The following is a 72,089-nucleotide window of genomic DNA, read 5'->3' on the forward strand; positions in this document are numbered from 1 at the left end:
GATGATACCTGCATTTAACGAAGAGCTTTTTTGTATTTTGAAACATTCCCTTCATTTTAACTACTCTTATCATCATGGAAGTTAAGTACATAGTTCCTCTAACCAAGTCGTCGTGTTAACTACATAATCATATGTTTTGTTTTGTTTCACACGTCTTGTTATTTTTATCATTCAAACTTGCACACCTATCTTTATCCGAACTATACCTTTGCCTAGACCCGAACCTAATCGCATCATTAGGATTTTAATGATATATATATTGTGTTCTATTGATTTATTTTGTAAGGTAGAAACCTGACTTGTAAAAAATATTGTCTTATACAGAATAATTGTATATCAACAACCGTAAAATTAAAAATAGATTTACAAGTGTAACTGTACTAATTCAGATAATTATATCTACTTACATGTGTTTAACTGGTATTTGTGAAATGATCTTGAATATCGTTTATTTGTCCAAGAATGAAAGTGAATCGGGATAACATGATCTTGGTTTGATCAATATAACAATATATTTTACCAAAACATATTCACTTTTCACATATTTCATAAACGAATGATAAAAATTGAATAAAGAATGTTTCTCTTTTCCTTGACGGAAATATAACAAATTGCGCATGACTAGTCAACAGTGTGATATTGATCAACATTATAATTTATGCGATGCTATTTTTATCGTATGACGCATTTGATACTGTGGAAGTAAGTATATAAAATATCATTCAATGACATACTAGAATCCTTGACATATAAAAAGTAAAATCACAAAAAAACTGAACTCCAAGGAAAATTCAAAACGGAAATTCCCTAATCAAATGAAAAAATCAAAATACCAAACACATCAAAATAATGGACAACAACTGTCATATTCCTGACTTAAAACAGGTATTTTCTCATGTGGAAAACAGTGCATTGAACCTTGTTTTATAGCGCTAAATTTCTCACGTGTATGGCAGTCAATTCAACAGACCTGGGTTATTCAATCCGCCAAGTTATTTTCCCTGAATGGTTACTTAGCGATCAGTTAAATAAAGATCGGTTGTAAACAACATAATGTTGATTGAGATTACGAGGACAGAACGAAAAGGTAGACACAGAAATAAAATACAAGTAAATTCAAAAGTTGAAGTCGATATAAACTGAAAAATATTAAACGATATCAACACAACCTGTGAAAAAAAATTTGTCATTTAAGTGACTTGGTGCAGCGATTTTTTTCTTTCTTGTGGTTGCTTTGTGTTTTTACTGTGAATTTTCAGCTCGTTTTCGACTTATGAAATAGAAAAGAAGATGTGGTATGATTGCCAATACAAAAAAACTCTTCGAAAGAGACCAAATGACACAAAAGTTATCGACTATCAATCAGCGTACGGCCTTAAATTAATATCTTAAATCAAATTTGTATTGTTTCAACAATATCTAAGATAGATTGATTGTAGCAGTTAACTGACACTTGTTCTTGCATTTGATTACTGGACCATAACACCCCTTCTTTTCAAAGAAAATAAACACAGGTATCGACAATTAAAGTCTCTTCAGTTCGGTAAACAAATTCTTGGTAACACCGTAAAACGTATTAAGTGTCGATTTTAGACGTTCTTCATAATGAGTCTGTTGTAGTTTCTATGTAAGGAGAAAACTTAAAATAGAAATACCCAACTCCATGGTAAACATTTCACAAAATTTCGAAATCAGACATGGTCATGTAGTCCTTATAGTGTGAAAATTCACAAGCGTAATGTATCAACTTAACTGGGATATTTATTCGCCACACGATTGAGCAAGGATAATTTCTGCTGAGAAATAGGATGTTGACAATAAGAAAATTTGCAAACTTAAAACAAAAATATTTTTTTATTTAAGAGTACACAAACCGTTTAAACATATTAAATGCCGATGAAAGGATCACAATTTAAGACAGAACGTCTCCCTTCGGTAGTATTATCGGTCTAATGTCCACTCGGATATGTGAGATGTAATGAATCATTAAAAATGGGCAAAACATTATCAATATAACAGGTAGTGAAATCATAGAACTTTGCAGGATGCCTTTTCATTTGCTCTTTTCGCTGGCTCAGTTTTAGTTGGCTTTGTTTTCGCTGGCCCTGTTTTAGCTTGGTCTGTTTTCACCGGGTCTTTGGAAGTCTTCTCCATTTCCAATTTAAGTCTATCAAAATCTTCTAATTTCTGAATACGAAATATTTTAATGTTTTATTTATAAAAAAAACCCCATCAGTTATAGATATTATATTGTTTTAACGTATAACTTAACAAAATATGATTGATCAATTGGTTGTTTGTTGCTTAATGTCAAGTGGCAAATATTTCAGTCATGTCCAAGAAGACAATAAATTCACAATACATGTAATAAATGAACTTTGAAACATACTAAAAATCTGAAATAATGTACTTGACTGACATTTAAGTGTGCATGTATGTTTCCAACTTTTCATAAAATTTAAATTTTAAACACATATGAATAATGCTCTTGCTTTCGTTGTTTAATCAACTTTTTGTGTTAATGGTCTCGTTAATCTTTGTCAACAAACCTTGGATTGAGAGTTTGTATATTATTAAGTCTATCATTAAAACTGCATGTCGACCTAAGGATGTACGTTTTGTTGCTGTTATCATATATCCGAGTGTTCCGTTGTATATATGATTTTATTAATTTGAAAGGACGGATTATCTTAAGTATTTCCATAGTTATCAAGTATATATTTGTCAAGATAATACATACAGACTTTTTAAACTTAGAAATGACTCATTGAAAATAAAGCAAAGCTGTCGTTATTTCGCATCCCATATATGCTGTCAATTTTGTAGAGCATCGACAAAATACGAATAATATAAATTATTATACTTCTAGCGTGTATAGATGATAGAAATATGACATTGAATTTTGAATAAGTTTTGTTTTTATTTTTACAGGAGTGCACTGGTGTCATAAACAGTTTCTAGCAGTGATCGGTATCTTTGAATCCATAATGGTACACTTGGATTATATTCTGAGATAAATTGAAGATTTTATAAAAAACGAAGGTTCAAAATAGATAAAAAGATAAATTAAAAAATGTATAACAACATTTGTGTACGAAATTATATCCGAAAAACTTGTTTAAAATGTTTTGAACTTGAACAATTTCCCATGTTTAATAATTTAATAGCTTTAAATAAGGTACTGGTTTTGTTAATTGGTAAAAGCCAAAACAGATAATTATAATAACTTACATTTCAATCATTCGACGTTCGGCTGATAATAGCCTCATTGGTAATTATAACACATATTTTTATTTTCATATTGAGTATTTTCGATCAATCATGGTAACATTCTGGACATTTTTCATGTCTGGATTTTAATAGCGGACTTCACGGTATGCGTTTTTTCTCATTGTTGATGGTCGTATTTATTATATACAACTCAATTGTACTTTGAAGAATATGTTTTATTGCCAACCATCATCTTTTTTGCCTAAGAAAGCGTATATATTGGGTAAAAATGCTATATATGAAGTTAGTTCATCGATGAATTAAGGTAAATCATTGAAAATGGCCTGATCATGCTGGTGGTATTTATGTTTTCAAGATCTGGAACAATATCGCTGCGGATTCACTTAGGCCAATGATGGTAAGGTTAATGGGGCAGACATGATGGATGTACATATATATATTTGTTTATACATTCCATTGATTCTATACGAAATTAAATAAAGTTTAAGTAACTAAATTATAACATATTAGTGAAAATGTTAGACAACATTTTTCTCTGACACCGACTATTGAAATCCTAAGCATTAAAAATTACCTTGATGGTGTACAATGAACAAATCTTAATGACAATCTGATTATAGGAACATATGATCTTAAAAAAACTTAACCACAAACAAAACTTTGTTCGATTTTGTTGTTATTATTTTTGTCGTTCGAGTAATCTTTTGATTTTGACGTTATCGATAACTTTCGATTGCTAAATTAAATGTGTTTTTTTTGCTTTTGATACGCAGATACAAATTCCTACTGTAAATATATTTTAGTTTACATTCAAAATGTGATAATATTTCCTAAAAGAACCAAACACTGTTGACGTGAATTAAATGATATAATGTGCTTATTCTTATGTTCTACTGTTACACCACTGTCCCAGGCTAGGGGAGAGTTGGAATCATGCTAACATGTTTAAATCCACCGCATTCTGCATATCCTAAGTCAGGAGCCTGCAATTCAGTAGTTGTTGTTTGGTTATGTGTTAGATATTTATTTTTGTTCATTTTGTTTTTACATAAATAAGGCAGTTAGTTTTCTCTTTTTACATTGTCATTTCGTGGCCGCTGACTATATGGTATGGGCTTTGCTCATTGTTAAAGGTCGTACGATGGACTATAGATATATATTTCTGTGTCATTTGGTGCCTTGTGGATAGTTGTCTAATTCGCAATCATACCACATCTTCCTCTTTTTTAATAAAATGGACAAATTATTAACTCATATCTGTTTCTGTTGCAAAAAAATGTGAGCATCATCAATGACCGTCAGATTTAATTGAAAAATATAGAATAAAAACCATTATATGACCCTTACAAATTTACAACGAAAAATTGCAAAATTGTGTTTAATCCATGAATACAAGTAAACAACGTATTGTGACACTTAAATCTAAATATTATTTTGTGATCTAATAAATAAATGTTACCATTGTGATGTTTAAGTATGTCAAAATTATCATTGTTAATATTTTTTGTTTAGACCTTTTTATCATTCAAACGAATATTACCATTTATTATCACTTTTAATTAAAATGTACATTTGTTATTTCGAAATAACATTTGATCGTCATTGGCCTAGTTATATTATAAATGTTCTCGACTCTATCATAAGAAAAGGTAATTTTCCTCTTTTCTTTTTCACCAGATTTCCATCTGCGGGGATAAACGACATTTTCTTGTAAAAGTCAGTACTCTGTGATATGGATTTATCTATTATCTTTTTCCTCTTTTTATTCTCGTTATAGAAACACTAGAACATTAACATTTCCCTGAATTGGTTTGTATATGTGATTTCTGTAACATGACTGTTGTTAAAACTGTCTTATATCAAAAATCTTGTAGTTTTTTTAAAACTTAAGTTTGTTTTTTTATAGAACATGCAATCTTGTTAAAACTTATTTAAGACTCCTGGGTGACGGAAAGCTTTCTTAGGTATACGGTTAATGTTTTCATCGTATATTATCCTCTAAATGTCTTCTTTTGTAGTGACTGTGAAATTATGTATCATAGTTAGACATATCTGTTTTAGATCTTTTAAACAGTATGAAAGAATTGTTAAGGTTTTATTGTTTATTTGATAGCGAATCAATATATTACCTTTGAATATGCCATTTTCTGCTTCTCCTGCAACATTCTTTGAAATTGTTCATCATTTTTAGTCTGGAGTTCCAGAAATTCCTTATAATAAAAGACATGAAAAATATGTAAAACTATTTATAATATCTTCAAATAATTGTTAATTGTGTTCACTGATATGTTAATATTTGTTGGTAAGACATTGGTTCATTAGCTAAACAAATAATGACAACATCTGAAAGTAATTAAGGTATTTTTCCACGAGTTTTTCCCCTTTAAATGTGCATTTGATGTAGGTATTTAGATCCATCTATGAAAGCCAAATATGTCAATATTGATATGGTAGTTGTGTTTTTCAAAGTTTATTTTACTTCAATCGTTTCAAAGTAACTTAATCAAAAAGTGGTGTAGTTTTATTCTTTTCATAGCATGTGAAGAAACGTATGCACATATAGAGAGATTTTTTCAAGTTAAAGATAAGAAGGGGCAATGATTAAAATATGAAAACAAAAAGCACAACTTAATAGGCGTTGTGTTATTCAACATTTATGTGTTTTCTAATGAGTGTGGTAAAAGGTGGGTCTGAACACGGAAACACTTGAAATATAAATCTCAAAAATCGTTACACGAAAGGTATGAATCGTTTGTTTAAAACGAAGCACGAGAAATAAATAGTAAATATTAAGGGAAAAGGTTCTAGAAGATGTTACTCATCCATTATTGGAGATCGTGCTGTCGTTATTTATGGACATAAAGACCCAGTGGTCAACATTGAGCGTCTGCTAGGAAAATCTGATTTGGAAGGAAAATATCCAACATCATATTAATTTCTAAATGTCAAAACACGAAAACACCTTAAATAAAATAACCGAAAACGTTGCACTTTATTCACCCTTTGCCACCCTGTTTAAGGGCAAACGATACAGTTTAGATTCAACAAAAACAACAACAACAGTTTTGATTCCGTATTAACAGTTTGTTGAAATTTTCCAAAAAGGCTTTTCTTTTGCCTTATTAAATCAAATTTGTAATAAAAAATATACCTTCATGTTCTACTTTTTGAGTAAATGAGGTCGAAATTTTGTATATTTGCTCAAAATTCGGATTTGTGGTTGTATTTGTCCGTTCGAAAGAAAACCATAACTTTTTTGTTTTAAAAGATAAACACATTTTTTGGTTTGTTAAATAATTTTTTGTTTCTGTATTTAATTAGTATCCTAAAAATTTATGCATTTTTGTTTCAGAAATAACTCATATTTATGAAATGGTCATAAATTGAGAAAAAAAGCATATTTTTTTGGCTGTATATTTATCATCTTTAAAACAATTACACTATTTACAGTTTTATAAAATTTGGTTCACATAATCTCCCTGCAGAATGAAACAAAATGTCGTTTTAAAAATATAGGTCCATACACTCGTTTTCAAATTAAATCAGTTTGAATGATAAAAAACATTCGAAAAATGCATCTTTTCCAGATATGTCACAGTTTGACGTCGCTAAAATAACATTTTACGTTAGCAAAGTTATTACCTTCCCTGTAACTGTATCGTATACCCTTAATGAAACATTTAATAAAAGTGACAGATTAAGCGCTATAAAAGCAGATTCAATCCACCATTTTTTACATAAGACAATGTTTGTTCCTAGCGGGAATTTGACAGTTGATATCCAATCGTTTGAGCTTTTGATTTTCCCCTATGATTAGGACTTATATCTAGATATTGACTATGAGGGTCGTTTGGAAAAAAAACTTTACGACATACGAGATGATTTCAGCGTCCTAATTGTGACCTTTTCATGTTTAAATCACGAGTTCCAAATGGTGAAGTTGAATTATTTACTTCGTAAATTTACGGACGCCATTACGAGTTGGTTGACCGTTTTGGAATATCCGTTATAAAAGATGACAAGGGATCTGTTCATGATGTCGTAATTACAATCCCGTTCCCTTTTCACAAAATTGTGACACTTAAATCTAAATATTATTTTGTGATCTAATAAATAAATGTTACCATTGTGATGTTTAAGTATGTCAAAATTATCATTGTTAATATTTTTTGTTAAGACCTTTTTATCATTCAAACGAATATTACCATTTATTATCACTTTTAATTAAAATGTACATTTGTTATTTCGAAATAACATTTGATCGTCATTGGCCTAGTTATATTATAAATGTTCTCGACTCTATCATAAGAAAAGGTAATTTTCCTCTTTTCTTTTTCACCAGATTTCCATCTGCGGGGATAAAGGACATTTTCTTGTAAAAGTCAGTACTCTGTGATATGGATTTATCTATTATCTTTTTCCTCTTTTTATTCTCGTTATAGAAACACTAGAACATTAACATTTCCCTGAATTGGTTTGTATATGTGATTTCTGTAACATGACTGTTGTTAAAACTGTCTTATATCAAAAATCTTGTAGTTTTTTTAAAACTTAAGTTTGTTTTTTTATAGAACATGCAATCTTGTTAAAACTTATTTAAGACTCCTGGGTGACGGAAAGCTTTCTTAGGTATACGGTTAATGTTTTCATCGTATATTATCCTCTAAATGTCTTCTTTTGTAGTGACTGTGAAATTATGTATCATAGTTAGACATATCTGTTTTAGATCTTTTAAACAGTATGAAAGAATTGTTAATGTTTTATTGTTTATTTGATAGCGAATCAATATATTACCTTTGAATATGCCATTTTCTGCTTCTCCTGCAACATTCTTTGAAATTGTTCATCATTTTTAGTCTGGAGTTCCAGAAATTCCTTATAATAAAAGACATGAAAAATATGTAAAACTATTTATAATATCTTCAAATAATTGTTAATTGTGTTCACTGATATGTTAATATTTGTTGGTAAGACATTGGTTCATTAGCTAAACAAATAATGACAACATCTGAAAGTAATTAAGGTATTTTTCCACGAGTTTTTCCCCTTTAAATGTGCATTTGATGTAGGTATTTAGATCCATCTATGAAAGCCAAATATGTCAATATTGATATGGTAGTTGTGTTTTTCAAAGTTTATTTTACTTCAATCGTTTCAAAGTAACTTAATCAAAAAGTGGTGTAGTTTTATTCTTTTCATAGCATGTGAAGAAACGTATGCACATATAGAGAGATTTTTTCAAGTTAAAGATAAGAAGGGGCAATGATTAAAATATGAAAACAAAAAGCACAACTTAATAGGCGTTGTGTTATTCAACATTTATGTGTTTTCTAATGAGTGTGGTAAAAGGTGGGTCTGAACACGGAAACACTTGAAATATAAATCTCAAAAATCGTTACACGAAAGGTATGAATCGTTTAAAACGAAGCACGAGAAATAAATAGTAAATATTAAGGGAAAAGGTTCTAGAAGATGTTACTCATCCATTATTGGAGATCGTGCTGTCGTTATTTATGGACATAAAGACCCAGTGGTCAACATTGAGCGTCTGCTAGTAAAATCTGATTTGGAAGGAAAATATCCAACATCATATTAATTTCTAAATGTCAAAACACGAAAACACCTTAAATAAAATAACCGAAAACGTTGCACTTTATTCACCCTTTGCCACCCTGTTTAAGGGCAAACGATACAGTTTTGATTCAACAAAAACAACAACAATAGTTTTGATTCCGTATTAACAGTTTGTTGAAATTTTCCAAAAAGGCTTTTCTTTTGCCTTATTAAATCAAATTTGTAATAAAAAATATACCTTCATGTTCTACTTTTTGAGTAAATGAGGTCGAAATTTTGTATATTTGCTCAAAATTCGGATTTGTGGTTGTATTTGTCCGTTCGAAAGAAAACCATAACTTTTTTGTTTTAAAAGATAAACACATTTTTTGGTTTGTTAAATAATTTTTTGTTTCTGTATTTAATTAGTATCCTAAAAATTTATGCATTTTTGTTTCAGAAATAACTCATATTTATGAAATGGTCATAAATTGAGAAAAAAAGCATATTTTTTTGGCTGTATATTTATCATCTTTAAAACAATTACACTATTTACAGTTTTATAAAATTTGGTTCACATAATCTCCCTGCAGAATGAAACAAAATGTCGTTTTAAAAATATAGGTCCATACACTCGTTTTCAAATTAAATCAGTTTGAATGATAAAAAACATTCGAAAAATGCATCTTTTCCAGATATGTCACAGTTTGACGTCGCTAAAATAACATTTTACGTTAGCAAAGTTATTACCTTCCCTGTAACTGTATCGTATACCCTTAATGAAACATTTAATAAAAGTGACAGATTAAGCGCTATAAAAGCAGATTCAATCCACCATTTTTTACATAAGACAATGTTTGTTCCTAGCGGGAATTTGACAGTTGATATCCAATCGTTTGAGCTTTTGATTTTCCCCTATGATTAGGACTTATATCTAGATATTGACTATGAGGGTCGTTTGGAAAAAAAACTTTACGACATACGAGATGATTTCAGCGTCCTAATTGTGACCTTTTCATGTTTAAATCACGAGTTCCAAATGGTGAAGTTGAATTATTTACTTCGTAAATTTACGGACGCCATTACGAGTTGGTTGACCGTTTTGGAATATCCGTTATAAAAGATGACAAGGGATCTGTTCATGATGTCGTAATTACAATCCCGTTCCCTTTTCACAAAATTAATGTGACCTACCGAATCGTGATACGACTGTCGTACAAGTGAGAGGTTTAGCCCTATATAACCAGGTTCAATCCACCATTTTTCTACACTTGAAAATGTCTGTATTAAGTCAGGAATATGACAGTTGTTGTACTTTCGTTTGATATGTTTTATCATTTGATTTTGACATTTGATTAGGGACTTTTCGGTTCAGTTTTCCTCAGAGTTCGGTAATTTTGAGATTTTTTCTTTTTCTTGTTTTGTCTTAAAAAAACGATTACCTATTTCTGTCTTATTTAGAAATTCATATTATAGCCATGGATTATTTATAACGACCATTGACGAAAATACTTATTATACATCTTTGGAATAATAATAAAAACTGAAGAAGATGCTCTAGAACGCAATCCGAAATTAATGCATTATGCCTTTTCCTATTTTAGTAGCGACAAAACTTCATTTTCCTTTGGGGAAGCGGAAGGCACTTAAATTGAGTTCTTCATTTTAGAATTCTATTTTGGATACCAACACGACAAAAATGTGTTTCGAGAAACATTCATTATCAGAAAGCCACTAACCAGAGGTAAAATCAAAGTTATAAAAGGAATATTGGTCTTTGTGGATACAATTTAGGAACATTTAATAGCTTTTGTGTGTTTTTTTTTTATCAAGGGACTTATTTTCAAAAATGTCAACAATCAATATCTTAAAATAGCCGACAATCTAAGTCATTAGTAATAAAAAGGTTTATATACATAATATTTATATCATTGCGAAAAAAACAACAGAAAAATATAATGGAGTTGTTTTTCTCAAGGGAACTGATCTATGTGATGCATTTGTTGAAACGCGAGTTCACTTTATAACATAATTATACATTTTTATTTCATATTCCTTACACTAACTGTTCCTGGTGATACCAAGTTTTCCCCTTTTATAAGACGTTCAACACACAATTTCGAGGAAAAGTAATAAATGTTTTTTTTAACATACCTGTGCTGTCTGTATATGTGGTTGCATAGTTGCCACTAGCTCAAGGTTAGGAAATCCAATTGGCACTGAAATGAATAATAAAACATTTTCAAAATGTTAATTTAAGGATTGTTGGATTGATGTTTATTTCGATCATTGACAGACTGGGTCGTGTGATCTGTGTTTTTGTGTCTATAGTACATTTCTATACTAACTTAGGTAATTATTTTGGGCACATATATTTGAGAGGGCATGAGTTCATCTATTAAACGCCTAGTTTCAGAATATTGTTTAAACAAACGAAATTTAAAATTGGAAAGTTACCGTTTTGAATACTATTTTCAACGTTTTTAGATGTCTGATGGGTATTAAATCTCTTTTGATAACAACATTTTACTTTTCTCATCTTAAGAGCGTTATAATCATTTGTAGTCTTTTGAGACTGCCTTTGTCATTTGACTTTCCGTTTTGAATTTTCCTCGGAGTTCAGAATTTTAATGATTTTACTTTGATTGTTCTCTTACAGTGTCATGTGATAATTGATTGTTTCGTGTAAATAGCGTATAGTAATAACTAATCAATATCATATACAACATATGGTAATGTCATCCTTCGAAATTTTGATAAAAAAAAGTCAAGCACCAGGTAGTGAAGTAAAACGGAAAAAGGAAAACATAAAAGATTCAATTCTAAATAAGAGCATCACTAACCTGTTTTATACAATGGCATGGGACACATTCAATCCTACAAATATCGAATAATTGAACGAGTACATTGTATTATAACAAGGTCAGTAAATAAACCTCAAAACGATTTAATATTCTATACCATTAACATAAACTTACCATTTTGTTCATCCATAAAGTTAAGAGATGCGACTATACGTGATGTGTGTCCATTTCCATAATGTTGATACATTTGCAGTAGTTTTGACAATAATGTATCAATCTTTCCGATAAACTTTCCGACAGTGTGAAGAGCTGATGACGATACCTTCAAACCAATAATGATAGATCCCTCCTTTACGGACGCTATTCGTATGCCGTCACTTGACAAATCATTAGTGTGCTTTTTAATTTCCTCAACTAACGGAATATTGCTTCCTTCTATCTTAAACTCCACAGGTACGCTGCCTAAATGAGGAAAAAATGACATTTAACATATATTATGTGTTTGTTTAAACTGAATGTTGATCCACGTTTAAGCAGCATGTTTATGTTTACATTTGACATAAAACCTTTAATGGTCTCACCGTTTGTTAAAACGTTAATAAAGACAAAAGTGTTCGACGAAACACAAAATGAGTAAGACATACATTTGTTATTAGCAGAGTCAGGAAACTAAGTCTTGGCGTTGACTGCTGTAATTTTAACTCAAATAATTTGAGTTTGCTTTTTTTGCATAAGGGAATATTATATATGCCTTCTGAAGAACGGGTTGCGAATATATATGTAGGACTCATATCTATGGCGGGTTCCAAATCTATAGCAGATTCCTAATCTATGGCAAATGTGACGTTATAAATCCCTAACAACTCAAATCTATGGCAGATTTTTGTTTACTCCAAATCTATGGCAGATCTTTGGGAAAGAGTACCGTATAACGTCACAATTGAATATAACGCCACATTACATCTTCGACGCCGCTAACGATGGTGGAACCAAAAGATTTGAAACCCATTCAAGATGAAGATATTTCTCTGACAACAATTTGCGAGTTGTTTAAAGGAAGATGTGACCTATTATCCCGAATATGTACCAAATGTGCTGTATACTGGCCCAATCCCGCAATGAATTATGGCGCCTCTATTTCAGTACCAACTGTTTTAGAAAAAGGATATTATGGGGCCCTTTTCGGTGTGAGCCAAAGCTCCATGTTGAAGGCCGTACATTGACCCATACCGGTTTACTTTTATAAATCGTAACGTGAATGGATAGTTGTCTCATTGGGACTCATACCACATCTACCTATATCTAGTTAGTAGTAGTTTACGGTCTACGGCTGGTAAAGTTTATAAAATTATATATAAAATTAAGAGATACAAATGTGATATCGCTTAAATGAATATTATTTGAAAATTCAAACTGTTTATTTTTATTTGTTACTTTTTTTATACTTTTTTTATGTTTTTTTTTACATAAAAAGCGGCCTTCTTGCTTTTTAATAGTCTAATTAGTTGGTTAAATGAATGTGTTAAACAGGTACCATGCACAGATTAAAAATGTTAATTTTTTACAGAGAACATAATTTTAATCTTGACTAAGTCTGACAGTGAATTAAGGCATATTCTCGATTCTCGTTGTTTTATATAAATTAGACCGCGTTGGTGTTCCCGTTTGAATGGTTTTACACTAGTAGTTTTGGGGCCCTTCAAAGCTTGTTGTTCGATGTGAGCCAAGGCTCCGTGTTGAAGGCCGTACATTGACCTATAATGGTTTACCTTTCTTAAATTGTTGTTTGGATGGAGAGTTGTCTCATTGGCACTCACTCAACATCTTCCTATACAATGTATCTATATATGAATTGATCATTTATGATTCTTGGTTGACCATTTGAGAATTGAATGCTTCTTTTTGTAACTTTATAGAGTTGTAAAAGCGTTGACCGTGCGTACATCTTTAAAATGATGCGCGGTTTACATAATTACATTTTTTTAGCTAGGATCATGAAAACACGATTTTTATCTAGTTTTATTTAACTCACCTGTGCATTTTTTTGTGGGACCTCGTGTTATCATGCATGTTAAATGTTATTGTCTCATGCAATTGTTTACGGAATAACATGTGATGTGCAGTTAGCCAATCCGAATAATGTATTATAATGAAACTTACATCTAATGTAATTATTATGGAATGTAACAGTTATATTTCACAAATTTTTATGCTCCCGTTGTCGTATTTTTCCTCTTTCTTAAGACAAGTCATTGGTCGAAAATGTACTGCATTGTTTTCCATTTGAACAAAACTTGCCATGGATTTGGCAACAACATAAATCCGCTATAGATAAGGAAATTACAAAACTTTCCATATATTTGGGATGGCATGACGTCACATGTACCATAGATTAGGAATCTGCCATAGATTTGGAAGCCACCATAGATTTGAGTCCAACATACATATTCAAAGATAATCGCTAACTGCATAGAGACAATATTATGGCATCCCTTAGAAAATGCGTATACTAAGTAAGGAATATAATAATTGTATGCCAATCGTTTAAATTGAACGTTCGTTTATTTAGCTGTAATCTAATTTTCTTTTTTTCAATTCACCTTAGAGTATCGTATTTTTTGTATTTATTGCCTAGAAAAATAGTATGAACTTATTGAATATTAATAGTTACATGGTGTTTTAGTGACCTTATACGATATATATTTGGTCAGTTAATTCCATATTGGGCGATATATATCGTATTAGGTCACTAGCACACTGTGTTACAAATGTATATTACCGACTATCTTCACGTGTGGTATTTTGACTAGCGGCCTATCAAAGTAATTTAGTTTTCAATACTTAGTATTTAGATCTTACTTCCATTTTTCTATACAGAAAACAATTGCCAACAATAGCAATTTTTTAGCCTTAAATTTGTTTTATGAATTTATTGTGATCGTTTATTGCATGTATCAATTTCTTCGTCTATTGAATCTTTCAGAATTTTTTGTTCAATGTAAATAACTCCGTTATGCTAACTATAACAACTTGTTAGCTTTAATTGTGTTTTATGTCATCAATGATCTCGTCTGTTGAATCCTTTCAGATTTTTTCTCAACACCGTGTTGTTTTTATAATAAGTTGTGGTATCTTTTTTGTTTGAAGGGAAGTAACTCCTCCCTAACCCCATAGGTTAACTAACCATGTCTGGTAACTAACCATATATTTTTTATGACACCCTACATCAAATATACACAGTCACCACATGTAGTCCTTTAACCAATCATATCTGTGGGATGTAAGATAATAGTGTATTTTAGGCTTGTGTAATATTAAGAGAATATGATTCTAAACCAAATATGAATAGAAATGGCAATATGTTATTTTTTTAATCATTATAACCTAACGACAAAAAGCAGCTAAATAGACCTCAGTCTAAGCGAAATAGGTGTTAACCGTGTCTTCGAAAATAATACTTACCTAGTGAAGCATTAAAAGCTGCTTTAGTGTCCGCAGGTTTCATATTGGTCATACACAGATGCTCTTTAATTTCATTCAAATCCTCTGGAAATAATAATAAATTAAATCAGCTTTTAATACATAAGAAGGACTTACCTATTGGAAAAACATCGTTTTTTATTATTAGAAAGAATACATAAACCTTAGAGGAGTTAAATGATTGATTGATTGTTGTTTGCGTAACGTCTAGTGGCAAATATGTCATGCATATTCAGGAGAAGAACAAGTTCACAATCAATACAATAGGTAGGTTGTCATAATGGAGGCAATTAGGGATGATGGTCGGAGAAATTTGGACTGCCACTGGAAAATGAGAGTATATTGGATAGGGACAGCAATTTTGCCTTGCATAAGGCCACCTACGGGCCCTCAAAAAGTTGTTGCCAGGGTTCTTAACATACAAAGAGCGTGGCACTCTTTTTACACCAGAGTTCGGATTTCACGTCCCCATTCTGACCGGACATGACTGCGAACTTAATACATTCCGCACAGCCAAACGGACGCTCCACATCGGCAAGCGTTTTACTGCCGGTCGAGAGAGGACCAGGTGACCATTAGGGGTTAAAAGTATGCGTTCCTTAAATCGAAAACATTTAAATCAAAAGAGCATTCTAGGAAGGAAAAAGAGTACTCTTAGAGTTAAGGATGCATCAATGGAATGACTGTCAACCATTATAAGATCAATTCTGAGATATATTCAGAAAAAAGTAAAATAACAAAGAACAAACGGACTCCGAGATAAGGTCTTGAAGTACAATTTCATTTAATCCCACATGGTAACTTTAAATAATAAAAACATATCATCAATAAACCAATATTGGAAGAGTTCTATACCATGAGCGACAGCAACTTAGAACTTACATCTAGAAATTGACAATTACTGTCGATTGAAAACAACTCTTTACGACAAAAAAGATGTTTATAACTTCCCAATTGTGAATTTTCTATTTCTATAAAGCAACATTCGAGCAGCGCCTGAATACGGAGTAATATATATATATATATATATAGATTGCCTAACAATGTAATTTTAACACACTATTTAGTATGTAAATATAAGAATAAGAATGTTTAAAATATTTACAAAATGATGAAAATAAACGCAATATTTCGCTAGACCAACTAGCTTTATCAAGCGTGCATCTATCCAGGTGAAATCGGATGTAGATGATAAGAAACTTTTGCAGCTCAATGTATATGTTGAACTTAGCTGCCTTGAAAATAAGAAAATTTTGCAGCTCAATGTCTATGTTGAATTTGGATTGAGCTGCCTTAAAAATAAAAAGAATTTGCAGCTCCATGTATATGTTGCTCTTGGATTTAGCTGCCTTAAAAATACATAATTGGAAGTTGAAATTAGAAACGTTCATTGGCCGATATTACGGGATAAAAAGGACGATGCTTTGTTTTTAAATTATTCTTTATCTTTCCTGTATCTTTTCTCGTCTTTTTCGTTAAGACCATCAGGTTCTAAAGTGTGGAGTTGGTGGATCCAAAAGTTTTCTCTTCTCCTTCGCGCCGTGGTGTCCCACTCGGTGTTGACTTCTATAATTTGGAAAGTGACATTTTCAAAAGGATGTTTCGTTGAACGAAGATGTCTTGTGAGAGGACAGTTTTTGTTGGTTTTGTACGATGAACGATGGTTATTAAGCCGGATATTAAATTTGTCCATTGTTTCTCCCACATACTGAATGCCACAAGTGTCACATGTTAATATATAGATTGAGTTCTCCGTTTTACAGTTGGAATTTGAGTAGATGGTATAATTTTGTTTAGTAACGGAGCTGGTGAAAGAACTACTTGTATTGGCAGCTTTACAACACAAACAATTCCTTCGACCACATTGTTTGTAGCAACCGGGCGATGGAGTAGGCTGCTTTGCTAATACAGAAGTCACTAATTTGTCACGGATGTTTTTAGGTCTTCTGAAGGCCATGACTGGTGGTGAGGAAAATACTTTTTTTAGATTTAAATCATTTTCTATAATTTTCCAATGCTTCTGAACAATGGATGACACATTTTTAAAATCAGGATGGTAAGTGAGTACAAGGGGTGTTCTGTTAGCTGCTTTATTCTTATCTTTGTACTCAAGAAGTTCTTGGCGACTAGTTTTGTTTGCTCTTTCGAAAGCGCTATCAATGATGTTGTTATTGTATCCTCGAACAACTAGATGTTTACGAAGTTGTCCAAGTCTAGCATCTTTCGTATTTTCATTAGAGCATATTCTCTTGATTCGTAATGCCTGGCTGAATGGGATACCACGGGAGCAGTGTTTAGGATGGCAACTTTTTGGAGAGAGGAATTGATGTTTGTCCGTTTGTTTGGTGTGAAGGTCCGTTATAATGGTTCCGTTCTTGATGTAACTCGTAGTATCGAGGAAGTTAATTTTCTCCATAGAGGATTCATATGTAAATTTTATTGAATGGTGGAAAGAGTTACAGTGAAGGAGAAGAGAAAACTTTTGGATCCACCAACTCCACACTTTAGAACCTGATGGTCTTAACGAAAAAGACGAGAAAAGATACAGGAAAGATAAAGAATAATTTAAAAACAAAGCATCGTCCTTTTTATCCCGTAATATCGGCCAATGAACGTTGCTAATTTCAACTTCCAATTATGTATTTTTAAGGCAGCTAAATCCAAGAGCAACATATACATGGAGCTGCAAATTCTTTTTATTTTTAAGGCAGCTCAATCCAAATTCAACATAGACATTGAGCTGCAAAATTTTCTTATTTTCAAGGCAGCTAAGTTCAACATATACATTGAGCTGCAAAAGTTTCTTATCATCTACATCCGATTTCACCTGGATAGATGCACGCTTGATAAAGCTAGTTGGTCTAGCGAAATATTGCGTTTATTTTCATCATTTTGTAAATATTTTAAACATTCTTATTCTTATATTTACATACTAAATAGTGTGTTAAAATTACATTGTTAGGCAATCTATAATTTTATTTGTGTAATTGAATTAATCTCTGTACTGATTAATCCACACTCCCATAGATTTGTATGTCATGTGCTGCTATTTATAGGCACTTATATATATATATATATATACAACTCGTCTAAACATCAACCCAACAATGTTAGATCTGTAAATTTGCTTTCGCAAATTTTTGGTTCTTCCCTCGCCGGGATTCGAACCCATGCTACTGTGATATCGTGACACCAAATCGCCTGCACTGCAGCCGTCCCGCTAGACCACACGACCACCTGGGCTCTCAATAAAAGAGCTTTCGGTGGCCATATGTTACCTTTCCACGTCAGTTTTAATCTAGCGGCGTACTGCAGTACATGATATATAAGGCATGAAGATGTTATTGTTACAGATCAGCTAAATTATCTATAGTAAAGGATCCTACAAATTAATGTAAGATACAGTCACAGAAAATAATTATATTCATAAGTACGTCTGAGTCAGTGACAACCCTACAACAGATGTATCCAACGGATCGCCATCAATGATGGTGATACATGGCTGTGTACATAATGTATATACAACTCGTCTAAACATCAACCCAACAATGTTAGATCTGTAAATTTGCTTTCGCAAATTTTTGGTTCTTCCCTCGCCGGGATTCGAACCCATGCTACTGTGATATCGTGACACCAAATCGCCTGCACTGCAGCCGTCCCGGTAGACCACACGACCACCTGGGCTCTCAAAAAAAGAGCTTTCGCTGGCCATGTGTTACCTTTCCACGTCAGTTTTAATCTAGCGGCGTACTACAGTACATGATATATAAGGCATGAAGATGTTATATATATATATATATATATATAGATAGACCCTTCTACAATGAAATTTGTTTTACATGCACACGTATAAAAATTGCGGATTTTATCCAACGCAATCATAGGTTTGAACGTAGTTTCAATTTAGACTAGTTTCTATTTTTCGTTTGGGTTTGTATCATATTTTCCCTCCGGTTTATATGATCCGTTTATCCTATATTGAGTCTATCTAAAAATGAGGGTACTGTTTATATGAGGCCTTCCAAATACCGTTTCGATCCCTAACATCACTGAAAAGACATTTATTGTCAAAATCCTTGACACCGTATGTTTGTGACATAACATCATGGCCACAAGTTAAATGTGTCTTCTTTCTGTTTAGTATTAAATTTTATTAAGACCCATTTTGTTACATCTTGTGATTAATTTTATTTGGCAATCGCCAATGGCAGTCAGCAGGGTTAAAGAACATCAGTTGTTCGACCTGTTAGAGAAATGCGTTTTGTTTAATATACTTTTCACTTTTTTTGTCTTTGGAAAATATTGTTTGTGCTGTTTTTAGACCCTTTTACAACAAAATTTGTTTTACATGCACACGTATACAAATTGCAGGTTTTATCTAACGCAATCATAGATTTGAACGTAGTTTTCAATTTAGACTCGTTTATATATATATATATATATATACATTGCGAAAGCAAATTTACAGATCTAGCATTGTTGGGTTGATGTTTAGACGAGTTGTATATACATTATGTACACAGCAATGTATCACCATCATTGATGGCGATCCGATGGATACATCTGTTGTAGAGTTGTCATTGACTCAGACGTACTTATGAATATAATTATTTTCTGTGACTGTATTATGAAATTAATCATGATCCTATATGATATATAAAAATTGATGAGTTAGATTGCTGACAAATGATAAAAATACATTGTGTATGAAAATAATAGTATTAACATCTACACACGCTTAAAAACACGTGTCTCATGTCTATCTCTAGATTCACTTTCCGTGACAAGGTAACACTACGACTATTGAAGTTATATTTTTATATAGCGGATGTGGTTGAGTGGTCTAGAGCGCTGGACATGAGGCTAAGCGATTGGTGCTGTAGTGTATCAAAGGTGTGAGTTCGAATCCCGCTGAGGGTCGGACAAAAATTTGTCAGTAGAAAATCTAACTCTAACAATGTTTGGAGTAATTTTCAGACTTATATATATATATATATTATATATATATAAGTCTGAAAATTATATATATATATATATATATACAACTCGTCTAAACATCAACCCAACAATGTAAGATCTGTAAATTTGCTATCGCAAATTTTGGATTCTTCCCTCGCCGGGATTCGAACCCGCAGCCGTCCCGCTAGACCACACGACCACCTTGGCTCTCAAAAAAAAGCTTACGCTGGCCGTGTGTTACCTTTCCACGTCAGTTTTAATCTAGTGGCGTACTACAGTACATGATATATAAGGCATGAAGATGTTATTGTTACAGATCAGCTAAATTATCTATAGTAAAGGATCCTACAAATTAATGTAAGATACAGTCACAGAAAATAATTATATTCATAAGTACGTCTGAGTCAGTGACAACCCTACAGCAGATGTATCCATCGGATCGCCATTAATGATGGTGATACATGGCTGTGTACATAATGTATATACAACTCGTCTAAACATCAACCCAACAATGTTAGATCTGTAAATTTGCTTTCGCAAATTTTTGATTCTTCCCTCGCCGGGATTCGAATATATACATCTATTGTAGAGTTGTCACTGAAACTTTCGCAAATTTTTTGTTCTTCCCTCGCCGGGATTCGAACCCATGCTACAGTGATATCGTGACACCAAATCGCCTGCTCTGCAGCCGTCCCGCTAGACCACACGACCACCTGGGCTTTACAATAACGGAGCTTTACTAATGTAAAAAAAATAATACCTTTAATTTTGAAATAGTTCGATTCATACTGTTCTTCTGCTTTCTTCAGTCTTCTGAGAGTATTCAATAGTTCTTGTTCCATCACAGGATTTATTTCAGATGTGAACAAAAAATCGATTTTACTTTTGTATTCGGCTGCTCCCAATTCTATGATACATTGGCGGATTTCTTTCCAGATTTTTAGAAAGTCCAGTTCGTCAAGCGACTGATTTGAGCAATGAGAAACATACTTATTTTTGTAAAACCGAATTCTATCAATGTTTGCAGACAAAGTTCTATCGTCATCTTTTGGCATGTTTCCCCAACCATTTGAATGGGGTGTGATTGTATTCAAATTCCTTAAAATGATATAAAGCAAACTTATATCAAGATTGGATAAGTCACCACTGTAAGACGACACATCTGGGTATAGCAAATGGCGTCCATGATTATTCAACTGTGGAAGTATTCTGCTTTTCATTCCATTTAAAGCATATCCGAAATTAGCACTTGCTAGTCTACCTTTCAGAACATCAACCAGAACATCTTTGGCAATGTTTGTAATAAGCTGTACTACTTTCAAATGACTGTGTTTGTTGATTTTTTCTTGAATATCTAAGAAAATTCAATATATTTTATATTTTTCAAATGTTAAAAAGCACCAAGCTGAAAGTTTTGAAATTATTTGTTGCCGTATCATTTTAATAATTCTTACCCGTGTTTTGTATTCGTAAATCTCTTTAATATGACAATATTGATTTTGTGTTTACCAAACAACAAGCGAACTTATGTCGGTTGTTATTTATTATATTTACATATATACTTTAACATAAATGAATGTTGATTCCTGAAATCAGTGAGCCTTTTGTATTTTCCGGTTTCTGATAACGATGTGTCATCCTCGTTTTTGTTTTTTAGTCTTGTTCCGAAGGTAAAAATAGAAAGAAGTTGCAGACGAAGTTGTTTTTGTTCGATTTTCGTTATTTGGCCAAAATCAATATACCTAAACGTGAAAATACCCTACGAAAACTGACCATAGCGAAGTTTGTTTGTATTAATTTGATTCCGTTACTTTCTTAATCGCAAACTACGTTTCCGGTCACACCTGATAAAGTCAATGTCTGCATCATGTGTGGTGCGTACTGCTTTCTGGTTAGGAAAACAAATATGCAATTACATTCTATCTTAAAATTTCATTGTTTTGTAAAAAAAATTACCATCTGTTTGCATGTCATCTTCTGTCTCGTTTTGGCTAGCCTCTATTACCTGATCAAACGATAAAGATACAAACGTGAATGGTTACTTAACGTTTGCTTTACATCGTCTTAGTGCGACAATGTTTTATGGAGATGAAAGCTAATTAAACATGTTTACAATAGGAGTTGTTTAAAAGTCAAACAGTTAGTCCTTTCATATATTTAAACTTTTGTACATAACTTATCAGAAACGTAAAATAAAATACTTTTGACCAAGTGATAAGACGTAGAGTACAATGATTTTTTTACTTCCAATCTATAACCTTTAAAATGTTGTTACTTTCTTAAGAATGCATATAAATTACAAAAAAGATGTATATTTAGATAGATAAAAGATCAATCTTTTAAATGAATGCAATATTTTTGTTATGCAATCATTATGTAATCAATTATTATGCAATTAATGGAAAAAACTTGGTCACTTAAATAAAATTAGCTCTTTCATCTCTATTACTATACAGGACGTTTTAACAAAATCGTAATCAACACAGCAGGAGCTACAAAAAGGTATCTCAATTTATCGCTTTCGTATTCCATTCTCTCATAAATCTGTAATTAGTGTAAACATCCTTATCATATACAAGTTTACATAAAACAGTCAAAATAACAAACGATGAAATTGAGTGAACAAATTTTCGTCGAATTAGAAATAAATGCATAAGGTACGTTCGATCAAGTAAACTTCTTGGAAAAGCTAGGTAATAAAGTTGATAGTATCCACACAATACGCACAAAACAATGGTGGAAAACCATTTACAATAACGAATATATATAGAAAGTGATTACGATTATTTCTGCGCAAAGTCTTTTGTTGATGATTTCATTCTCTGTAAAAACCAAAGAAATCCATGAGACTGTTCACACCAATGTCACAGATTTCCAATATATTTTCAATATTTAGTCCATATGATGCCCTGATAACAAAAATAACTTTTATTTTTATTTTTGGGGTTTCTGTTGCCATGGTTACAGGTCCCATATATATAAGCCCAATAACAGAGAAGAAAAATCTCCAAATCCATCATTTTCCAACTTCAATTATTTTTAGCAAATATAAATTTTTAGTCTAAATCATAGATATACTGAACAAAAAGAGGTCTTGAATGACACAATTAAGTAAACAAACTTTATCTTGAATCCATTCAAAACATTCAAAATTGTATTTGAAAAGTACCGATTTTGCATTTTTTTCAAACTGCTGAAAAATACATTTTTTAGCAAATTTCAAAGTGATTTTTTTTATTTTTCCAAGATCACATTTTATTGTAATCCTTCCAAAATGATCTTCATATATCACTCTTTTACCAAATAAAAAATTGAGTATGTGTTTTTTGTTGTTTAAAAAAAAAAATGTTCAAAATTTTCTGAAATTTGGAAAACTTGAAATTGCAAAGTGCAGATTTAAATAAAGTTTGCTGCTATATTTATCAATTTCAAAGTTTTTATTATTTAACTTTGTAAAACCATACTGATTAGGAATTGTATTGATACACAACAAATATTATTTGAAATAAATATCAGTTAGAGTTGCTATGGAAACGCATTACAAAGAACTTTCCAGTTGACCTAAGACCACATTTAACTCCCTTTGTTCCTGGTCTAGGAATAGTCCCTAATTATTATATGGGGTATTTCTTCCGAAATATTCTGTCTACTATTTTCTTTGAAATGTTTACTATTTAAGTGGTGCCATCAGTGAAATAAGTAAAATAAAAGCTGAAAAAATGATTGTTGACAATGAAAGCAAGGTAAAATTCACAACGGAAAATCCTTTATCAAATGGCCAAATCAAAATCTCAAACACATCAAAAGAATAACTAACAACTGTTATATTCTGGACTTAGTACAATCATTTTCATATGTAGAAAATTTTGGATTAAACCTAGTTTTACAAATTGCTAAACCACTTACTTGTATGACAGCTGGATACGATTCTAGAATATGAAGGTAAAACATGAAACTTGAGATGCAGCTTTGTCAGGAAAATTGGCTTTAATAAAAGAGATTAACAGGGAAATTGAAATCAGTATTATTTGGCAGCTAAATGTAATATTGACAGTTTTGACTACAGAACTGTAATATAACAATACAAACAATCAATGAGTCAATGTGTTCTTGTTTAATCAATTAATGCAAATAAGGTTGACATACCGGAATATAGCAACTGTAACATTGAAACTCGTATAATTAATTGAAATAAAATATAATTTGTATAAATGCCATTGGACATTTTAAAAACAATTGTTTTTCAATATTCAGGATATTATGAGTCCTGTACATTATCATATCTAACATGTGTATACTGAGATTATAAACAACTACCTATACATATGACAAAATATAGTCTATACTGTCGTTTACATCATTTTGTATATTACAATTTTGACAAACAATAAAAAAAATTAAACAAAATTCTTTCCTCTCTCATTTCTTCATGTTTAAATATGCGAACAAATTAATGAAAAAATACTTTTGTTTGCTTTAGATATCATTTTTTGTATCTTATATAATGTTATCGAAGAAATGCCAAGATACCGAAAAATTGTGGAAAAATAATGTTCAGTATTTACAGATATGTGTTGGAATAATTTCATAATGTAAAATATTATATTGCCAATTATGCAGAAATGAATATCTTCTCATGGGATTTTGGCAATAAAAATTAGCAAGTTTATAGCAACTAGATCTAAAAAGTCATTCAAACTATAATACTTTGTAATTCTTAAATCAATCAACAATCTCACTGTTACCGGTATATATATCAAAATAAAATATTAAAAGATTTTTCCATAAAAAAACAAGGTTGTTGTTAATGTCATAACAAAGTCTCTTGACTTGACATTTTCGATTCATTATAAGCGCCATCTCTCTATATTAGGAACTTTATACAAATGTTGTAAGTCACAATATCCTAATTCAAATACATGTAAAGTATTTCATAAGTAAAGGGCATAAGCTCTGTCAAAAATTATCTGAATGTACCACTCACTCTGTACCATCTCTCTGCACGACTATAAAACAATCCCCAAACAAAATAAATGAATTTGGGTGTCATGCAAGGACTGAATTACTAAAACTTCTAAGAATTTGTGAATAAAAAGGCTGTAACTGTATTAAAATAAATAACAGACTTACTAGATAACAATACTAATAAATAGGGTAATTTCACATTTTTTTTTATTTAAAGAAGACTCAGATTATGTTGAACCAGGGATTGCAGAGGAGAAATCAGTAAGACAGATAAAAATGAGGGCAAAGATGGACAACAAGTGATATAATATGACAATCAAAATTTGAATATAGTACATGTAGCACATAAAATCATTTAGTTGTTTTCAAGAATCTGATTTCGAAGTTTACAAATTTCTGATTCCCTAATAGCATCAGAATCTTCTACACATTTTCCTTTTTTGTTCATTCGCGAAAAGAAACTTGTTATCTGCTGAACAGATAGGATTTCATCATAGGTGAATCTTCTGGTGCCGTCTGTGTTTTTCTCATTTAGCATGGATTCTGAAACTATGAAGGGATCTTCTTTCCTACCAGTAGTAAGACCTACATTGAAAATTACTTCTTTATATGTATATATACCTATAAATGTATGCACAAAATGGATTCAGCTTATTAAAATGGAGAATTAAAATAAATCAACAATATAAACAGAATGCAATGCTTAGTTTGCTAATATCAGTTTCCAGGAATTTGAATTCTCTCAATCAAAGATAATTATTGTTTTATACATTTTGTATATGTGGTACTCAAACTTTTCTTGTTTTACATGAAACTCAAATTTTCATTAATTATAATTAATACACATTAAGTTGCATATACTTACAACTTCTGAGTAATCAGTATACTCAAACTCTGTCTGAACTGCTGAATTGATCATACATTTAACTGGTTCATCCACCTGAAAAAATTAAATTAAAAAGGACTAGCTATAACCAAATTGTGTCCATGATACAGTATAGTGATGATAAAGTGATTAACTATAAAATATATGTTGTGAATATGTACAATGTATGAACAAAGTGCCTTTTTTTAGTCTTTTGAATCATCCATAGACCATTTTTGCATAGAAAAAAAACCCCATACCCTGTTTATTTATAGTGAAATAGATTCTTATGTTGTACAGTAACAACAATGTACAAGATTAGGGGGGGGGGGGGGGGGGGGTTTGGATCCCACTTATATGTTTAACTCTATAACATTCTTTCTGTATGTACTAGTTTAATGTGTCTGTCCCAAGTCAGGAGTCTGTTATTCAGGGATTGTCCACTACTTTATTGATATGTTACTTATATGTTTTTGATTATTTTCTTTTTACATAAATTAGGCTGTTTGTTTTCTCTATTTAATTGTATTACATTTGCAATTTGGGGGCCTTTTAAAGCTGACCATGTGTAATGGGCTTTGGGCATTGTTGAAGGCCACAAGTTACAAGGATTATTTTTAAACAAGATATCATTATTAATTTATTACCTCATTTACTTCTTCAAGTTCTACATCATTGGCATATATTCTTATGTTCTTCAGACACAAAGTACAACATGCTGAAAAAAAAGATAGCCTTAATGTATAAAACTATAGTAAAACATTATGAAAATAGTTCTGTGTTAATTAATCTATACATGTATTGATGTTCCATACAAATTGTACATTTGTTAAAGTGAAAGATATAAAAAATTACACTATTACATATTAATTTTTGTCAATTAGATATTCAATGGTCAGTACTCATCTATTTGCTATCAATTACATAAATGTTTTGTAGAATATTTTTTTTTAATTTCACTTTTTTGGGGAAGCTGCTTATTTATAGCTTCGTAAGCTTTTTAAAAGATACTCCCAATTTAATTATCACTTAAAACTCAAATCTCAGGGTGGGGAAGAAGGGATATTGAATGTGCACCAAATCTCTTGAGTGGGGCTGGGGAGGGGGGTATTGAATAGAAATAAAATATGTGTACACACACTGTTACTAAGGTATATGTAACAGTAAAAACAGTTTTCTAAATTTTAACAAATTTTCAGCTAAGTAATGTTTTGAAATAAATTTCATTTATTGTAAAAATAATAAAGATATTAAACCTGCACTCATTATTCAATACAAATTCAGGCACCTGAGGAATGTCAATTGTCAGTTTTAAAAGAGTAACAATGATTGATACACAGGTGACATAAAAAAAGGTCTTGATGGGGTTTAACAAATACATGTTAATTAATGTAACGCCCAATTAAGAGACTGTATGGAGAAAAATAAGCGCAAAGAAAGAATAGAAAATTACAGGATGCAATAACTGTGGAAAATAATAAAGCAATACCATATCTATAAAGATTAATTACAGAAATGAATAACAAACATTAAAAAGAAATCAAATTAAGTATCATAGAAAATTTTAATTGATAAATCATTGGGCCAATCATCATACAAGGGGGTCACTCTTACAACATAAAATTACCAGAGTGATCTAAATACAGAGAGATTATAGTGTCAAGTTGACAGTCACTAAAGACTAAATTTAAGTGAACTAAATATCTGTTGAAAAAAAAGAAGTAATCCTTGTTTGCATTGTCCTGGTAATACAGAATGTTTACCAAATAATCAATGATTCAATATGAATGTTTTAGTAATGATGAAAATTCAAGTAATGATTTATTTCATAAACAAATTAAACATGAAAAGGGGGAGGTCAGGTCAAGTTCTATATTTAATATACTAACGTGTATTGACTGGTAGAGAAGTTCCTTTCTGGTTAATCAGATGAAGAACATCCTTTTCCTTTAATCCTCTACTGGCTAGCTTAAGGCTTGTTCTGTGTGGTAGTGACTGTAGTCCAGAATCCTGGGTGTGGTCAATATCTGGATGAGCACTTAACAAACGGGGAATCTGCCACAATCTACGGCGTGCACATTTTGAATTGTTTTTCAAAAAATAATTTAAATGGCTGGTACAAATAGAATAATGATGTGAAAGTGCTAGTGATGGTTTCAAACCATTCTCTGACAAAATAATAAATATTTGGTCTGCACTGTGTTTTGGAAGAGGTTGAATGAGTTCATCACATTCCACAAACTTTGGAAAGAAACTGCACTCCATAGTATGTGTAGTATCTAGCTCAAATATCTTATTTTCACTATTATTTGATGTTTAAATAAGTTTCTACATGTCGTCTGCACTATATTTTGGCATAAAACTTTAAACTTCCTGTTGTCCCTTTATGTTTTCAATGAAGAAGAATCATAAGGGGAGATAATCCAGATAGACATAGTTGATTTTTTTATAGATTTCAATCCACATTTTTTTTCTTAAATCAAAAAACACATACCTGGATTCTTTTGTATTTTTAAATGGGGGTTTTATCTTTAAGATTATGGCAAAATTATCTATAAACTATCTTGGAAATTTTATAAATACTTCAATCAATTTTGGTATAATTTGGTTTTCTTTCAGATGTCAGAAACACCCCCTTCTCCAATAAAAAATATGCATATTTACAATATTGTCAGCCAACTGAGTGATATATTTTTAGAAAGGTAAAGAGAACAGCTTTAATATGTGATAATTGTCTGCATCATTTTATGTCAGCATTTTGGGGAAATAAGTAGGGGTTTTAAGGGTAAATTTTAGAATTTTCATTGGAAAAAAAACCCCAAAACAAAATGGACTCCATTTCCATGGTAACAAAGACAAAAACCAATTTCTAAAGTTGCAGTTGTAAAGTATATTGGTTATGTAGTTTGTATACAGAGAATCATAAAAATCTGTGACATAAGTGTAAACACTAATTTTGGTCCTTACAGAGAATGGCTCTTTAAAAATACTGTATTACAAACATAAGAGAATGATGAAATAAAAAAATAGAGCAACTGATTATAAGTGTGCAGGATGTTGAAGATGTGCTTGATCTTGATCTTTCATAAGCTACAGGTCCTGATTTAATCAGTCCAAGACTCCTGAGGTCAGCAGCAACTTTCTTGAAGTATCCGTTTAAAAAACGTTTTGGTCTATCCCTTCTAACAGAGAGATTTCCAGATGTGTGAAAACTAGCAAATGTAATCCCTGTCTATAAGAACAAATGTTGGCCAGACTTTTACTTAATTATAGACCAATATCTTTGCTGTCTATCATTGTTAAGACAATGCATATGTGAAAACCCTTAAAAAATAATGTTATCTTTCAAAAAGGGGGACGGGGGCATGAATAATACTGAATGGATAGGAGGTGTCGATGGGGGTCTTTACTCCAATTCTGTTTTATATGATTTAGTTTTTAAAAAATGTATACCTTTTCATACATTGCATAGGTAATAATGTTACTGTAACTCTTTTTCCAAAATTTTTATTATGATCGGTATAATTGAAAAAATCATTACATTTGAATGAAGCTCAAATTATAACGACTGCATGAAAGGTCTACCTAATATGTACTCAAATTCAAATAAATCTGCAAATTTAAAAAATGATGCATGTGTTTTAAATAACTAAATGGATAGTTTTAATTATAAAACTTATGTACATATACTTTTTTTTAAAGGAAAATTCTTTAATTTGTTCACATTTAGAAGGAGTTTACTTCGTTTTAATTGCTGCTTCCAGGAAGGAATTCGCCGAAAGGATTTTCGTATGCAAGTGACCTTATCGTGACCCCTTTTATTGAAATCCGGTAATCGCTATACGCATGGATCTGTCATGGAAATAAGCTATTACCTGATTGTATGTTATTCCCATGCTCAATATATATGCTTCCTTGTCGGTAAACTATTGCTTCAAAACACGGCAATATATTAGCTCCCATATTTGTTAAATCATAACAGATAGAGACAAAAAAAAACAACATTTATACGATATTTTTCGAAGAAATGATAAAAAAATGCATAGAATAAAGTTGAGAAAGGAAATGGTGAGTATGTCAAAACGACAAAAATCCGACCATAGAGCAAACAACAGCCGAAGGCAACCAATGGGTCTACAATGTAGCGAGAATTCCCGCACCCGTAGGTGTCCTTCAGCTGCCCCCTAAAAATATGCATAATAGTACAGTGATAATGGACGTCATACTAAACTCCGAATTATACACAAGAAACTAAAATTTAAAATCATACAAGACTAACAAAGGCCAGAGGCTCCTGACTTGGGACAGGCGCAAAATTGCGGCGGGGTTAAACATGTTTATGATATCTCAACCCTCCCCCTATACCTCTAGCCAATGTAGAAAAGTAAAAGAACAATACGCACATTAAAATTCAGTTCAAGAGAAGTCCGAGTCCGATGTCAAAAGATGTAACAAAAGAAAATAAATAAAATGACAATAATACATAAGTAGATGACATATAAGTTGTGTAAAAGTTGTTATGTTGTACAAATTAAATTTGTACAGACTTTTTATACAAATGGATGATAGTACACTGTCAAGCACATAGTCTTTTGTTTCGCATATTGTTATCATATTTTCACAACTTCATCATACAGTTTAATACTGAGCATTGATCTAAACACATAATAAGATCACAAAAAGACTTTTCATGGATATGAATATATATGTTTTAAGGTGAAAAAAAATCAGAATTTCAACCATTCAGGGGTTTGAAGTATATACATTTGTATTTAACACATTTAACTGGTACATTTTAGAAGATAGACCTGTATCAGCTAGTGCAAATTATGTTTAAAAAAAGTCTATCTTTTACAAAAACCCTGTACAATACCAAAATAGGAAGATGTGGTATGATAAGCAACAATTATATTTCATAGTTGGTGTTTAAACGCCACTTTTTATGCTATTTCATGGTTGCCAGTTTTTATTTCCTACCGAAGATCGGTTGTTCGTCAGGGTTATCCGGCTTCCTTCACCAATAAAATATAACCGTTTCGAGAAAGCTCAATAGTCAATTAAACAATGTCAATGTATCTCACTATTTTGGGACTTTCTTGTAATGCGCATGTGTTGAGATCAATATGGTAACTGTCGTTGGTTTATTCATAAGCGTTGTTGTACTTAAAGATATTACATTGACATTGTCCATGTTTGAAGTCTAATATTATAAGCTCTTTGTTTTGTCTTACCTCATTACTGCAAACAGATTTCAGAATTTCCAGGTCTTCATCTAAAATATATTTGTCGACATTTTAATTTGTTCAGCTGAAGGGTATGTATTATATTTCTTTGTGAAAAAAAACACATAATGGCAGTTTGAGTTGAATATATAAATGAATATCAAAATTTTAAAATATGTTATTGTTGTTTCTGAATTGATAATAAATACAAGATGAATGCAACATTTAAGCAAAATATTTAAAATTGCTCAAAATTTCAAAACTATATAGGAAAAGGAAACTATATATACGTAAATAATAGATTTTTACCTGCTTTTTCAACTACACTGAGTGTGTATGTACCTTTTGTATATTTCCCACCCACAAGTAAAATCGGTATTTCCTGACCTGAAACAAGGAAGTATACATAATTAAAGCTTATTATTTAAATGTATTAAGCAAAAAGAAACTACAATACCACCGTGTTGTTATGTCTTTAGTTTTTCTATATCGTGTCCTGGGTACTATTTTGTGTCTAGTTGTCCTCTTTCGTTTTTAGCCATTTTCGATCTAAGAGTTTGACCAGCTCTCTGGTATCTTTCGTTCCTCTTTTACCAATGTTTTTATTCTAATGTGTATTTATCATTTTATTACCATTGCACAAGTTTTGTTTGTATACACGCATGGCTATCATGTTTGGCATATGTTTGATACTCAATATATAAAAAAAAACAAGAAAAAAGAAAAATTCGAACTGCATGGAAAATTCAAGATGAAAAGTACATTATCACACTACAAAACCGATCACTTTAACATTGTCAGTTTTTCTGACGCAATATACATGTATGCAGCCTCTGGCCTTTGTTAGTCTTGTATTATTTTAATTTTTGTTTTCTTGTGTACAATTTGAAAATTAGTATGGCGTTCATTATCACTAAACTAGTATATATTTGTTTAGGGGCCAGCTGAAGGACGCCTCCGGGTGCGGGAATTTCTCGTTACATTGAAGACCTGTTGGTGACCTTCTGCTGTTGTTTTATTATTTGGTCGGGTTGTTGTCTCTTTGACACATTCCCCATTTCCATTCTCAATTTTAGAATTTGCCGAAACAACGAATTTTAATATCACGAATATGCAAATTCCTCAATCCACGAAAAGTGGTACCAAAGAAAATAAAAAATACACAGTACACAGGCAAAATTTACTCATATGAATATCCCATGAATCTTACTCACGTGAGATGCATCTCAAACGAGCTTATACATGAAACTCACGTGAAAATTTTCATGTGAATTTCACGTGAATTGAGATTCACATGTTTCTCACGTGAAAAAAATTCACATGAATTTAACGTGAACTTTTCCCAAAAAAATATTGGTATTTTTCAAGATTTTACTTGAATCTAAAAATTAAGATACTTTATAATAAAAATTCATGTTAATTTCACGTGAACAAGTTTCATGTAAATTTCATGTGAATTTCACGTGTATTTCACATGAGATTCATGTGAAACTCACATAAACTGATTTCACGTGAGTATATTAGAAGTAAAAAAAAAAGTGTTTCTACTATTTTTTATAAGATAACTATCAATATCATGCATGGTTTACCATGATTATATTCTAATAGTCTTAACTGAAATGTTGTCCTTTTTTTTTTAAACATATACAATGATACATCAACTGATAAGACATACAATGATTCTGCAATTCAAACATGAAGACATGTTACATGTAGCATAACATTTATTACTCATTGTCAAGTTTGGCTGTATTGAAAAGCTTATGATTTTTTTTTAAATTTAAGCTTGCTTAATGTCAAACGGATATTATTAAAGGAACGACTCAAACATTTTCTCTACCAATCAAGAAATAATACTTTTTAGGTTCATTTCGACATGACTGACAAACGTATTAGACATTCATCTTAATTTAATCACATCCCTTTTAATCTAATTACATACAAAAATTTGGTCTAAAACGTTGAGAACATCAAAGTTGATACGGAAGATGTATCAAAGTAAACAGTACTGGCTACCGAATACATGAAAGTCTACATAACTATATATACACACCACATAGTTTTCTCGCTTGATTCAAGTTGTCGTCGATTGTAATACGGTCTAGTTCCTTTCGTACTCGATTAATGAAATGTCTATTCTGTAAGAAAAAACATACATTTAATCGAAAGTAAAAACAAAAATGTGTATATTCATATAGTATCCATGTAAGTTATTTGTCACATTTTTTCGAAAATTTCCATTTATTCGTTAGCACTGTACTTTTAACCACAGAGGTGTTATAAATTATAATCCTGGTACCTTTGATAACTAATTAGAGACAGAAATCAGTGAACAAAAACATTTGATTGAATGAAAACGTCACAAAACAACAATTTGACACAGCGCATTTTTATGAGAAAAAAACCCTATATTTACAGTAACTGTTTTTTATACATTACACACTACTCAAATACTTTTACAGATGGCTATTCTTCAGTAAATAATATGTGTACGTCAAGTTAGTAATTGATGTAGCTAAAATGATCATACACAAATGAGTTTATTTAAAAAACCGAAAAACTAACCCTTATGAAATCGGGATTATTAAAAGCGTCCTCCAAAATGGGTTTCCTGTTCTCTTGAGAAAGGGTTCTGTTAAAAACAGTGTGCTTTATTGTTTCACATTCATGTTTTAAGTCATCAAATATCATGCAATGATCAGCTATTATAATTATATGTGACTCAATTGTATTCCAAAGATGCTCAAACGTAGTTTTTTCACATTCAGAATTTAGGACTGCGAGTTTTGTTATCTGAATCTGACATTCACAAACAGTAATCACTGATTGAAACAAAGGGCAAACTGTGTATAGCAGCAACACATTTAGCGTTTCATCTAAACTGGATAGTGAGATATTTTTAGTCGCCAAAAATTCATGATACATTCCTTCTCCCTTAATTCCGCAACTCTCGACTGATTTGAATAGTAATTCCCATTGGTTTTTGCTTAAGCTTGGTGCATATTGCTCTGTCGACAAAGAAGCGGTGCTATCTTGTGTCATTGAGTTTTGATAAATTGTTAACAACTCATCCTTATGAATATTCAAAACTTCTTCTAGTCTAGTATTAAACAGACATATATCCCAGAACATATTAAAACAGTGAAACTTCAGAAGAATGTCTATAGTACTCGGTTCCAAATCTTTCAACTGAATTATTGACGATCTTTTGATGGCACGTTTAACGTCGTCAAACCTCAGAAAAGTTTGATCTAAATCTGTTAACCACTGGAGCAATATTAATCTGTTTTCACGGAGAAATTGTGTAAGTAAACATCGCTTAACATTTGTTCCAGTATGGAATACTGACAATAATCTGTCGTAGTCCTCTTTTCCAGTGTTATATGTTCGATTTCTGAATTCCGAAGCATCATTGTTTGATTCCGCCATTTTTTGTGAATTTTACTTTCGTATATCTGGATTCATCAGTTTACACAATCTTCCATTAAGTCAATCTATGATTCAAATGAAGAAAGAAGAACAATATAACAATATAAATAAAAGTATTTCATGTGATATAATAGTTACCATTTGGATTTGACTATCTGGTAGGTCCTTTCCGGTTGTATATCATTTAACTGTTTTGATATGCATCCTTGGCTTTCAGATACTTGGCATTGAACGTTCCTGATGAAGGTAAATCCAGAAAAGCGTTTCGGATGCACCAAATTTGTAACGTGTTGTCTTTAATTTAACAGCACAGGGTGGATACATCTCCTGGTGGACAATAATTATTACTTGAGGGTATCATCAGCTCAATAGTCAGTACTTCGGTACTGAAATGATTTATTACAAACCTTTTTACTATTGTCCGTTAATACATTTATAAATAATTAGAAACTAAGGTTTCAACTACCTATGGCAAAGTTGACCTTCGATGAACTTGTCTGCTTTTTACTTCATTTCGGTCAGACAGCTCTTTAACTGTTTCGGTTCTTATGCATCCTTGACTTTCAAATATTTGACATTGAACGTATTGGATGACGGTTAATACGGAAAAGCGCCTCGAACGCTTGAAGTTAACGTGATCTTTTCATTTCATATCTATTTAGAAAAAATACTTACCTTTTTTCATTTTGGATTTACTTTATCATTGCTCTGAATATCACTGACATTGCCTGATGCAATACACAACAGCAGATACTCCTAAATTCTCTTTTTTTTTAAATTTTAAATGTGTTATCATGCAAATTTAACATATACAAAGTGAAACTTTCAGGCCTCTTTTAATTCGGTTTAACCTGTCACAATTACTCTCTTTAACAACTAAATGATAATAATAAAAATAACAAATAAGTATGCTTTTGTTAGTGCACTTGTTTCCATTTAAATACACATTGAAATTCTTACCTGTGTGAAGTTAAATAAATACAACGGCCTTCACTGTGAAAATTCGATTGCCTCGATGTGTATTTGATATGAAGGTAGATTATGAATGATGTCATATAAACATAATGTTATCACTTTCACAGCTAGTTTACAAACTGTTTATTCCACCTAAACATGATTAAGTAAGGATTTTGTTTAATTGTGCATGGTCCATCTTCCTTATGATATTCTTCCGTATGTCACATGTTATGTGTGTGTAGTCATGCATGTAGTAAAAGCAAAAAAGAAAAATACACAAAAAATAAATCCAAGCTGTGTACAATGTACCATAACACTGAAAAATAGAGATTATCTCAAGTTACCCTTTTAATAAATACAATTTAAAAAAAAGACTTAGTTGAGCAACAACACTTATAAAACTATCAATCTGAATTTATTTTCTTAACTAATGGAGTTTTTGTAAGCTATGAACAAATATATTTCAAGACCGAATGAAATTATCCAATCAAATAACCACATCGATGATTTTTTATCTTAAAAAAAAAACTATGCTGTAATATTTCTGCTTCGTTAGCCACGTTTATTCGTTCTTTTTTCTGACATAATTAAATATATTTTAATTTATTAACTAGCTTCGATATATATTTTCTGACATAATTAAATATATTTTAATTTATTAACTAGCTTCGATATATATAAAAAAGTATGATTTTTTTTCTTAAATCAATAATAAAAGTCAAATAGTAAAATAATAATTCGCCCTTAGCAGCCAAAATGGTTCAATTTTGTCAAATTGAGCTAAGAAACATTGCTAATTACTTATTTACTTGCAAGTGAATAATTCGACCTCTTTAAATCTGTATTCATGTGAACTTCAATTTAATCCCTAGCTAGAGATTGACACCGCATGCATTGTACGTGTACTGTTATTTAAAGAAAAAGAATGTCAACAATGAAGGTGAAACTACGGTAAAATCATTTGACTACTGATTCGGTACGGTTTAAACAATGAGAAACATATATTTCTAATCTATAAAATCAAATCAAAAATCCCGTTGCACTTGCTGGTTAATCTATTAATATCTTTTTTATGTTAACATCGTTTATATGGTCATCTAAGGTCAAATCAATAGTTAATTAGATGGCGTCTGGACTAAAATGCATACGAAACGAACCTACATATTATCTACCACATGCTCTGTAAACTGTTTATTTAAGACTTTTGAGAGTTTTGATAAATGTTTTACATTGTTATAAATCAAATATGAGAATTTGTATCAAATCGGTGACCATGAATTTGACAGCTAGTGCCCCTTTCAGACCCATAAACAGATAAAAATACGTGTATATTTGAAAGCAATTGATTTGCATGTGCTGGGAATCAATATTGAATATGAGTGAACGAACGTTCCTTCTAGGTGTGTCTTGTCATTACATTTAAGAAATGCGAAATTTTAATTCTGCTATATATGATGAGTTCATTTATGAACTTTCCAAGGTACGAAAGAGAAAATAAATTGCGTATTGTCATTAAAGTTTACCTTTTTAACTTTCAATGGTTTTTAAATTCTTTTTATTAAAAAACCTTAAATTTAAAATCATATCGAAAGAAATTTAAAAATTCGAAATGAACGACACCTTACCTGTGTTTACTGACATATATATGATGGCCTCCAATATATAAAAAAAAAATCCCATCTTTTCAATTTATAAATCTTACATCCACGTACTTTTATCATATAGCAGCATGATTGATAACTGAATGTTTTTTGCATCTTCTGTTTTTGAATAAAAAGTAAGTATTGGTTGTATGAAACATACATATTTTTGTGAATGCGCAGGACCAGTCTAACAAACTTAATAAAGAGATATGTTTAATGATGGATGAAATTTAACATGAGTACTATACGTTATAAATAAAAAGTTACCGCAGCATTTAAAAAATAGTGAATGTCTCAAGGTACATTTTAATTAAATGAGATTTTTTAAAAGCAGATTTGTTTTTGCCATTATGACAAATATTCAAGGGAGTTATTTAATTAGTTACTTAATAACAATTGAGATATATTAATTTTAGATAACTTTTATGCATCTTGGACCGAAGCTGTTTTATGACCCACTGATCATATCCGTTAAATGTCCAATATCCCCATCTGACCATGGTAGTGGTAATGGTCCATTCTAATGAATGATATGCTCGCCGATGTATACTGGTAGATATTTAAATACGTGTAATGATGAAAATGTCAACGTACACTTTTGAATTGATCATTGGTTTCAACATAGTATTTCATTTAATTTAAAAGTAAAGGCTTTAACACATACTCTTTTAAATTATAATTGAAAATATTACACTGTAGAATATTTAAACATTATAGTAAATATAATTGACTACAAACTTCTTGATGTGGTCATAGACATTACTAATGTGACCGTGTTGAAAATGCTTATGAGATATCAACATCTCTAGCATGTGACAGTATTGTAACATTACAACATACGATAAACTGTAAAAACAACTGACTTGGCCCAAACATTCAAAATAACCATATGACAAAATCAAAATGACAAAAAACACATAGTATTAATCAATGAAAAGATTCAGTTACTGAAGCCTATTTCAAGGCAGAATTCAGTTTAACATTATATTTCAACTAAAAATAGACCATTTTAACCAGAGCACCCAGTACATGTTTACCAACACCGAAATTGAAAGGAGGCGACACATTTGTTACAAATCATTAAGAAAACGTGACCTTGCATAAGAAGATTTGTTTATAAGTTCCCCTATGGTCAATAAGCTTCTTAATAATACGTTCCTAGCATTCATATGTTTGGACTTGACCTTTACTGATAAAGAGGAATACAGAAAATTGCACCGAAATCATATACTAGCACTGAGTCAATATCATTTCTTGAACTGTTCCCGATCGCATTATGAGCACAGTAGTAAGAATAATTAAAGTTGGCCTGAGATAAAATTTTAAAATTTGGTGTTTTTGTCTTTTGAATGTGCATAACTGAAGTGACTTAATAGTACGGAATGAACGACAATCATTAAGTCAGAAAATTGACTAGAAAACTGAACATGAATAAATAAATTATTTTTCTGTTAAGACGTAAGATACATTTACTAGTGCAAAGTGATGTTTCGTGGTCTCCAATCTTCTAATATATACATAGACCTTTTATGTGAAGCATATTTGGGTTTTAGACTCCATGACGAATTTCGGTCTGTATATCATTTTTTATCCTGCCAAAAACACCGTTTCAATGTCCCATTGTCTTATTACAATGAAAAGTAAAATAACAAAATTACTGATACGAAGGAAAATTCTAAAGGAAAATCCTTTCTCAAAAAATCAAAATCAAAAGCTTTAATACATCAAACGAATGGAAAACAACTGTCATTATCCTGACTTGGTTCACACTTATCCAGAGCTAGAAAGTTGTGGACATGTAGGAATGTGTTTCAGCAGTTTTTTTTTTTATATCTGTCATCTATCTGCACCTTATTACCATTGTTTTAAAATGATAAAATATTTATAATTTATTGTGATATCAGCAATACCTGATTTCCACTACTGTTGCGACTGTTCAGAGTAGATAAAATAGTTACTGGATATTCCATGATTGCGTTTTAAGGTAAATTTTACGATAACCACCATAACTCATCATGCAACAAGTACAAATTATAATCAAAGATATTATGTAGAGCACATGTTATGTTCATTTTGATGTTAAGAATTGAGTCATATATATATTCATATTAACAGAAGTATAGTTTTAAGATGATGAGGTGTGCTTAAACATCAGACTCGTTCTTTTTCATCTGACGCCTTTTCCTGAAAAAAAGTCAATAAAAAATGTAAATACAAGTAAGAAATAGTAAGTTCAATTTGAAGAAAAGATTTTTCAAAATTTGTGTTATAAACAAACATTGTATTTTAGCACCGAAAAAAACCTTCACGAACGGGTGTTCGCAGACAACAAACTATAAGTTCAAACATATCATGACCTTACTTTATTCAATTCTAAATTACTGAAATCCTTTTAAGAAAGATTTTAATATAACTGAATCGGGACAAACTACAGTTGGCGAAACACCTATTATTTTGTACAATTTTTTTTTTAAATCGTTTCTACACAAACACCTATCAATATGCGTACATGCTACTGAAATAAACTAAAAGGAAACAACAGATTGGTATACTAGTAATTTTATCAATTTCTGAATATGCTGGTTGACTGTTTTGACTAAACGTGATACATCCCGCATAGCCAAACTGACGCCCACTTTGGCTAGCGTTTAACTACCGGTGCGAAGAAGAACAAAGTGACCATATTTCTATTCCCAAGTCACTGTATAGTAACAACCATGGAAGATTTGTAGACACTATGCGTTAACATTGCGGAAATTACGATAAAAGGCAATATGTGATTGGCTTAAATTAAAACTTGATATCCCACACAACATAGTTTTTTTTCTCCAATAAATACATTATTAAATCAATATTACTGTAAAAAAATTCGAACACAAACAACAATGCAACAAGCATTGAAATCTATTAACGACCTCGAAACATGTAAAACATGGAAATTATTTGATTAAATATGTTACTTCCATGCGGCTATAAATTAGGTTTATATTATCCAGGATGTTATATTACATGATATTAAATAACATGTATATAACTTTAACCTATAATGGTTTAATTTTTAAATTGTTATTTGGATGTAGAGTTGTCTCATTGGCACTCACACCACATCTTCCTATATCTATATATAGTTTTTCATCTTCAGTTTTTTTTTTATTCGTGGTGAGTCTTTTGACGAACAAATGTTTATAACTTTGCAGTAAAAGCAATCTTTATCAACCCCTTGCAAACTCTTCTTTTGTTTGTTTTCGAATGTGTTGTGTGTTAATTTTTATATTTTGCTGCGTATATTGTCGAAAGCCCCCCCCCCCCCCCCCCCGCCAAAAAAAAAACCAAAACTAAACCAAACAGACCTGGCAAGTTCAAAAATAAAATCACAAAAAGGGATCAGTATAATTTTAAACACAATTTAATTTAGAGCAAACTACATTATCGTTGTTTGATGGCTTAATTTTCATTTTTGAGGATAAATGATAAGTTTTGATGTTATATATCTTGTTTTAATTGATATCCACATTGAAGTTACAGAAATTAGAACGAAAAAAACAAAAAAAGCAAAAAAAAAACCATATTATACTTCACGAATTATTTTATAAGTTTAATCATTAACTATTTATTTAGAACGAAATTCAGTGTGGCTGTCATACAAGTGAGAGGGTTATATATCTCTATAAAACTAGGTTTTATCCACCATTTTCTACATAATATGATGTCGATAATAAGTTTGGTTTATGACAGTTGTTTTATTTGTTAGATGTGTGTTAACCTTTGGCGTGAAAATGTACTTATTCATCTATTTGACGTGGCTCTGTTATTATACATCCCGTCATTGTGATAGTGTTATATTAAATTTTGTATATTCTTGTCTTCATTTTTGCTAATATGCTATGTCTATATGTTTTTTTGTGTTACATTGTTAGATAAAACGTGACTTGGTACTCATAAATCCCGTCAGTGTGCCATGGTTAATATGTGATTATATCATGTATATAGTGATTATGATAAATGCACAATGTTGACAAATGTGTCCCTATTTTTGACATATATACCTATTGTTTGTTTTGTTCACACATCATTGTCAATAAAATGAAGTCATACAAGTGAGAAGTTAAGCTAGCTATAAACCCAGGTCTAATCCACCATTATCTACATAGGAAAATGCCCGTATCAAGTCAGGAATATGACCTTTGTTTATTCGTTTGATGTCTTGGAGATTTTGTTTTTGCATTTGACTAGGAACCTTCCTTTTTTAATTTTCCTCAGAGTTCAGTATTTTTGTTATTTTACTTTTTATCTAATTACATACCAAACACCGAAACTGATTAGTATAAGCGTAGCAATGATCAAAATAACCACAAGGACAGTTGTACTTGTTTTCCATCCGTTTGTTCCTGTATAATATGAAATTATTAAAATGTTGTTTGTCATATTCCAGTTGTTTTATTTTTTACATTTTATTGTTTATCATAAATTAATCATTCATAACAATATGATTTTAAATTCTTTTTGTTAATTTGTTAAATCAATAGCGTTAAACATTGATCTTTTGAATATGAAATTATCATCAAGCTCAATTTAAGTTTTTGTATCATATTTATATTTTATATTAAGTATAAAATTTAAAACCAATCAAGCGGGATTGAGTCCCGCATAATACACTTGTAAGACTCTTCCAATTATTTAAAATGACAATAGCATACTCTTAATAGAGATCGATTGTTCATTATACTTTATGATAATGGTCACCAACTTTGAGTTTTTTCTGTCTATAATTTTGTTGAAATACAACTCGACCATAGGAAAGATGGGTGTTTTTCTCGATTGATATTATGTATATGCTACTTTGTTGTTTTTTTTTCTGTTTTTCGCCTTGTACGTTTTTTTCTTCAGAAAGGATGGTGTGTATATTGCACAATATATAAACCCACATATCAATTCAGGCATTAGATTGTTTACCTGTTGGTTTGTCAATTTCTGGATCTGAAGATATAAGGCAAAACAAATCTAAATATTATGGAATAACAACGAAACTTTTCAAATATTTATTTATTCTCAGCAAGCCAAAAAAATACAATTTTCGCTAACATGCAAATTAAGTTACGTTTCGAAATAATAGCCAGCAAGTCAATTGGAAGGCTTAAACACAATATCAACCAACATTTAATTATAGTTATTTTGACCCGCAGTTGTTTCCGAATAAAGTTCAGTGCCAAATACGACATTATCTCATTTAAAAATAATATGTTAAAAAATTGCACATTCGAATCAAAATGAAAACACAGTTTTCAAATCACACAACAGTAGTATACTGTTTAATATATTCATTGTGTTCAATGCTCTCCCAAGATAATGAGTTTGGCTTTATGACTGATCTTTCGATTGCCACTGTTTAGATTGGTATAGATAAAACGAACGAATTGATTAAAATTATAATCAGTGTATCATTATTAAGTTTTTTCGGAAGGATGTTTTTGCTCTCAATAAATATTTTGGAACATTTTTCTACTGTGGTAAATCTTAATTTTGGAAAATGTGAACTTTAGCTAAAAATCAAATACGCTTTATTTCCCAAAGAAGAACAACCATGTTGTCTGCTCTATTGTCGGTTGTTGTCGCTTGAAACATTCCCCATTTCCTTTCTCAATTTTATATTTCTTGTTTTACAACTACATGTATATTACTACTTATGCAAACACAGTTACTTTAAAATTAGACAAAAGATTTTGATAAAATTTGTTATGATATGAACTAGTAAACAATTGCGACATTAATTTAATATTTATCTTTTAAAAGTTATGTATATCACCAATATACATGTACTTTTGTTTTAATACCCCAAAATCCAATTATCTTTCAAACTGCTCTATCAAAATTGTGATATTATTAGAGATTTTTAATCAGATATAGTTTCGTTATGTGTCTATGCAACACCTTGAGACGGTAAAAAGGTAATTGTTGTTTGTTTGATATTAATGTTTTTTTCATTCTCGTAACATTGTTCTCTTTTGATTGCTTTCATCGTTTAATATTTTCAAGATTTGGAAAGCGTTCTCTACGATAAGGATTTTGTCATTTTTGAAGGTAGTACGGTAACCTATAAACCAGGGTTTCCGCAATTTGCGAAAAAATAATAATTGTGGCGATTAAAATTCGTCATTGGCGAAAGAATTTGGCGAAAGAAATATATAACGATTTATTTTCAACCATCTTGTTTGTTTACTTTTTTCGGGTTTCTCTGACTTTACCGATCAGACAATACTCGGAATTCACCTTGAACTCGTTAAGATTTCGACAGAAAATCAATAATCAGCTGATTGCATTTATAGCTATCGACATCAAAGGACTAATTAATAAAGGTGTTGATTGTATGATATGACAAAATGATATGGTTAAATGGCTTCTGTCACATGTCTCAAAAGGGATTTATTTACCGCTTTGCGACGCACGTGTTTGAAGCAAAATTTACGCTTCCTCTCCTTCTTTTGAAAAGAAAATTATTGTTAGGACGAAAAATTTTCAAAAGCTAGAAAGGTCTCTGATTTTAAACTTTATCATTTAACTTTCATATAGATCATTGATTTGAGTGGGTACTTCAAAGTCGTTTCAGTAACACAGGTGTTTCAAGCATATAGTTTTACTTATTTACGATGGTCTAGAAAAGAAAACTGTCGTTATGAAGAAATCTATTTAAAGGTTAGCATGAGAGTAACCCTTCAATGTAATGACTACACCTTACACGAGGGATCAATTATAGTAATGAGACTTCGTTTTGTTGTAAAAAAACACTTCTTATTTTTGTGGGGGGGGGGGGTGCTGGAAAAAAGGAAAATTTTAAAGGAAAAATATATTTGGCGAAAAAAATAATAAAGTGGCGAAAAATATATTGTTTTGGCGAAAGAGGTGGCGAAAAAAATAATTGACCCAGGGAAACCCTGCTATAAACAATGGTCTGTGGTTTTAATGGATAATTCAACTTTAAGCAATAATTCTTAATCTCTTTTTTCAAAAATATAATAACATATATAATGTCTATAAGTTATGTTATTTTACTCACTTAAGCCGTTTATGACAAACGCTGTTGTTGGTTTCAATGTGGCACAGCCCTCGCTTGACATTACACAACCTAGTTCTGTATGTTTGTCGTCAACCGACACATTATACTGTAAAACCGAAAATCTTTCAAACTGACACTCAAAAGGCTTAGGATCCGTTACTGATATCATTAAACTATCATTGCCAATATATTCCATGTAGTTAATGTCATGCGACGTCTTCCAACACCATATCGGTAAACCAGGAGGATTACCAACTTTACCACCACATTTTAATACGATAGTTTTCCCTATTGTGTAAGTGTTAATTGATGATGTGCTAGTAATTTCTTCCACAGTGAAATTTTCAGAACTTGGAACTGGAATTATAAAACAAATCATCATCTTTACTTTTGATTTAGAAACTGATAGTTTTTCTTTCATAAATCGAGTTTTAAAAATATGTATTTTTGATACATATATACCATGACTGTCACATATTCGGACTTTATGGGTTTTTTCTCAACGATGTTAATGTCTACATTTAGTTAAAACAAGCCTTAACATAGATACCAGGAGTCAGTTTCACAAAAAAAACTTACGACTAAGATTGACCGTAAGTCATGAACATTTTATTATACTTACGATCAATCTTGGCTTTTTGTGAAACCGACTCCTTGCTAATAACATAGGACGCCAGATACCCGTATTGTCAACATACGACTCATCAGTGAAACTCGAAACAAGATAGGGCGAAGGCCAAATCAAATACGAACTTGGAGAATCAAAATCAAAGTTTAAAGCAAAAACATCGAATATGAAATAATCTAAATAAAAAGTAAACATATATTTCAAATGTACTTAAAGTATACAAACTCTTAAATTCTTATCATAAGAACTGAAAAAGATCATTTCTAACAGACCACTATATTCTAATGAAGAAAAGACAATGATGTTCCGTATTTTTGTGATTTTACTTTTTTTCCAATGTATTACTTCATCATTTCACTATGATCAGTTAATTTAGGAATGGTTACCTACGGGATATAACGGTATCCGGTTCATACCATTTCGCGTTTTCGCCTTTCATATTATATAGGGCAATATATAAACAGCTACGCCATGAGCGCATGATACGCCCGACGTCTTGTGTGGAAGTTTTATGCAATAATCATAAATAGTTTCTGAGAAAGTTTTATGCAAAAACCATATATTGTTTTTGATACACGGCGGAACATGTGAAACCACCAACCCTGTTTTTTTTTTTTACAAAAAACTAAATATCACTAAAATAAAACTTTGAATCATCACCAAAAAGTCTACATATCTTTAGATTAATATAACAAAGAAGTGTGTAAAGTTGTAAGCAATAATCATAAATTGTTTTTGAGATACGGCACAACATGTAAAAAAAAACCTCCCCCTTTTTTTTTACAAAATACTCAATAACTCAAAAATGAAATTTTGAATCATCACCAAAAAGTATACAGATCTTTAGATTAATATAACAAAGACATTGTGTAAAGTTTTAAGCAATAATAAGAAATCGTTTTTGAGATATGGTGCGACATGTAAAAAAAACCCTCCCCCTTTTTTTACAAAATACTCAATAACTCAAAAAATAAAATTTTGAATCATCATCAAAAAGTATACAGATATTAAGATTAATAAAACTAAGAAGTGTTTAAAGTTTTAAGCCATAATCAAGAATCGTTTTTGAGATACGGTGCGACATGTCAAAAAAACACACCCCTGTTTTAGTTACAAAGTGCCGTAACTCAAAAAGTTTTAATCTTATTTTCACCAAAAAGTATACAGATCATTTGACCATCATAAGAAACAACTATGTTGAATGAATGAATGAATACTTTATTTGCAAGAAGCATATACATGCTATGGCAAACGAAAATATATACAATATATGACAAAAATATATGTTAAGTTTCATGAAATTTGGATAAGTCGTTCTCAAGTTACGGTGCGACATGTTTACGCCGGACAGACAATCGGACGGACACTAGACATTTGTATACCATAATACGTCCCGTCCAAATTATGACGGACGTATTAAAACACGAAGTCGAAAAAGTGAAGTCGAAAACGCGAAATCGGTTTCGACTTCGCATTTTCGCCCTATAAAAAATGAAAGGCGAAAACGCGAAAGGACATTAACCGGCCACCATAGGATATCGATTTTGACTTTAAAGTATTGTTAATGTCATTTGAAACATCACATTACCTGTTATATTAAGACTCAAAGTACTTTTCCCGTTTTTATCGCCAATAGAAATCACTTCGCATACATACGATCCTGCATCGGAACATCTAACATTAAGTTTCGGTATTTGAAGACTAATATTTGCGCTCGAAGCTGGGTAAACACTTGCTGATAAAACCACTGCTCGCGATTTGTAGTTCATGTCATACCACTTCAGTTTCGTGCCCTCCGAAAAACTAAGTTCCGCTGCAATAATTCTTGATAAGCCATTGCTTCCTAATTTCGAAAGAACTATTTCTGCAATAGTGTCATTTGTTTCAAAATTCCAGGTCAAACAATCTATTTTAATATCATCCTTGTTGAGCGCAACGGGTGTACTTATTTTTGTTTCTATATACTGTGCACTTGCTGAAACGATAAATAGACTATAAAATAACCATCAAGATAAACTTGTGTAGTCGGCAAAACACAAAGCCCAGTATGTTATCTTTTTTATTTTCGACAAAAAACATATTATTTTGTTAAAAATCACGAACAAAGTAAACACTTTCGATACTACCAACACTTGTGTCTGCAAAACGTTTTAAATAATGAGCTTACAATTCTATCAAGAAATTTGTCCTTCTATTTACTGCGTTTAAATAGTTAAAAAAAGTACCAGGATTATAATTTAGTACGACAGACGCGCGTTTCGTCTACAACCATACTTTTACAATTTGATATTGTTTTCAGATTTTGATGAAACATGTGAAATATGTAAAATCGCCACGTTACTAATATGTGCATAACCTAGAGTTTTCTGTTATAAATACTCTTAATATATAATTTAAATATTTTGCAATGAATGAACAAGGCTAGGTCAAAACTTACACATTATACTCAGCGAACGTTGACTAACACTAAACTTGTTTCCAAAAAGTACTAGTTCACAACGATACGTTGATGCATCCCTGCATTTAACATTATAAGACGGAATCTCTATCTTTAGTGTGGCATTTGTCTTTGGATTAATAATAGATGTCACCAGATTAGCCCTATATTGAAGATCCGGATCATACCACTTGGTTATTGATCTTTGTAAAATATTATCATGTCGAGCCTCAAGTATCAAAGTCAAACTTTTACCGGCTACCTTATACAATGACACGCCTGATATTATATCTCTCATGAGAAGTGGCTTTGATATGCAAGATATTGATAAACTTTGCTTTTTATACAAAAGATGTTGAGGAACTTGGATGTCTACCAAGTCTACGATTTCTGAAAAAAAAATGACAAACTATAAGTCTAACACTATGCATATACATGTATTTGCAACTTGTTAACATACCTTTTAAGTGATAAATTCCCTAAAAAATCAGCACATTATCCAAAGTGAACGTTTACCTTACTATGCTTAACGATTGTGAATATATTTCCACTCAAAAAGTTTATTCGAAAATGTGTCAGAAGAACTCGTGCAAAACTTTGTAAGGGTATGTGGTGAATGTTAATATGGTAGGTGTGTGTTTCTCGTTTTTTGTTGTTGTCATTTTTCAAGGCATTGCAGGTTTATTTTCAAATAATGACTTATTATCCTTCTCTTAATTTTCATCTTTAAGTTATTTTCTTAAAAGTTACTTTTAGATTTTTTTGTTGTTGAATATTTGTAGATTGTTATTCATAGGAATAAATATGTTGCTATAGTTGCATCACTCATATAAAAAATGGAAAACAAATGAGAGAAATGACAATTTAAAAACATTGAATGAAATGTCAATATAAAATTATAGTTTAAAAAAAAATAAAAGTTATCTCAATTTGAACATTGTTGAAATTAAAAACATATGAATGAAATGTAGAATTAAAAAGATTTGACTGAAATGTCAATATATTTTTTTAACAATTCTATCTGAATCATACTCACCATTCCCTATGATAATTGAGCTTTCTTTAGGATATAAATTACTACAATGAGCTGTAGTTGCTAAATCACATGCAATTATTGTTTTCGTGTCGTCCTTTGTCACATTGTATTCTAATGTAGATTCTCTGTAGTATTGGCAACCGTCATACGACATGCCAGTCGTGTTAATAGTATTCACATGTTCAGAAAAGTCTTCATCAGTTTGCTTCTTTATACACCATCGAAGACACGCCGGTGCTGTAAATGTTGCATGACAAGCTAATTCGACAGTATCGCCATGGTCGTATATAGATTTATGAGGAACGGTTACGTCCTCCAAGCTTATTTTGGATGCAGAGACTGAAAAGAAAATTATGTATTCCTTTGTAAAAAAAGTTTTGATTGTAAAATCATTCTGACAAAGTTAAAGAAAATATGGAGTAGAAAAAAATGAGTGTCCTCTTCAATACAATCCATTGACAAACAAGAGGCTCTCAAGAGCCTGAATCGCTCACCTGGTAAACAATGCCTTATTAACTAAATTAATGTTTTTTGTAAATTAAACAGAGTAACAAAGGCCATGTACTATCCTGGAAATACCCTTTAAAGCCTCTTAGGAACCTCTGGAAAGAAATGGGCATGAGTTCGACCTACATTTGATTAAGATACAGTCTAGGTCAATCTGATGATTCACAATACAAACAGATGAGTGTGGATAGTAATATGCATTACGAGAGTTTTGAATAAAACTGTGAGTCATCTCACTAAGGATACCCCCATTTCATTATGGCATATTTACTACACTACATTCAAGCTTTATACATCTCTGAATTTGGATTGTGATTAACTATTTAACACAGAATGAATGTGTCACCACTATTTCGACGTTAAATAAAAGGAATACACATACATTTACATATAGCTATATTAAATTGACAGAACATTTAAAGTTATTCCTATATACTCTCCACCCCCGAATCTTTGTTTTTTGGGGTATAATAATGATTAGAGTTATCTGCCTTTGCATATTGTAAGTAAGTGTGTGGAAACAAAAAAACAATAACTTCATCTTTATAAAGTATGTTCAACAAGAGTGGACACAGATGAGTGTGGAAATTTTTATGCATTAAGAGAGTATTGCATAAACCCAAAACAATTGTTCATCATCACCATTAAACTCAGGATAACATGTTTACCTTCAAAGTAGCTTTAATTTCATCTTCATTTTCTTTCTATTATTCAGGAAAAAATAGCAAAAACAGCATTTTGCCCCCTATGTTCTATTTTTAGTAACGGCGGACAAGTTTTTCAACCAATCAAAAATCCAATCAAAAACTTTTTGCAGGATACCCTAAGGTACAATCTTCCCAAGTTTTATTTGATTTTGAATAGTCGTTTCAGAGAAGAAGATTTTTGAAATAATAACATACAAAATATCCAAAAATGTCAAAAAAGGGCATTAACTCATAAAACAGTGGACAGATGTTCACAAAAATCTGCACACAGGCAGGTCTCATCATGCTAAACACTTTCAACCTACCAGAATGTGCCTAAACCTGAAGGTATTTGAAATATTTGCAAAAAAATGTTGTTTGACCCCTATGTTCTATTTTCAGTAACGGCGGCCATGTTTTTTGACGGATCAAAAATCGAAGCACAAACGTTGTGCAGGATAATCGAAGGAACAATCATATTAAGTTTCATCAAAATCCATTCAGTAGTTTCAGAGGAGAAAAAAAATGTTGGAAAAATAGTTAAAGACGACGACGGACGCCAAGTGATGAGAAAAGCTTTCATTTCCTTTTAGGAAAGGTGAGCTAAAAATAAAGATGATTTTGAGTATTTTCCGGACTTCTAAGTGAAATAAAAAAAAATTCTAACACTATTAAAATATGAGTTTTGGCGCGTCCACACTTTCAATATTCCCCTAAACTAAAACTGTTATCCAGTGCAGTTTGTTTTTCAAGCATTTGATACAAAAAATAGCATTGCAAAGCACATCTTAAAAAATGGAAATAAACACATTATAGATGCCAGGATTAAAAGTTTATATTAACGCTAGACGCGCGTTTCGTATACAAAATATTCATCAGTGACGCTCGAATTCAAAAATGTTTTACAGGCCAAATAAAGAACGAAGTTAAAGAGCATTGAGGACCAACAATTCCTAAAGGTTTTGCCAAATACAGCACAGTAATCTATTAGGTAGAAATAAATCAAACTTTTGTTAACAGTTAATTTATAATTATGAACATATCAATGACAAGTCAAGTCAACACAAAAGTGCCGACTACTGAGCTGGTGAAAAAAGTATCTAAAAAGTAGCATAGAGGTAAGATTGATTGATTGATTGCTTAACGTCCAGTGGCAAATATTTCGTGCATATTCAGGACGAGAACAAGTTCACAATAAATACAATAGGTAGGTCCAGACAATATAGGACATCTGGGATGATGGTCGGGGAAATTTGGACTGCCACTGGAAAATGAGGGTATATTGGATAGGGACAGAATTTTTGCCTTGCAATAGGCCACTTACGGACCCTCAAAGAGTTGTCGAAGGGTTCTTAACGTGCAAAAAGCGTGGCACTCTCTTTAAACGAGGCATCGGATTTAACGTCCCCCTTCTGACCGGACGTGATTGCGAACTTAATACATCCCGCACAGCCAAACGGACGCCCCACTTCGGCCATCGTTTTACTGCCGGTCGGGAGAAGACCAAGTGACCATATTTCTATACCCCAGTCACCCTTGGGGAATAAAGAGGTAAGAAGATCCTACTTCACCTGTGTCACCCGTCGTGTTGTTCATGTTAGTAAAAACCCGGTTACATTATAATATGCATCAATTTTTTTAAGTATAAACTTTTACAATACGACTTGCCTACAACATTCAGTTGAGCAGAATCCTGAGCTGATCGTCCACCAGAAATTACAACTTTACATATAAATTTGGCACTGTCTTTACATGAAACTTCTGTTGCTTTCACTGTTAACATCAATGTTGAGTTAGCTGATGGCACAAGTTGTGTACCAGTCGTGTTGCCGCGGCCCTGCAGACTAGATTCGTACCAAGTAATCTTATTGGAAAACATGTAAGAATAATTAAAACATTTTATAAATCAAAAGTAAAATACATTTCAACATTATGCCTCTTTGATAGTCTAATCATCCAAATGCTAAATAAACATTGATTGATTGATTGTTGGTTGCTTTACGCCGCATTAGCACAAAAAGGCTATATCGTGGCGAGAGCTAATTCGAATATTTTTACAATTTAAAGCTTATTTTTAAAATAAGACAAAAGGTCCTTCAATATACTAAAATTCTTGACTAAAGCAAATTGAGTATATACAAATAAAAATCAACAGTAAAATAACGTGATAAAAATTAAAATCGATTTAAATATAATAACAATTTTATATTCTATAATAAATTCCAATTTCTTTTAAAAAAGCAACAATATTTGTAAATGGAACATTATTAAATAAATCATACATATTATTGACATCGAAATGCTTCTTACGAATATCAGAAAAGTCAATACAATTAATTAAAACATGTTTAATAGTATACTTGCAGTTGCAAGGAACACATTGTGGTTCATCTTCATTTTTTAAAAGATACTCGTGTGTTATTCTAGTATGACCAATACGGCATCTAGTAATAACACACTGATCTTTTCTGCACATAATATTATTAAAAGGTTTGCCTAAATTAGGTTTAATTTCATGCAATTTATTATCATCTTTTTTACTCCATTTATTTTTCAATATATTAAAAACATGTTCCCTAATATTAGATTTAAAATCAGTATATGGTATATCACAGTTCGATAGAGGGTCACCCAGGGCATTCTTTGCCTCAAGGTCTACAGCTGTGTTTCCAAGGATTCCAACACCAAATAAACATGATCAATAAATGTGTCACTGCAAGTATGTTTTGACGTGACCTGTGTACCAAACTTCAGAACACAACTACTTTTGTAGCTTCTCTAGTCACCAAAAAATAATTATGACAATTAATCTTGAGATTGGAAAATCAACAAACAGAATGTTTTTGAAAGTTAATGGTAAAAATTGCTTGCACGCCTCAACTTACTATTATCAAAGTCTACTAAAATATACAAAAATGTCCATGTACGTGTGACGGAGTAATGAAAACACAAACGGAAGCAAGAGGTTGTTAAACTGCTTCCGAAGTTGAAGACGCAAGTTAAAAAAATGTATGGGAAGTTTCCAGAGGGACATTTTATATTGTTAAGTGGAATGGGGAAAATTTAAAATAATTGAAGACTTCAATTCACCTGCCGCTATAAAATGTATATTGAGACTGATTCGTATCAGCTAATGTTAGAGTGAACCAGTTTCTTTGAAATGGTTTAAGAGAGGCTAAAGATCCAAGAGGGACATTCAAACTCATTAGTCGAAAATAAATTGACTATGGCTAAAAAAAGACCGATTGACATACAGTAGACTCCAACCTAAAACTTGTGTCCCCAGTACACGGATGCCCCATACGCACTATCATGTTCTATGTTCAGTGGACCGTGAAAATGTGTACCAAGTTTCAAATTGATTGGACTTGATCAAAAACTACCTTGACAATTTTTTTACCTGAAGCGGGACGCACGGACGGACAGCCGAACGAACGAACAGACGGACACACAGACAAGAAAACATAATGCCCATAAAAGGAGCAATAAAAAACTAAATGATATTGTGGATAATCTTCAATTGAAGAAATGCCTACTGGTATTTATGTTATTAGTTTAATATTAATGTATTCGTATAAAAACTAATTAAAATGTTGCTGTTTACAAGCAAGCAAACATTTGTCGACTAGCATATACACCGATACCTAGTATTGACATAAACTGCAAATAAGGTAAAGACAGATGGTAATGTTTGTTTTTTCTCCACTTTAATCATAAGTCATTTGAAATACCAGACACTCACACATAACATAAGTAAAAATATATGCCAAATGGATGAATATTCCTTAAGTGCTTAGTGAAAAGTCCGTTTTGGAAGTAACTTGGTTCACGTCTGAAGTTGTTTGTATGGAATAGAACTATTAAAACCGTCTTCTACAAATCTTTGTAATTATGATATCAAATCGTGAAATATGTTATAAGCTTTAGCGTTATAGTTGTATAACCTCTTGCAGATTTCTTATCGACAACATAATTATAAATATTTTGATTGCCCTTTTTGCAAAAACCGTCATGTAGGCCTTCAATTATGTTTACATATAGATACTAGTATCCATATTAGAGTTATCAACATTTTGATTATGACTATCTAAATAAAACTGAAAGAACAAACGTATTACATTTCTAAATCAAACCAAGTCTATTGTGCGTACATACTAGTACTATATACTACATATCAGAAGCATACTATCAAACAATTACAATATGAATGCAAAGAATTCATACATATGCAATATAAATTAAAAAACCTTAGTGAGCACGCTCACATACCCAACGTCCCCACATTGTCATTGGAGAAATCGAATAAGTGTAAGAAAAATAATGTATAAGAAAAAAAATCGAATAATAATATCCTGTCAATATGCACCTCTTCATAGTATGTCCTTATAATCTACAAAATTTATTGTATAGTTTCAGATGAGTTGAGATGACAAACTGTTGAAGAAGTACCTTAAAGCAAATATGTTCAAATATAAGAAAGTTTTATCATATTTTGACGCTTTTTTGTGTAAAATTTAGCATGCTGTCAAAATTGTATTTTTGTGATTTTTCTCAGTTTTAAGAACAAAATGCATATTATTTTAACTTTTTTGTTATAAATGATTGAAAAAATACATATTGAATTGCAAAATTTGAAAACTCGATTACTTAAAAAAAACATTCATTGTAAATACACATTTTTTTCACAGAGTTATGTTTGATTATAATATTTAAAAAAAATCATTGGTATTTTCCACTTGTACCACATGTTTTGGAAATAATTAAAGAAACGAGATTTCAATGAGCCCGAAAAGTCATAAGAATACATCCTTAAAGGCATTTATTTGAAAATTTAAATTGTCGTTAATTACCCCACATAATGATATTTTATTTGATGTAAAAAAGCTGTATTAAAATATTGAAAGTGGAATGCAATTATGTTGTATTTTAAAAGATATTGATTTGTATTGTCGATACTTTCTCACTTGCAGCTAACATTATCTACTTTCATTTTCACAATTAGGTAATGTGTACCATTCCTACCATTTGATGTGTCAACTTATTCCTTAAACAAAACTTATTAAAATTTCATATACTTTAAGAAAGTGCCTACATAACCAAGAATTATCGATACTTGAAATGTATAAAGAATTAATTATAAACATTTAGAGAGATTATTTGAGCCTTGATTACGTTCCAATATTCAAAGGTTTTAAGAGAGAAACTATCCCTTTCTTCATGATAAGTACTAGGTAACGCTCAAACTTAATAATGAAGAAATGGACATTCGTTATCTGAAATATACTTAGATGACGCGACATTTTCTGGGAGTTCAATTAACAAATTGTACAGCAATTTTCATCGAAGTGTTATGACCCCTAAAAACCTGTTTACAATTACACCACAAACAACGCTGAGTACGGTAAAATTTTCTTCATATCGGTTTTAATTTTGTGTCCAATGAACATATAAAAATTACTGTTGTTTGTATTTATAGTACAAACTTGTCCCGCAATTTTTGTTTATAAACTATAAAAACACTTCTATAATTAACAAAAATCGATTGGGCATCTTTAATCATGTTTATGTATATAATGTTAACAAAGTGAAAAAACTACTTTAAACATTATCAAGTCATTAATCTGTAAGTACCTTTTGAAATGTAGGAGGATTCGACCTGTCGGCTGATATTTGCAATATGTCAGAGGTCAAATCTCCTACTTGTTTACTTAACAGATAACTGTAAATGACATCCTCATTCGTTAGTTCATTTGGTAAACACTGGATAATGAGAGGTTCTTGATGATAAATAACTGTATTTGTCAACTGTATCTTTACATACTTTCCATCAACTACAAAATAGGAAAATATAACGAATGTTCTTTTCCAGAAACCTGTAAGTTTGATAGTTGGTTTTATTTGGGTTATGATTATCTAAATGAAACTAAAAGAATAAAAGTTCCAAATCTCTAAACCAAAACACAAATTTCTATGTTTTGATTTTGGTTTGTATTGGAAGTTATCTTTTCTGGTCATACGGACGACTAATCGACTAGTATTGTGCTACTGTTTATTTCTTAGATTAATTTCACTGCATTAGAAAAAAATGTCAATCAAAAATAGGCTATTCAAAAAGTATAAACATGTATGTTTTAAACGGTTCGTGTAAATGATTTGTCGTATACCCCTAAAAAGCTAACAAATACAAATTATACAAGCAATGGGACAAGGATACGAGAGCAATTTTCTTAGTACACAAATCGATTTTCCTAAGTTCAAAATCAAGTTACAAAATTATATAAACTGGCTGATAGGAAGACCATTATGCATATAAACAAATACATATTATAAATATATTTATCTAAGAAAAGATCAAAATAAGATGATAAATGTGCGATTATAACATAAAAATTAGATCTTGGTTAAAAAACAGTGTTTACAATTAAGTTGGAACTGTTGTAAACATACCGATTGAGTTTGAAATGATGATTGAAACATTTTATCAGTCCTTTAAAGGAGCGAACAATATATATTTGACAGTATATACGACATTATGAGTATATCATGCCACGTTGAACATTGTAACTGCCCCCGTTTATGTTTGTGATGTAAACAGTGGATAATCTTTATGAACAGTGATCAGTTGTTATTTTTCTTATTATTTAACGTTTGTTAATGAAATCATTAACAACACATTTGCTGAAACCGTTAAAGAATTATTTTCATGGTAGTCAAGATAATGTACAATGTTTCTGACCATCAGTCTACTTTTCAAGAGGATCTGCTTACTCTTACTGAGACCACCCCTAGTTTTTGCTGGGGTTCGTGTTGTTTATTCTTTAGTTTTCTATGTTGTGTTATGTGTACTATTGTTTGTCTGTTCGCCCTTTCCATTTTTAGCCAAGGCGTTGTCAGTTTATTGTCGATTTATGAGTTTGACCGTTCCTCGGGTATCTTTCGTTCATTATAATCCTGGTACCTTTGATAACTATTTTAAAAGAATTGCAAAAGCTACCAGAGACACATATAATATCATAAAGGAACTGCCATGTAACTTCAAGCTAGGGGATATGCCTTATTTAAAAAAAAAGATATTCTGATTCCCAAAATAATTGGAAAAAAACATGCGAAGGAAAAACAAATAGGTGTATCCAGTTTATCCCTATACCTTTTGGGTTTAATTTTGAACAACATATTTTTATTGATGGCGTTTAATTTCTTAATAAAATTTGCGTCTAGTTGACTCAAAACATGAAGTTCCCTAGTCGAAAATAAACTTAATAATGCCGCGGAAAATAAATGTCCACTTATTTGTTAAAGCTGAATAATTTCTTTCGGTTAGCTAAACCCAGAATTTGCAATGCGACATAGTCATCATAGTTTTTGTTTGGTAACTATTTAGAAACAAGTAAAACAAAAAGAAGAAAATTACACCTTCAGTTTAGACATACTATTGTTGATGACCAATACTTTATTTACTCTAAGTATATTTATTGTACTTCATGTTTGAAAACACGCATATATAATTGCATGTACTTACGACGAAACATTTCTACAGAAAACAATAAAATACACATGAAAAACCTCATGATGTTAATGTCCGTTGTGTGTTTTCTGAAAACCATAGATAGTTATAAATAGGATATCGGTGATCAAAGATTATATTTTTATGCAATGGTTTAAAATTGATTTTGTGAGATATGGTATCACAACTAACAAATATTTTCAGTTGTTGGTAAATATTAAATATTTCGATAACTGTAATAAAATAAATAAAGATTTGTTATCTATACAAATAAAGGCAATATACAAATGTTTCTTTTATTACGTACCAAAAAAAATAAATAACGGCAAAGCATCAGGTAATACACGAGGTTATTTGGTAGGTCAAATGCAAGTCTACAGTTAAATTAAAGGTTTTTATTTTTCAAAGCTGCATTAACACATAAGCAAATGAAACTTTAAAAAACAGACACTATCGTGCAGTCATTCCGATAGACCTATGAAAATAATAAATCTCGTCAGTTTACAAAACAAAAAATGTAGTTTTCGTTGATGCCATAACATTTGCCCTAGAGATACTTGATACTTTTATAAGAATAATGAGAACAGTTTAAGAGGAATTTACATTTTACTATGATGTATATATTTGGGTAACTAACTATGATGATATATTTGGGTAAATTTAAGTAAAAATTTAGCTTACAGGAAGACTAAAACTGCATTAATAAAACTAACACGAAAGTAAAATTTAAAAAAAATGAATCGCTCTAACAAAAAGTGTCTCTTTTGTGATATAAAAGAATCACCGTTTCATCTGTTTATATGCTGTAAACTATTGGAAGACGTTGAGCAGAAAATATTTTCGAAAATTAGAGAAATTTGTTCAAAATTGAGTATCGATAATTACAAAAATCGGAAACGATTATTTTGCTCATCTGAAAACATTACTTGAAAATTAAGGCATTCTTAAACGACCCTCTCATGTTTGAAAGATAGATGAGTCAGGAATATAAAAAAAAATGTATCTAGATCAAAATCCACCTAATATAAAAAAAGATTATGTGGTAGGATTGCCAATGAGACAACTCTCCACAACAATGAGGAAATTATTTGCACAAATCCTAACAAAAAACAAACAAACCTGGAATGATTTTTTTGATAATCATGAAATGTGATCTAATTATGCATCTTATTTTTAACACTTTACACGACAATTCAAGAATCGATATCCAATCATTAAACAAACTGTTAAAGACATTACAGCATCTGCATACATTCATCACATCAATATAATGCCGTTATGACGTGATATGTGTTAATTTCTGGTATTTATATTTTGATATTTTCCCAATGGTGACTGGGGAGTCGACATATGGTCACTTTGTCTTCTGACGACTGGCAGTAAAACGTAAAACGCTTGCAAGAGTCGGGCGTCCGTCTGGCTGTGCGTGATGTATCAAGTTTGCAGCCACGTCCGGTCAGATTCGGGACGTTAGATCTGATATCTCGAGTAAAGAGAATTCTACGCTCTTTGAACGTTAAGAACCCTTGCAACAACTCTTTCTTTGAGAGATCTGTATTATTACAAGACCTACCTATTGTATTCATAGTTAACGTTTTCTCGTCCTGGACATGCATGCAATATTTGCCACTAGATGTCAAGCAACCAACAATCAATCGGTTGCTTTTCAACAATACATTGCTTTTCGGTCATTTTAAGCGATTATTGGTGTTAGGGGCTATATTAATATTTCAATTGATTTGTATTTTTTCCCCGCTCATAATTATTTATCTTTAAAATAATGGCTTTTCTGTAATAGCATTCCACATGTGAAATAATAATTGTTTTACAAATACTTTGAACGACAAAATTATTTTATATTTCTTCCTATGAGACGTTTATATTTTCTTATTTTCTTAAGCAATACATGCGAAACAATGGAGATGGTTGTTAAATTTGATAGTTGCTTTTAGTGCTTATTTACCGATTATTAGTTTGTTTTGAGATTGTAACATAATAATGACCACTATACCAATATTTTTGTTCACATATCGTAATAAATAAAACGGAATTTGTTGCGACTGTCATACAAGTGAGATGTTTAGCGTTATAAAACCAGGTTCAATCCACCAGTTTTCTACATGTGAAATTGCCTGTACCAAGTCAGGAACATGAGAGTTGTTGTCCATTCGTTTGTTGTGTTTTATCTTTTAAATTTGCCATTTGATTAGGGACTTCCCGTTTTGAATTTTCCTCGGAGATCAGCATTTTTGTGATTTCCTTTTGGATACTTTGGTATTTTGGCCATTAGTCTGTTCTATATAAAGTAAACCTACTAATCAGAAGTTTAACCCCGCCGCAATTTTTGCGCCTGTCCCAAGTCAGAAACTTGTTGCCTTTGTTAGTCTTGTATTATTTTTAATTTAAGTTCATTTTTATCATTTGTAGTTTTTCTACAATATCATTTCCACAATATCTAATCTACCATGATCTGAAATGGTTTTCTTCCAGATATGTTGGATTGCACTAACAAGACCATAATATTCAACAAAATTGGTTTTAAATGCATACTGAGTTTGAAGCTGCTCAAATGTCAGTATGTTTTTCCTATCTGAGATTAGATCATTTATAAAAAAATATACCATCATTACAATAATTTTCAAAAATAAATGGCTTTCCGTATCTTTAAATGTTGATATTCAGCCAGATGGGTTGGCTCAGGATATTAATGGGATTGTTTTCATTTTTCACCTCTTCTGGCTTCAATTTAGCCAGATTTAGAAAAATTTCCCTCCATAAAGGATTTAACTTTTTTGCATTTTTTTCCAGACCCTCTTTTGTCAGGTACAATATTTTATCCCCTCCATATTTTTCTATATAACTCAATAATAGAATTTTCCAGGGAGAAATATTCAAAGGATATAGCAATTTATAAAGCCATGACATTTTAAGGGGCATACATAAACTTTCTATATGTGAGAATTTTAAACCTCCCTGATCATAATTATTTATAATAACTTTCCTTTTTGTTTTATCTGGTTGTCCATGCCATAAAAGTTTGATGAAAATTCCTTGTATTTCTTGTATAACCTGAACTGGTGGATTTGGAAGGACTGTCAGAACCTGTACCAAAAGTGGAAGAGCCAACGTTTTGATAACAATGGTTTTGCCAATATATGTCAAGTTTCTGTATGACCATAAATTGAGAAGGCTTTTCATGCTTTTAATTTTTTCTGTATAGTTTTCTAAAGTTTTATCTTCATTCAAGAGATTGAAACGAATTCCCTTACAGTTAAAACTTTCCGAATGTATTCCAAGATAATTTCTGATTTGGTAACAGTTTTTCATTACTGCCTAATCTTGAGCCAACCCATATGGCCTCAGTTTTATCTAAATTTACCCATTTAAACCAGAACAGGCAGCAAAGCTATAAAAATGTGCAATGCCTTTTTATAAGATTCCTCATTTTCATCCAGAATCAGAAAGGAGTCATCTGCATATTGACTTAGTAAAAACTCATGAGTCGTTTACTGAGACACCAGATACAATTGGGTCATGTTTTAAAGCTGCACTTAGTAGTTCCAAAACAAGGATGAAGAGATAAGGGGATAAAGGACCCCCCCCCTAGCCAAATTAAAAAAATCTGGTAAATGTCCATTATTTGTAACTGTACTGGTAATGTCTGTATAAAAACATTGTATCCTTCTACAAAGTGTGGGACCAAACCCATAAAAACCTAAAGTTTTTTCAATAAAGGACCATTCGACCGTGTCGAAGGCTTTTTCAAAGTCAACCAGTAATAATAATCCTGGAATATCTTCTTCTAGTTTATCTATCAAATCTGCAATAATTCTTACACATTCACCAATGTATCTTCCTTTTAAAAAACCTTTCTGTGTCTGACTTATAATATTTTGCAGAATAGGTTTCAATGTCTTTCACTGGAATTATTTGGCGTATAACCGAAATGTACAGACCGATATGCAGAATGACCAGAATTTTCATTTAAAACTTTCTTTCTAAAACTGCTTGTGGACAAACATGATTGTCTGTAGAGTGTATTAAAATGCTGTCTACATTAAATGAAGTAAATTTGCAGGTGATATAATAAGACATGTACTTAAGTCAGGAATCTGATGTACAGTAGTTGTCGTTGGTTTATGTAATTTATACGTGTTTCTCATTTCTCGTTTTTTAATATAATTTCAGTCGGTTGATTTTATGAATTAGAATGAAATTATTTTCTTCTGAATTGTCTGCCCATATAGGTGGAGTTAAGGTTAAACGTGGTTTGTGTGATTTGGCGGTTAAATCATTCGGCACGACATGGTCTACTCGATAGGTCACGTTAATTTTTCTTGCTGTGTTAGTCGATTAGTACGTTCGAATTTAGTCTTGGATTATGAAGGTGAACCCGATATTTCATTGAGAACTGTTTTAACTGCTCTAAATCAACAAAGTAGAGGTATTGAGTCGGCAATTATTGGTGGTAGAGAGAAATTTGGTGGACTTGGATAAGTTACAGTGTGCTAATCAGTTGATGGAGTACCAGGTGAAGAGAAAAGAAAAAGGGAACATACTACTCTTGTGGGTCCTACACACACTTCAGGTCCAGCAGTCCGTATATCAACAGTAGTAAATCACCCACCAAACCTGGCCTCAGTGAAATTTTGAAAGATGAGTATTTAAATTATCTATAAATTTTAGCTATAATAGATAATTGTATTAGTTATAATTTGACCAATGATTTTATTGAATATCAAGTAGGTCAACCTGATATTATTGTTAAGGATAGACTTAGCAGAAACATTCAATTTTAAATGGATATTGATACGCCTATATTTATTATAGATACTATAAGAGATGGTTGTATATTACCTTTCTTTTCAAATACAATATCGATTATTGTTTGTCAAATAATTTATTATTTTTAAGATACCTCTTTTGTTAAATCAGCGATTACTAATTTATTAGCTATGATTTTATTGTAGAGATGTCAATATTCACTTTGTTGTGAATCCGTTAACTGTTTCTGTTCATTTAAACAACACGTTTAAAATCAGATTTGAGACAGAATATGACAGATATTTGCGGAAGACAAGTGTTAACTTTGAAGATATGCGTATTGCAAAACATTACATTTATATCAATTCATATACGTTTAAGTATGTTACACATTAGTCTATATGTTTCCACCTCATGCTAATTATCTATGAATTGTATGGGACTTTAACGGTGTTTCTGCTTGTTATAGTTTTACTAGAATATCTAATTAAAATGGAGAGAAGAAAATAAGCAGATTATTATGTACTTAGACGATGCATTCGGTGCACATGACGATGAGGAATTATGTAATACAACAAGTAGCGGTTTTATACCCAAGGCTGAGACGTCTGTGGACTACTATTAAAACCTTATACTTTAAGGGGCTAAGATAAAGGAGTTTTTACTATTCCTGACAAGTGTATACACAAGATAATGAATATCATTTCATACATTGATTTGTGTTTAGCAAAAACGGAAAGTATTTGTTAGGGAGAAATAGCTTCTTTGGTAGCCAGGACAGCTTAATATATCTATTTCTCAAGTTATAGGCAATATTGTATATTTATTGACAAAACATTTGTCTAATGATATAAATAGTGTTCATTCATACCGGAGCAGTAATATACATTTATCTTTAGACAGTATTGGTCTTATTAATAAAAAGATTTAAGGTTTTAAATGTACATGAAGCCAATATTAAACCTTATAAATCTGAAGTTCTTGGCAGACTATAGCGTACAGTGAAAACCAATGTAATATTGTTCACGATATGTGGTTTATAGAATGTGAGGTTTCTACAAGTTCCAAATGGAAGGAGTTCACAGTAGTGAAAAATGTATTTTTGTCGTTGATAAACTTTTTAGCTTGCAACAATATAAGATTTCTAGTAACCACAATTAAAATGTTGTTAGTAAAAGGAGCACGACATCAGTATTGCAAACGTTGATTTTAGACATTTTAGCACATACATATTGCACAATGTTTATATTGACATGGTAGTGAGCCTACGTACTGAGGATAAGAGAGAAGATTATCTTAGTCGGATTGTTGATTAACATGATTGGCTACGGGCTAATTCTGAATTTGTATTTCAGATAGTTGAATCCCTTAGGGGACCTCATGAGGTTGACTAGTTTACCTCTGGTGACAATTTTTAAATTGATAGTTTTTTATTCCAGATTTTGGAATGTGAATTCGTCAGGTATTGACGCTTTCACGGGTGATTGGCGAGGGATTAACGGGTTGTTCGTTTCACCTATTTCTTTGTTCTCACAAGAATTAATCTATTTTCGACAGTGAAAATTAAACTTTTACTTTATACTGGCTCTCTGCTGGTTTTTTGGCTAAAGCTTTTTCTATATGGTGATGGTTTCTTTTCTGAAGTGACAAATTTTATGGATCTTTCTACTTACAGACATGCTTATATACATGTAGCTGGTAGAGTAAAAAGACCATATTTGGCAATGTTGATTTAACATTTGCATATTTAATAGCATTAATGATGGATTTTTCATCCAGTCATAGATCACTTTGATGTGAGCATGTATTATAGATCACTTTGATGTGAGCATGTATACTATCACTTTGATGTGAGCATGTATTATAGATCACTTTGATGTGAGCATGTATATGATAGATCTCTCTTGATCTCTTGCATGTATATGATAGATCTCTCTTGATCTCTTGGTATAGATTACTAGTTTTACTAGATTTGAATCTCAGTTTTTGATTTGAGATTTCATATGAATTTTTTGGATAATTAGATGCATAGTACTTAGCTGATAGTTATAATTTTAGATTGCTTTTATTAGTTATGTTTCATTTTTTAATAACAAATATATTTTTGCAGGCACTCACCGGAAGAATTGCAGAATTAACCTGCTTCACTAGTTAGCAAAGTAAATTTTCTCTCAGAACTAATGTAGGAATCTTAGCAGTTTCTACTATAAAGGATATTATCTGAGTATTTTACGCTGGAATAATTGGGCTGCATCAAACAGAATTGAAAATGGTTATACTGTACCAGCAAAAGCTTTTTACGTTCAACTTGGTTTATATTTAGCTGTATTGACACATTCGAGAAATACTGTTAGTCCAGTTGAACAACCGTTTTACTCTTTACAGTGGATACATTCTCTTATTGGATCATCATGTTTACCGACGAATTCGTCTTTAGAAATTAACCTACTAGAAGATGTGAGGCGTAGCTTGCCTACTCCTACGAATATAAAGGAGCCTGTTTCGTTAGAATTACTGCATATAATGTGGGTTGTTATGTTTTCTTTTGGTGACTTGTATAATCAGCGTATTTGATATTTGTACGTGTTTCAGTGCTTTTGCGAGTTGAGTTGCTATCTATTCGACGAAGTGATTATTTTAAGTTATTTTAGATCATTATATGTCTATTGTCATTTAACGTTTCAAAACAGGCGTATACAGATTGAGAGAAGGCGATTCAGTGTCATTCGTATAAGTGTCAGTGAAACATTTGATTTATTTCTGCATTGGGCTGATTTTTATAGCTATTTTGATGAGGTTACTTATTTATTTATTTTAATCTACTTTTTGTTTGGATTTTTTCAAAATGTTTAGATGTTGATGTTTTTCGTAAAAGAATACGCCAGTGTCATACTATAGGATGCGCGAGCTCTTTATTGAAGTGTTCTGTCGTATGTTCTTGATATTATGTGTTATGGGTTTCACAGTTTTAGGTCTGAAGGTGCTTATGCTTGTGCTAATTTAGGTTTAAAGTTTATAGAGACACGGTAGATGGTGTTCCGAAACGGTAAACGATATTATCGTGAAGGATTCTTTTGATAATTTCCAGCATTATTTTCAGATCTTTATTACATGATATAGATCACCTTTTTAAATTTTCCCGTTCTTTGTGTTTTCGGCCCTCGGCTCTGTCGTGTGATATTGCACTTTACTATTTTTTGTTATTTATTAGCATGATTATTATCAGTGGTTGTCGTATATGGGTGTTAACGGAAGAAGAAATATAATTTCAGTCGGTTGATTTTATGAATTAGAATGAAATTATTTTCTTCTGAATTGTCTGCCCATATAGGTGGCGTTAAGGTTAAAAGATGTTTGTGTGATTTGGCGGTTAAATCATTCGGCACGACAGGGTCTACTCGATAGGTCACGTTAATTTTATGTTTGTATGTATTGAAATACTAGTACATATAATATATATATATATATATATATATATATATCTGGCAGGAAGGCTATAGTGCAGGCGATTTGGTGTCACGATATCTCAGAAGCATAGGTTCGTATCCCGGCGAGAGAAGAACAAGAATTTGCGGAAGCAAATTTACAGATCTAAATTGGTTGATGTTTAGACGAGTTGTATATATATCTATATAAATGATGACTTTTCGTACTGATTCGAAATTTGTATACAATAAATATCATTTAATGGTTGTTATTAAACCAGCCCTCGGCTCTGTCGTGTGGTATTGCACTTTACTATTTTTTGTTATTTATTAGTATGATTATTATCAGTGGTTGTGGTATATGGGTGTTAACGGAAGAAGAATATAGATTAGACCGTTGTTTTTCCCGTTTGAATGGTTTTACACTAGTGATTTTGGGGCCCTTTATAGCTTTATGTTCAGTGTGAGCCAAGGCTCCGTAAATGAAACGATGGAATGTCAATGGGTGTACATGCTTTGGTATTTTTAAAAAGTTATACTTATTACATGATATTAATAGAATCCCAGAAATAAAAAATAATATTTTGGCGTGTACTTGGAGGCCACATATGGTAAACTTTCTCTATCTGTAGGATAATGCAGTCTTCAACATAAGTTTTATTCCAACACGATTAACTATTTGATGCAAAAAAGGTAATTCAAATACGGATATTTCTTAGAATTGATGGTCATTCTTTAAAAATGCTACGGTAATCTTTAATTAATTACGGTCATCCTTTACAAATTACGGTCATCTATTTACCAATCACGGTCATCCTTGTTATATGATACGGTCATCTTGAAAATCCAATTTCCTGTTTCATACACATTTTTAGGTAGTAATTTGCGATTTCCGAGTGAATCTTTTACTAATTTACATCGTATCAATGTATGCTTTACAAAGAAAATGATATAGAAACACCTATACTGCACTCGTTCTATTTGAGCGGTCAAAATACGTTGACCGTATATTTCTATGTCATATACGGTCACTGACCTGATATCACTTTTCCTCAGGAATATTCAAATATCAATTACCGGAACTACTTTTTTTAGTTATTCATGATGACCTCCTTAACCTTTCATTGTTGCCGATGTAAACAAATGTAGTTTGTGCTAAATCACGATAAACGTGATATGTTTAATATAATTAATTGTAATAAATATTGTCTTGGAATGTTTGTTGTATTTACTTCATATGTATTTCTTATATCTTATTCTAAATTTATAATTAAAATAAGAATAATAAAATTCGTCTGCTTATATGCAAAGCAAACATGTCTGAAGAAACTCCGTATTTTGCATTGGACTGGTCTCCCTTAGAAGGTCTGGAGGATGTCACAATGGACGAAGATCTACAGGACACATTACTACAACTTGATGCCTTAGGTGTCCCCCTTCAGCCCCCAGAGTCAAACATAGAACATGAAATTACCACAGTTGCTGAAATACACCCTCCACCTCGAGCTCCAAATTCTCCAAATGAACCACAATAATCCATTGAAAAATCTGATAATCTACCTATAAATATTAACAATCATGATTCCAATGATCAGGTACATCATAACCAAGATGAAGCTGCTGGGGCCGTATCAAAACAGTTTGATCCAAACTCCATTTAAATGGATGATGAAGATATACAAATGTTCATTCTGTCAAATGAGAACAAAAATACCTGCAAAAAAACTATGTACGATATAAAGCTTGTTCAGAAATTTTTCAAAATGAAAACGGAAGTCAGGGAAATTCAAAATATCCCTGAGAATGAACTTGAAAGTTTATTAGCCAATTTCCTGATCACTGTACGCAAACAGGATGGCACAGAATACGAGCTTTCTTCCTTAAAAGGAATGATGTCCTCAGTTGACAGAAAACTTAGGCGCCACAAATATGGGCATTCTATTAGTGGGGACAACAATGATTTTCAATTAACAAAGGATACTTTGAAAACTAAAATGAAAGTTTTGAAAAAACAAGGCAAAGGAAACAAGACAAACCGTGCACAACCTTTGACAGACATGGATATAAACTCCCTGTATGAATAAAACTTATAAGTTGATTCTACACCAGAGGCAATGATAAATACCCTGTGGCTCAATAACTCTGTCCACTTTGGTGTAAGAGGTGTAACAGAACACTATGAACTTAGGTAGGTACATGTACATGTATTTGACACAAACGGGTTACTATTTACATTGTATAATCCACGGCTAATAACACATGTACAGATTATCATCTGTCATACATAATTATCACTCTAATTAGAATAAAAGTATAAAAAGTATTTATTAATTATCATACATGTAGCTATAGATAGATTTGAATATTATACATGAATCATGTCGTCCCATAATATCTACATTAGTAACACATTTTTAACAAGAACATGTAAACTATGTGTAGTGAATATATATATCCTGCAAAACTTTCACATATGTTTCTGCTTCCTTAGTATAATTCCTTCTTTTTTTTCTGTTTCACACAAATACATGTATCCGAATCCAGTCGTCACATATATTCTACATTACTACAGCTAGTACTTTTTGAAACAAGAACGTGTACATTCTACATAGTGAATATACATGATATATATATATCCTGCGAAATTTTCACATGTTTTTGCTTACTTTGTATAGTTCCTTCCTTTTTTCTGTTTTACACAAATACATGTACAACAAATGTATTCAAATTATGTCGTTCCATAAAATCTGCATTACTGTATAGCCTGTACTTTCTTTAACAAGAACAAGTAAACTCTACATAGTGAATATATATATCCTGCAAAACTTACACGTATGTTTCTGCTTACTTTGTATACTTCCTAGATTTTTACGGTTTTACACAAATACATGTATCTGAATAATGTTGTCTCATAAAATCTACATTACTAGTACTTTTTGGAACAGTACATGTAAACTCTACGCAGTGAATGCTTTCTATCTGTTTCTATGCCCTGTTCAAATAACATTGATATTTCGAGACAATGTATGGTTATTCTATATATATATCCTGGGAAATTTCACATTTTATTAACGGTACATCATTTTCATAGATACAAAATGTAGTTCCATTTTTAATCGTGCAATTCCTAAACGGTAAACCATGTTGATAATAACTAAGTCCAATCAAAACACCATGATCAATTGTTGAAGATTTCTTGAGTTTATGCTGTATGATAGCTACTTCCCTAATTCTCCGGCTCTGCTCTATAAAACAAAATATGCATGTGAAATGTCTAAAGTGACAGTCCTATTCAATCAAAAAGCAATTTAATATTGCGAAACAACTAATAAATTTGTTATAATTATTAAATAAGAATTTATGCGGTGGTTAAATTTTCATACGTTTGCACATATAATGCATATACATGGTAGAAATATATTTAAATTGCAGACTTCAGTATAAACGTATTTATAAATTTATAAGTACATTGTGTATATCTTCCTCTTTCAGATGGGGCGACATAACCTTAAATACCGCTTCTGATGGTATGAGGTACCTTCAACTGAATGAACGTCAAACAAAAACACGTACTGGGGAGAATGTAGACGACATAAGGGACGTAAGCCCAAAAATTTACGAGTGTGAAGAAGAGAGGAATCCTGTTGCTTTATATGAAAAATTTGCTTCAAAGATGCCATCTGGGATGTCAAATGAAATTGACCCCTTCTACATTGCTAAGCGCACAATACCACTAACAGGCGCTGATAATGACATGTGGTTCATAAGACAGAGATTATGGTCCAAATCTCTTGCAAGTGTCTTGAAAGTTGTGAAAGAAAAGGGCAATTTGGACAATAATAAGCGCCTGCCTACCACAGTGCGCAAAAATACTTGGTTCAAAAACTAAAGGATAATAATGTACAGGATACTGACATTATGCAGATGTCGGGCCATAAAAATGTGCAATCAATCAGAAACTACAGCTCTTTGAATGAGGAAAAGCATAAAAATATATAATGTCAACACTACTGGTGATCCCTCTCAGCCCCTTGTTCCAGTTGCATCAAACTTACCTCTAACTTCTAGAACAACTGTCAGTGAAGAATTTTCCGTTGGTTCCGACAATTCAACCATTCGTTCTAAGACTAGCACTTCTAACAGATTGATTGATTGATTGTTGGTTGCTTTACGCCGCATTAGCACAAAAAGGCTATATCGCGGCGAGAGCTAATTCGAATATTTTTTCAATTTAAAGCATATTTCTAAAATAAGACAAAAGGTCCTTCAATATACTAAAATTCTTGACTAAAGCAAATTGAGTATATACAAATAAAAATCAACAGTAAAATAACGTGATAAAAATTAAAATCGATTTAAATATAATAACAATTTTATATTCTATAATAAATTCCAATTTCTTTTAAAAAAGCAACAATATTTGTAAATGGAACATTATTAAATAAATCATACATATTATTGACATTGAAATGCTTCTTACGAATATCAGCAAAGTCAATACAATTAATTAAAACATGTTTAATAGTATACTTGCAGTTGCAAGAAACACATTGTGGTTCATCTTCATTTTTTAAAAGATACTCGTGTGTTATTCTAGTATGACCAATACGGCATCTAGTAATAACACACTGATCTTTTCTGCACATAATATTATTAAAAGGTTTGCCTAAATTAGGTTTAATTTCATGCAATTTATTATCATCTTTTTTACTCCATTTATTTTTCAATATATTAAAAACATATTCCCTAATATTAGATTTAAAATCAGTATATGGTATATCACAGTTCGATAGAGGGTCACCCAGGGCATTCTTTGCCTCAAGGTCTACAGCTGTGTTTCCAAGGATTCCAACATGACTCGGAACCCATAGAAATATTATTTCTTTCAGAAGAATTTTTAAATTTCTCATTACATATAAAATTTTCAGGATTGTTGGGTTTTTAATTTTAGTATTTCGTATAGCTTGTAAACATGAAAGTGAATCCGAACATATAATAAATTTGGATTTATCTGAAGAAGCAATAAATTTTAAAGCCAAAATTATTGCTTCTGCTTCAGCAGTAAAGATGGATGCATCAGATGGCAAACGGAGGGTTGCAGCTCTGTCCCTGAAGACAACAGCAGAAGCAACTCTATCACCATCTTTTGATCCATCAGTATAGACAGTTGATTGATTGATTGATTGTTGGTTGCTTTACGCCGCATTAGCACAAAAAGGCTATATCGCGGCGAGAGCTAATTCGAATATTTTTACAATTTAAAGCATATTTTAAAATAAGACAAAAAGTCCTTCAATATACTAAAATTATTGACTAAAGCAAATTGAGTATATACAAATAAAAATCAACAGTAAAATAACGTGATAAAATTTAAAATCGATTTAAATATAATAACATTTTTATATTTTATAATAAATTCCAATTTCTTTTAAAAAAGCAACAATATTTGTAAATGGAACAGCATTAAATAAATCATACATATTATTGACATTGAAATGCTTCTTACGAATATCAGCAAAGTCAATACAATTAATTAAAACATGTTTAATAGTATACTTGCAGTTGCAAGGAACACATTGTGGTTCATCTTCATTTTTTAAAAGATACTCGTGTGTTATTCTAGTATGACCAATACGACATCTAGTAATAACACACTGATCTTTTCTGCACATAATATTATCAAAAGGTTTGCCTAAACTAGGTTTAATTTCATGCAATTTATTATCATCTTTTTTACTCCATTTATTTTTCAATATATTAAAAACATATTCTCTAATATTAGATTTAAAATCAGTATATGGTATATCACAGTTAGATAGATGGTCACCCAGGGCATTCTTTGCCTCAAGGTCTACAGCTGTGTTTCAAAGGATTCCAACATGACTCGGAACCCATAAAAATATTATTTCTTTCAGAAGAATTTTTAAATTCCTCATTACATATAAAATTTTCAGGATTGTTGGGTTTTCAATTTTAGTATTTCGTATAGCTTGCAAACATGAAAGTGAATCCGAACATATAATAAATTTGGATTTATCTGAAGAAGCAATAAATTTCAAAGCCAAAATTATTGCTTCTGCTTCAGCAGTAAAGATGGATGCATCAGATGGTAAACGGAGGGTTGCAGCTCTGTCCCTGAAGACAGCAGCAGATGCAACTCTATCACCATCTTTTGATCCATCAGTATATACAGTTGAAAAATCTAGATAATCGGCTTTAATTTCAGCATAGTGTTGCTGAATTAAAAGAGGATTTGTTTTATTTTTATTGTGTCCACGGAGATCAAATATCATTTTTGGTTTGGGAAGTTCCCATGGAGGACATTTGCAAGTTTGAACTTGAGCAACAGATTTTAAATCAAAAGAAGCTAAATGTGGTTTTAAACGTAAACCTAACGGAGGAATTTTATTTTCATGTTTTGCAAAAATATCTTCATAAATCGGATTAAAAACACAGCTGTAGGCAGGATTATCTGAATGGGCTTTTAGTTTGACAGCATATTGAAGTCCAAGCTTCAAACGTCTGTCAGTGAGTGAGTGCTCATCAGCCTCTACATACAGACTCTCAACTGGTGAGGTTTTAAATGCGCCAAGACAGAGACGCAAACCTTGGTGATGCACAGCATCGAGAATCTGTATGTCGGACTTCCTTGCAGAGCCATACACTATAGAGCCATAATCTAGTTTCGATCTAACAAGAGATCTATATAAATTAAGTAAAATGTTGCGATCAGCACCCCAGTCAGTGCTGCCGACAACTTTTAAAATATCTAAAGCTTTTAAACATCTCGCTTTTAACATTTTGATATGGGGTAGAAAGGTTAACTTTTTATCGAAAAGTAAACCAAGAAATTTGGTTTCATCAACCATTTTAATTGGGTTGCCGTACAAAGTTAGTTCTGGATCAAGATGCAATTTTCTTTTGTTACAAAAATGCATCCCGA

At 31.4% G+C, this 72,089-nt stretch overlaps 3 protein-coding genes across 3 annotated transcripts; all 3 read right to left on the minus strand.

Annotated features, from left to right (window-relative positions):
• Positions 1–2,028: 2,028 nt before the first annotated feature.
• On the minus strand, positions 2,029–34,535 carry LOC134717903 (uncharacterized). The gene is made up of 12 exons (XM_063580401.1): positions 33,645–34,535; positions 33,133–33,217; positions 31,389–31,466; positions 31,089–31,129; positions 21,984–22,032; positions 20,788–21,381; positions 15,051–15,134; positions 11,763–12,050; positions 10,939–11,003; positions 8,026–8,106; positions 5,361–5,441; positions 2,029–2,187 (listed from the first exon to the last, which is right to left on the minus strand). The coding sequence occupies exons 1-12, from the start codon at positions 34,506–34,508 to the stop codon at positions 2,029–2,031; spliced, it is 2,469 nt and encodes an 822-aa protein (XP_063436471.1). The 5' UTR covers positions 34,509–34,535.
• LOC134719249 (uncharacterized) lies at positions 22,476–28,826 on the minus strand. Its single transcript, XM_063582254.1, has 4 exons — positions 27,747–28,826; positions 26,505–26,575; positions 25,858–25,932; positions 22,476–22,571 (listed from the first exon to the last, which is right to left on the minus strand). The coding sequence occupies exons 1-4, from the start codon at positions 28,120–28,122 to the stop codon at positions 22,476–22,478; spliced, it is 618 nt and encodes a 205-aa protein (XP_063438324.1). The 5' UTR covers positions 28,123–28,826.
• Positions 34,536–39,140: 4,605 nt separating the features above from the next.
• Positions 39,141–57,046, minus strand: LOC134717904 (uncharacterized). The gene is made up of 10 exons (XM_063580402.1): positions 56,973–57,046; positions 55,085–55,284; positions 51,122–51,317; positions 48,261–48,599; positions 47,225–47,614; positions 46,376–46,762; positions 44,160–44,516; positions 42,062–42,085; positions 41,412–41,496; positions 39,141–39,292 (listed from the first exon to the last, which is right to left on the minus strand). The coding sequence occupies exons 1-10, from the start codon at positions 57,019–57,021 to the stop codon at positions 39,253–39,255; spliced, it is 2,067 nt and encodes a 688-aa protein (XP_063436472.1). The 5' UTR covers positions 57,022–57,046; the 3' UTR covers positions 39,141–39,252.
• Between the last annotated feature and the right edge of the window lie 15,043 nt (positions 57,047–72,089).

Source organism: Mytilus trossulus, chromosome 5 (assembly GCF_036588685.1).
Source record: "Mytilus trossulus isolate FHL-02 chromosome 5, PNRI_Mtr1.1.1.hap1, whole genome shotgun sequence".
Taxonomy (NCBI): Eukaryota; Metazoa; Mollusca; class Bivalvia; order Mytilida; family Mytilidae; genus Mytilus; species Mytilus trossulus.

Coding starts and splice junctions, on each gene's coding strand:
- LOC134719249 (XM_063582254.1), bottom strand. CDS start 28,122: ATGGAGTGCAGTTTCTTTCCAAAGTTTGTGGAATGTGATGAACTCATT. Junction 26,576..27,746: donor TTCTCTACCAGTCAATACAC/GTTAGTATATTA, acceptor CTTTTTTTTCAG/CATGTTGTACTTTGTGTCTG. Junction 22,572..25,857: donor ATACTGATTACTCAGAAGTT/GTAAGTATATGC, acceptor CACTAATTACAG/ATTTATGAGAGAATGGAATA.
- LOC134717903 (XM_063580401.1), bottom strand. CDS start 34,508: ATGGCGGAATCAAACAATGATGCTTCGGAATTCAGAAATCGAACATAT. Junction 22,033..31,088: donor AATCTGTTTGCAGTAATGAG/GTAAGACAAAAC, acceptor TCGTTTGATCAG/GTAATAGAGGCTAGCCAAAA. Junction 15,135..20,787: donor GAACTATTTCAAAATTAAAG/GTATTATTTTTT, acceptor TATTATTTCCAG/AGGATTTGAATGAAATTAAA.
- LOC134717904 (XM_063580402.1), bottom strand. CDS start 57,021: ATGAGGTTTTTCATGTGTATTTTATTGTTTTCTGTAGAAATGTTTCGT. Junction 47,615..48,260: donor CTCAATTATCATAGGGAATG/GTGAGTATGATT, acceptor TTTTTTTTTCAG/AAATCGTAGACTTGGTAGAC. Junction 41,497..42,061: donor AGAAATTGACAAACCAACAG/GTAAACAATCTA, acceptor CATATTATACAG/GAACAAACGGATGGAAAACA.